Source organism: Diaphorina citri, unplaced genomic scaffold, assembly GCF_000475195.1.
Source record: "Diaphorina citri unplaced genomic scaffold, Diaci psyllid genome assembly version 1.1 scaffold1398, whole genome shotgun sequence".
In the NCBI taxonomy this organism is placed as follows: Eukaryota; Metazoa; Arthropoda; class Insecta; order Hemiptera; family Psyllidae; genus Diaphorina; species Diaphorina citri.
The window spans coordinates 13,340-82,811 of NW_007378824.1; the positions used below are offsets into that span (position 1 = coordinate 13,340).

At 36.8% G+C, this 69,472-nt stretch overlaps 3 protein-coding genes, 1 long non-coding RNA gene and 1 pseudogene across 4 annotated transcripts; 2 read left to right on the forward strand and 3 right to left on the reverse strand.

Moving 5' to 3' along the window:
* Window positions 1-141: 141 nt before the first annotated feature.
* LOC113470109 lies at window positions 142-553 on the reverse strand. The gene is made up of 2 exons (XR_003393288.1): window positions 498-553; window positions 142-359 (listed from the first exon to the last, which is right to left on the reverse strand). It is a non-coding gene; the product is annotated as an uncharacterized LOC113470109 (long non-coding RNA).
* A 2,117-nt stretch (window positions 554-2,670) lies between these two features.
* On the reverse strand, window positions 2,671-6,143 carry LOC103515686 (proton-coupled amino acid transporter-like protein CG1139). The gene is made up of 5 exons (XM_008480622.2): window positions 6,029-6,143; window positions 5,544-5,755; window positions 4,623-4,971; window positions 3,493-3,683; window positions 2,671-2,971 (listed from the first exon to the last, which is right to left on the reverse strand). Exons 1-5 carry the CDS (start codon window positions 6,118-6,120, stop codon window positions 2,736-2,738), a joined length of 1,080 nt encoding a protein of 359 aa, XP_008478844.1. The 5' UTR covers window positions 6,121-6,143; the 3' UTR covers window positions 2,671-2,735.
* Window positions 6,144-30,779: 24,636 nt separating this feature from the next.
* LOC103515688 (frequenin-1-like) lies at window positions 30,780-34,160 on the reverse strand. The gene is made up of 2 exons (XM_026828295.1): window positions 34,078-34,160; window positions 30,780-31,755 (listed from the first exon to the last, which is right to left on the reverse strand). The coding sequence occupies exons 1-2, from the start codon at window positions 34,111-34,113 to the stop codon at window positions 31,537-31,539; spliced, it is 255 nt and encodes an 84-aa protein (XP_026684096.1). The 5' UTR covers window positions 34,114-34,160; the 3' UTR covers window positions 30,780-31,536.
* A 13-nt stretch (window positions 34,161-34,173) lies between these two features.
* Window positions 34,174-42,087, forward strand: LOC103515689 (fatty acyl-CoA reductase wat-like; the record flags this gene model as incomplete). Its single annotated transcript, XM_026828296.1, has 4 exons — window positions 34,174-34,284; window positions 35,071-35,285; window positions 39,994-40,214; window positions 40,763-42,087. Coding segments are annotated over exons 1-4 (1,872 nt in total), but the record flags the coding sequence as incomplete, so codon positions are not given.
* A 1,066-nt stretch (window positions 42,088-43,153) lies between these two features.
* On the forward strand, window positions 43,154-48,793 carry LOC108253226 (annotated as a pseudogene).
* The last annotated feature ends 20,679 nt before the right edge of the window (window positions 48,794-69,472 follow it).

Sequence of the window (69,472 nt, forward strand, 5' to 3'; positions counted from 1 at the left end):
GCATATGTTGCATTGACCATGTTCATGTGAATAGGAGTAGTGTTGTATTCGACCTTTGTCAAGAGGGTATAGCGTACACGTTTTATCAATGGTCATAAAATTAATTCCCTGTCAAGTTCTCTTATCGAATTTGCATGCATATGTTGCATTGACCATGTTCATGTGAATAGGAGTAGTGTTGTATTCGACCTTTGTCAAGAGGGTATACCTCTGACATACCCTTTCTGTGTTTGACCTCAGTCACACTTCCCTGTCTCATCCTTTGTTATCTGGACATATATTGTAGGTACTTGACGCATTGCGAAAACATTGCCACCACCCACATATTCGACATGTACCTACATAATCTATATACATACCTATACACCTCAGTCACACTTCCCTGTCTCATCCTTTGTTATCTGGACATACTCGTATATTGTAGGTACTTGACGCATTGCGAAAACATTGCCACCACCCACATATACGACATGTACCTACATAATCTATATACATACCTATACCTACTACGTACATGACAAAATTTCCAGGTAGAAAAATCAATACCTAATGTTTTGAAACTTGAAAAAAAAAAAAAAATCTCAGTTCTCAGTGAGAAAACAAAATATTGAAGTATAGCACATCACTAGGATCAAATACGTATACATGCATAGATACCTACCTACATAACGTAAGTAGGTACCTATAGGTTATAGTGATTTGTAACTTACCTCGATTCGTCGTCTTCTATTTTATTCGGGGTACACAAAACTAGTCTCAAAATCACAAAATCTCTGAATCAAAATAATCTAGCCATTAGAACTTTGCTTTTAGAGAGAAAAAGACGAACTCCCTCTTTTAGTAAATTCAAAATGAAAAGTACGCTAAAGAAGTAACAAGCAGAAGGAGGTATGTACCTTGAATGAGTTTTCTTAAATTACAAAATGAAGAGAGAAAAAGACGAATTCCCTCTTACAGTAAATTCAAAATGAAAAGTACGCTAAAGAAGTAACAAGCAGAAGGAGGTATGTACCTTGAATGAGTTTTCTTAAATTACAAAATGACGAAAAACCCCTCTTCAAATCAGACGGTTTGAATCACAAAATCAATAAACCCGTCACTGATAAACCCGTCGCTATTCCAATATATAAAAATCTGGTGTGAACATCACACGACTTTCCTTATCCTATTGAATGGTGCTTTTTTGGATGTTCTGTTGTAACATTTACAATATCTCTAACCGTTTAGTCGATATAGCTGAAAACCGCCAAAAAGCGGTCGAAACCCGCCAAAAAGCGGTCAAAATACCGCCAACCGCAGCACTTATTTTAACCAAACGTTTTGTGTTGCATCCTTGTCGCATTTGTGAACTACATACCAAATTTCAAGTCTTTAGCTTATACCGTTCCCGAAATATTGTTAAATTACACCGAAAACCGCCAAAAAACGGTAAATGCCGCCAAGCGTTGCACCGGTCTTAACCAAAAGTTTCGTGTCGCATCATTGTCACATTTGAAAGATACATAACAAATTTCAAGTCTCTAGCTCTTACCGTTCTCGAGATATTTTGTTTACAGACAGACAGACACACACACGGACCAATGGCTGAAACATTGGATTTAGGCTCTAGGGACCTGAAAACGTGTTTTAGTACTAAAATCTGACCATCGAAAATTTGACCCGATTACATTACTTTCCTTCCTATAGGATAAGGAAAGTAAAAAAGTGACTGTCTATGATTTTATAAGCACTGTCCAATTTACCTGTAAAGCTGTTTGCACACATAGTCGACGAACGTCGATCCATGTCGACTGAAACCGTCCACACTGCCTTGATAGTGATTCACCTCGTCGCGTCGATCGACGGCAGTTGACTATGGTACATTGAAGTGCGAGTCTTTTCTGACGAAATTTCTGTGTGTGCTGAGTCCAGTAGTTGGACTATTGCACGACCGTCGACTGTGTGAGAATAAATTCAATGGAGCAGTTGTAAATGGGTAAAAATTATAAATAAATGGTCGCTTCCTATGTAAATATTATTTTTTTTTTTTTACCCCTCATATATTTTTTTTTTTTTTTTTTTTTTTTTTTTTTTTTTTTTTTTTTTTTGGCGGGGCAGCTTTATTGATGAAATCTTTTCATGGTCTTCTACAAAAGACAGTTTATATGTCTCAGAATCATCCTCTATTTTGCTCGATTCAAAAGGTGCTTTTCACATAAGGGTGGTATCTGTATAGTAACTCGTAGATAAAAATTTTCGGCATTTTCAAGTTCACCCGGTACATAAAATTTGATCCGAACTGATAACCGTTTCTATGGCAACCCGACTGGACAGTAAAGCTGACACAATACGGTACTTATGTACACTTCACTTATCGCGCCTTAACTGAGTCATTTTATTTTATGACCTATGATTTTGACTTATTTCTCTAATGCGTATTTAATTTCAGATAAGAGGACATTTTTTTTCATTTTACTCCATCTGTTCTACTCTATCATTCTCTATTTCTTCACAACATAAACGAAAGTCTCAGTTCAAGTGATTGACTGGTAAGCAGGAGTTCTCGGGCTCGAATCCCATCAGGACGTGAGAATTTACCAATGATAGTGGCAGCCTATTCTTAGGGTCAAAGGACTTAATAGTCTTGGTCTGGTTTCGTTGTATAACTCATGTAGTGATTTAAAGGATATATAAAAAAAAATACATATATACATAGGTAATTTTATTTCATTTCCCCCTTTAAAAATAACTAGACTTCATTCTTCTTGGAGGACCTGGACCACTCCCATAAATGTTCCGGTAAGGAAGAAGAACAAGCCAAAAATAATGAGGAATACATCTTTGAGGATACTTATTGGGGTGGACTGCTTGGCAGAGAGATTGATGGTGAGTTCCAATAGACCGGGCACCAGAAAGCCAAGCAGGGGTAGACAGAATGATCCGACTATGGAGATGAGAAACGATAGCTGCTTGACCAGGATTGTGACCAGCACTGAAACGAGTTTTGAAAGAGATGGACTTTTGAAGAACCTACCGAATGTCAAAGCTGTCCAAACATTCTTTTTAAACCTTACAGAATAATGGACTCTTGATTTTGAAGATAGTCAAGGCTGACATTAAAAATGTCAAAGCTGTCCAAACATTCTTTTTAAACCTTACAGAATAATGGACTCTTGATTTTGAAGATAGTCAAGGCTGACATTAAAAAGAAATCGTTTCATCTCAATCTCGAGTTGGTAAACCAGAGTTACCTAGTTTCTCAAACCTCAGATTGCAGGTGGTTTGATCCACATTAAAAAATGAAGATGGTGCCAAAAATATTCTCTACCACCTTGAGCCCAATTCCCCAATAATTATCAGCTCAAAGTCTGAAACAAACAAGGGTAAACTCCCCTACCTCTCTCCAGACTAAAGATATACTTGCTATAAGTAGGGCCATCGGCTTTAAGAAACGCCCTTTGTCACTGCGATCTGGTTAGATCTATTGTGACAGTAAAGTAAAGATATACTTACAACTCACGATGACCAGAACACATCTGATGACGAATTCATATATCCAAAGTTTCAGTGCCTGAGTGGAGTCCGTTGTGTCAAAGCGCCATCGCACGTAATTGGTCCAGAAAATGTTGACGGAAACGTAGAAGTGAATAGGGTAGGTGAAAATAATGACGCCGGCAAATATCAAACGGACAATGATGGCAAGTCTGGAAAAAGAAACAAAAGTATACGAGCATTATCCCATCAGGATAAAATCCGCCCCGGGCGGGAATCGAACTCGTGGCCTAGCGCTTCCAAGGCAGACGCGTTACCAACTAAGCTAATTAAGCTGCTTGAGTTAGTCAACCACGCACAACGCGATGTTAATGCCCGTTCATACTTGTGGTTCGGAAAACAATCGTGTCGTGTGTAGTGTGAAAACTTTGATTTAAATTACATTGCCTACGACATCGACATTCGGAAAAAAATCGGATGAAACTCACGACAATTGGGAACAGACTCTTACTGAACTGATCTGTCGGGAACTGGTGCATTCAATGTTCATATGGTCGCTGACTGGAACCGCCACCTCTACTAAACTTGTGGTTCGGAAAACAATCGTGTCGTGTGTAGTGTGAAAAATTTGATTTAAATTACATTGCCTACGACATCGACATTCGGAAAAAAATCGGATGAAACTCACAACAATTGGGAACAGACTCTTACTGAACTGATCTGTCGGGAACTGGTGCATTCAATGTTCATATGGTCGCTGACTGGAACCGCCACCTCTGTGCCTATCCGAAAGTCTATTCTATGGCTCTAAAAAGATGAGTGTTTCAGGGCTCTTTTTCGTAGTAGTGAAACAACTTTATTTTAGACTAGTGTGGTCTGAGTTATAGCATGCTCATCCCGTAGTGTGAGAGAAGCGGGAAGTGTTAGAAGTTGGAAGACACACTTTCCATTTACCTAATACTCGTAAACCCTTCTGTAACTTTTAATTCCCTCCAGGGGAGGGCGGGAAGTGTTAGAAGTTGGAAGACACACTTTCCATTTACCTAATACTCGTAAACCCTTCTGTAACTTTTAATCCCCTCCAGGGGAGTTACAGAATTTCGGCGGATTAAAACATTCAGCATTCAGAAGGGTAAAATTAAAATACTCACGGGTCATCTTTGGGGATGTTCAACGTGATGCTCCCTTCTACCAGCTGTCCGTACTTGTAGTATCCAATGACGCCCACAAACAGATAGATGATGATGATGGTTGTGAATCCCATATTGAAAATCCCGAACGGATTCTTCCGGTAGGAGCTTGGCGTTTTCATTTCGTCCTCCAGAGCGATCAGGACTCCTATGCCCAAGGAGGCAAAGAGGAAGGTTCCCATGAAGAGAGGAACTTCGTAGAGCTTTCCAAACAACTCAACGTCGCCAGGTCGAAGGATAGGTTTGTCTAGTCCGTCCCGGAATATGTAGTAGCAAACCATGCCTAGACCAATAGTCAGGAGGATATTACCTGGAAGTTGAGGAGATATGGGAATATCAATATACCATTATGTACAAAACAACAATCGTGTATCATGGTGTATAGCTGTATACATAGGTACATCGAAGTGCTGTCTTAACTGACAACAACGTCATAGCTTTAGGTATCTACATTTCAGAAGTCGAAACCTCTTGATCAAAGATTCTGAATTAAAGGAAGGAGAACCAACTCCTTTTATCAGATTGCTAAAAGAATGGACCTTTGTACCAGCAGTAGAATCTGCGTTCAACCTCTTGAATTAAAGGAGGTTGAATGAAGATTCTACTGCTCGTACAAACGCCCATCCTTTTAGCAATCTGATAAAAAGAGTTGGTTCTGCGTTCAACCTCTTTCAAATGATTCCATATAATCTTACCGATACTTGAGAAGGGCGACAGGAAATGCAGATTTTTCATTTGGACCTTTGATTAATTAAAGATTCTGAATTAAAGGAGGTTGAATGAAGATTCTACTGCTCGTACAAAGGCCCATACTTTTAGCAATCTGATAAAAGGAGTTGGTTCTGCGTTCAACCTCTTTCAAATGATTCCATATAATCTTACCGATACTTGAGAAGGGCGACAGGAAATGCAGATTTTTCACCTGGTTCAAAACAATCATCACCACCGTGATGATCAGCTCCCAATGAATTTTCGCCAAACTAGTGTCGGGGGAAAAGTGGTGACAAGCCTGGTCGAAATTGTCCGCGATGAAGTTAATGTAGACACAACAAATGCCCAGGTGGTTCCAAAAGATGAAGAAATCCACAATGATGCTGAAGATGAAACAGAGGGGAAACAATGAGAAATGAATCAATATTGGGGATAAAGAGTCTATCAAATGCTCTTACATAATATAGAGTGGAGGATTTAAGTTGTTAAGTTCAAATTACATATTTACCGAGTCCATATTGTAGTAAGTTAGTACTCCTCTTGACCCTTGATGAATACCTATTAACTACCTACTCGAGATAATTGATAAATCTTTTAAGAAGCACAATATAAGATTGACCCTGATTTTAGGGTTCTTCGAGTGATGGGATACTTACGGAAGGGGTTTAGCAAGCCATCGTAAGCTAGGGGGTCCTTCCATCATGACAAGCTCACATACGTCTGGGAATTGGACTACGTGATATTTCATCTTCTTGCTGACGTCATATTTGATCTGCACCTCTCGATGTACCATAAAAACATAAAACCTAGGATATAAAATGAAAGCTGCAGTCTAGAATAAAATTACATTGAATGTACATTCAAATGTACAGGACATTTTAAATAATGCTATGACGTTTAATGTTTCACAATAAAAAGCTTTTTTTGTACTTCGGGGCTTGGTTCGTGAATTTTTAATGAAATTTATTTGGTGTCTGTAACTTGGTATAAAAGTCTTGGTAGCAAAGAAAATAAGAGGGAAGTAAAGGTTGATGCTAAAAGACATGTTTTACAATGCAGGTAATAAAAACAATGGGAATGTAAATTTAGACGTAAGTACCTAAATACGTACAACTGATGGGTATTATTGACATTTTGCACCACCTATCTTTTAGAGCCATTTTTCCCAGCACTTTTATCTTAAATCACGAATCAATGATACAACTGATGGGTATTATTGACATTTTGCACCACCTATCTTTTAGAGCCATTTTTCCCAGCACTTTTATCTTAAATCACGAATCAATCAGCTGTCAGCTGATGTAAGTTTACTTAGGTGCCTCAGTTTTAAATAAAAATTTAATGAAATTTCTGTTATTGGAGCAAGTGTGGTTTTTGGACCAGGACCCAGAATAACCTCATTATATTTTTTCGTTCAGTTTTTCCAACTGTAAATTGTTCGCCGTTTATTTTTTCCGTATGTATTTCTCGAGTTTATTGTTGTCATTTTCAACTGGTATTGTGTTTACTTTCGTATCGGGTCGCGTTTTTTGGGAGAGGGCCGTGAGGAGATTTTCCGGCGAAACTAATTAAATTGTTTTCCACGTCATGAATGTTTTTATTAAACTTCAATGTTTTTGTTTCCCCCTCTTCTCTCTTGTTGTTTACTTTCGAGAGAAACGTTTTGGATGTTTTGTTCACTTGGAATTTAAGCCAATCAGAAAGGGAGTAGGTGTAGAGGTTTTAGTTCTGCCGAGGGTAATGCCAGCCACTCACTATCAGGTAGACTTGACAGGTACACCTGATCAAGTCTGCCTGTCAGGTTTACCTGATACTTGATAGTGAGTGGCTGGCCTAACAGACACCTACATATAACTTGGATGTGAGTTGACTTTGACTATTCCTTGAAAAAAGCAAGATTTTACTTACTCCAACGTATAAGCCTGGCAGTTCAGCGTGGGAATGCGGCTTCGATTTTGAGTGCCCTTCCAGGACATGAAAACCTGGAAGGGGTGTTTTATTTGTAATTTTAGATGTATTCTTAAATAAATACAAACAGTTTGCACATTAAAAAAAAAAACCTTAGTTGTGTAGTTATTATTGCGGTGGACTTCAGATTCAGAGGTTGCAGGGTCGGGTCCATGGGTCAAGTTGTAAAAGTTAGCGTAGGTAATTTGTTTTAAAGTGGAGGAGGACTTTTGTGACAAGAATGAGTGAATATTCTTAACAAAACTAAAAATTCTACAATACCAATTAAAAAAGAGAGAATGACAGTGGTCAAATAGAATGAAAGGGTTTCAACTCAGTTGAGGTTTTTGTTTTATTTTTGTCATATTTAACATTAAATAAAAATTATTTGATTAAAAAAAAAAACCTTAGTTGTGTAGTTATTATTGCGGTGGACTTCAGATTCAGAGGTTGCAGGTTCGAGTCCATGGGTCAAGTTGTAAAAGTTAGCGTAGGTAATTTGTTTTAAAGTGGAGGAGGACTTTTGTGACAAGAATGAGTGAATATTCTTAACAAAATTAAAAATTCTACATTACCAATTTAAAAAGAGAGAATGACAGTGGTCAAATAGAATGAAAGGGTTTCAACTCAGTTGAGGTTTTAGTTTTATTTTTGTCATATTTAACATTAAATAAAAATTATTTGATTGTTTTAAATAATTGGTAGCGTAATGAAGTTTAGAAATAAATTTTAATGCTAAGAGCTTTCAGAATCGTGAAGATTGGACTAATTTACTGGTTTCAGGACAATTCAAATGCAGATCAGCCCAGTTTTTGAAGAAAAAAATTCACACTTTTCGAGTAGCAAGGTAGTACCAACAGTTTAACACTTACAAAGAAAAATCCATTATAATAGGCAGGTTGGAGGAAGGTACAAAAAATAAGAACAAAACAGCAAGAATAAAGTTACCTATCAATTTTTTCCTCGCACAAAATACGAAAGCTATTTATTTAAGCAGGTTTCCAGTAAACTAGGTCGTAAGGATCTATGAAGATAGAGCACCCGAAAATACTCCGATAATCCAATTTATTGAAGAAGTCAAACCCGAAAAACTAAAGATATCCTCAGGCTGAAATTTTCCATCTATATCCCAACGGTGACACTAATGATCCATTTCCTACGAGTTCATTATTGAAAACCCTGAGGTCCTTAGTCCTTCGCTTTTTACTTTTGATTCCTTTTCTCATCTTATTCTTTACCCTCTTTCTATCTTTTTTTCGTACTCTCTAAGATCCTTCTCCCATCTTGTCGACATTTTCAAGCGTTTTGTAACGAAGTTTAAACTTGATCTTTGACTTTTTGTACCGAGACAGGACACAAGGGTCAAGAGGTTTTTTTCTCTTTGTGTGGATTGGGTAACCCCTTTTCCCTGAGTCGGGATAGAACACAGAGTGTGTTGAGACAATTTTCTTTACCACCCATGCTGTTCTTGCCGACATTTTCAAGCGTTTTGTAACGAAGTTTAAACTTGATCTTTGACTTTTTGTACCGAGACAGGACACAAGGGTCAAGAGGTTTTTTGCTCTTTGTGTGGATTGGGTAACCCCTTTTCCCTGAGTCGGGATAGAACACAGAGTGTGTTGAGACAATTTTCTTCACCACCCATGCTGTTCTTGTCGATATTTTCAAGCGTTTTGTAACGAAGTTTAAACTTGATCTTTGACTTTTTGTACCGAGACAGGACACAAGGATCAAGAGTTTTTTTTTTTCTTCTTAGGTGTGGGGACAATTTGTTTGTCTGTTTGTGAAACACACTTTTGTATTGTTCAGTGAAGAGTAGGTACTTATTTATTTACCACGACCACATTATGTGCATAGAACATCCCCATTAGTTCTGCTGAAATCTGCATACTTATTTAGGAACTAGGAAATCATCAACCAAAGTTTCTTTAATATTTTTGTCCACATTGGCAAGAGACCATGTGCTTCATGCCGATCAATAAATTACCTAAAAGATTATTAAAATTTGTTATAACAGCTTTTCCCCTCCAAGTTACCAAAGTTTCTTTAATATTTTTGTCCATATTGGCAAGAGACCATGTGCTTCATGCCGATCAATAAATTACCTAAAAGATTATTAAAATTTGTTATAACAGCTTTTCCCCTCCAAGTGATTTATGGCTGTTCTTTGTCTCCGTTAGATCTAAAAGCTCTCATAAAGCGTGCAAAAAAATAACAAAAGAGATGACAAGACAAAATTATCATTCATTCAACAAAATTGCTTAACAACAGAGATAATATTGCTCTTCGTAACAAAATGTAAAAGTGCCCATTTGGAACAAAACTCGGACTATGGGGAAATCATCAATCTAGTGCTCATTGCATATATGAAACAATTACTCGGCGCACATACAAAATTTCTTGATGTTTCTTACAAGTTATTTTGCAAACTTGGTTAATAATTCACAATTTGAAGGACTTGATCACTACTTGATTAAATAATTTACGTAACATTAACATTAAATAAAACATTTTTTGATTCCTGTCACACTCGTCCTGTCATTCCTTAGACTCCTTATCAATTAAAAGATTAAGGGAAGTTTCAAGTGGTGTAGGTTTAGTACAAGTGATTTATGGCTGTTCTTTGTCTCCGTTAGATCTAAAAGCTCTCATAAAGCGTGCAAAAAATTAACAAAAGAGATGACAAGACAAAATTATCATTCATTCAACAAAATTGCTTAACAACAGAGATAATATTGCTCTTCGTAACAAAATGTAAAAGTGCCCATTTGGAACAAAACTCGGACTATGGGGAAATCATCAATCTAGTGCTCATTGCATATATGAAACCATTACTCGGCGCACATACAAAATTTCTTGATGTTTCTTACAAGTTATTTTGCAAACTTGGTTAATAATTCACAATTTGAAGGACTTGAAATTACTCGGCGCACATACAAGTTATTTTGCAAACTTGGTTAATAATTCACAATTTGAAGGACTTGATCACTAGGTACTTGATTAAATAATTTACGTAACATTAAATAAAACATTTTTTGATTCCTGTCACACTCGTCCTGTCATTCCTTAGACTCCTTATCAATTAAAAGATTAAGGGAAGTTTTAAGGTAATCAAAGGAATATGATTTTGTGAATTTTATTTATTTACTTTTTTCCTCCCTTCAAATCCCTCGTTCCAGTCCAAAGTTTGTTCAAATGAAAAGATCCAGAAAATTTTTCTATACAGTACACACGGTTAGTTTAGAGGTAATTAAATAAAGTAGTTTGTACATAAAAACCAAAAACGTATGAAAAAAATAGGTATGTAGCTTCCAAATAAAAATTAATGTACAAGATCAATTAAAAGATTAAGGGGATGTTTTAAGGTAATCAAAGGAATATGATTTTGTTTATTTACTTTTTCCTCCCTTCAAATCCCTCGTTCCAGTCCAAAGTTTGTTCAAATGAAAAGACCCAGAAAATTTTTCTATACAGTACACACGGTTAGTTTAGAGGTAATTAAATAAAGTAGTTTGTACATGAAAACCAAAAACGTATGAAAAAAATAGGTATGTAGCTTCCAAATAAAAATTAATGTACAAGAAAGAAAAGAAACCGTTTTAGGTAATAAGTAATTAAATAAAGTAGTTTGTACATAAAAACCAAAAACGTATGAAAAAAATAGGTATGTAGCTTCCAAATAAAAATTAATGTACAAGAAAGAAAAGAAACCCCGTTAGGTAATACTTGAGAAAAGGCATTCTGTAAATGAGTAATAAGTCAGATATAAAGTAAATTATTTTATAAATTAGCTTAGTGTAAAGGTAGAAATTTATAGTACAAAGTGCATGAAAGGAAAATAAATACAAATCAGGATAGACGAATAAATAATAGGGAAGCAAAGCGTTGATAGGTTTAAATGAGATAGGTACCCTGGAAGAGATCGCTTTACAAAACTGGCAAAGGGAGTTGTTAGAACAATAATAAGGGTTGCAGAGAACAAGCAAGGGAAACATATCAATTTCTTGACAGACAGTAGAAAACAACTTTTTTTTTTCTGACAGCGATAATAATAAATTATTAAGCAGTTTGGAAGAGATCGCTTTACAAAACTGGCAAAGGGAGTTGTTAAAACAATAATAAGGGTTGCAGAGAACGAGCAAGGGAAACATATCAATTTCTTGACAGACAGTAGAAAACAACTTTTTTTTTTCTGACAGCGATAATAATAAATTATTAAGCAGTTTGTATGATCGTTATCTCAATAAAAAGAGAAGAAAAACACCCTAGAAGTTCCTTTGTAATACATTATGGGGGAAGAAGTAATTTCCTAATTGCGTTCAATATCTCAATAAAAAGAGAAGAAAAACACCCTAGAAGTTCCTTTGTAATACATTATGGGGGAAGAAGTAATTTCCTAATTGCGTTCAAGAGGCTTTTAAAGAGCGGGCAATTTTTCTTCCCCTTTTTATGGCTTGTAGAAAAGTTGTAAAGTATTCTGAGTAGGCTTGGAGAATGAGACAAACGGCCTCGGTTTAGGGGTAGTTTGTAAAAACTGAGGGTAGTTTGAGTCGTTTGTAAAAAATTAAATTGCCTCATAAAACGAGACCCCCCCGCCGGAACAGTCGGCAAGTAGAAACTTTGGAATGCAAGGAAATATCGCCATCTTGCTGACGATTGTAAAAAACACAAACTTTTACATTCACTTGGAGAATGAGACAAACGGCCTCGGTTTAGGGGTAGTTTGTAGAAACTGGGGGTAGTAGTTGTTTGTAAAAAAATTAAATTGCCTCATAAAACGAGACCCCCCTCCGGAACAGTCGGCAAGTAGAAACTTTGGAATGCAAGGAAATATCGCCATCTTGCTGACGATTGTAAAAAACACAAACTTTTACATTCTGCCATGTACTTTGCTGATTAATATTGAACTTACGCTACCTACTTGTTCCAACTTTTAGTACTCTAAAGGGAAACTTTCCTACTAGCATTGCATATTTTTTAGTACCTACCCTTCGCCATTTACCTACAGTTCATTTTTCATCAAACATACATATTATAGGAAGGAATATAAGATATTTTTATGTTATGTAAATTTTTCATTTTTATGACCTTTGTTTTTCTACCATATTTTTTTCAACAAGGAGGCTATTTTTATTCCCATAGGACCTAGCTGATGGAAAAGCTACCTAGTAAAAAATTTCATTGTCTATTTTTGGTAGGTGAAAATTCAAATATTTCATCGAATTTTAATCAGGTTCAACGTGCTGAGCTCAACATTATTCATAGAGTTGATTATCAGGCATTCATAGAGTTTAGAATAAAAAAGCTACCTAGTAAAAAATTTCATTGTCTATTTTTGGTAGGTGAAAATTCAATTATTTCATCGAATTTTAATCAGGTTCAACGTGCTGAGCTCAACATTATTCATAGAGTTGATTATCAGGCATTCATAGAGTTTAGAATACTGTTGAAAAGAAAAGGGCTCTCAGAAAAAATTGAACCTGTACACCAAAATATAACTGCAGTGTAGAATCGCCAAGAACGACCTGTGTTATCAGTGTTAAAGTACCTAAGAGGGGAAACCATTTTCATAAGAGACATGTTTTCCACTTTTCAAGGGCAGACATAGCTAGGCTTGCCAAATATCGAAATCCGCGAACAAAATCGCCAAATCCGCGAACATAATCGCGAAATCCGCGAACATAATCGCGAAATCCGCGAACATAATCGCAAAATCCGCGAACAAAATCGCCAAATACGCGACCATAATCGCCAAATCCGCGAACAAAATCGCCAAATCCGCGAACATAATCGCGAAATCCGCGAACATAATCGCGATCCAAACATAATCGCGAAATCCGCAAACATAATCGCGAAATCCGCGAACAAAATCGCGAAATCCGCGAACATAATCGCGAAACCCGCGAACAAATTCGCGAAATCCGCGAACAAAATCGCGAAATCCGCGAACATAATCGCGAAATCCGCGAACAAAATCGCCAAATCCGCGAACATAATCGCGAAATCCGCGAACATAATCGCGAAATCCGCGAACATAATCGCCAAATCCGCGAGCATAATCGCGAAATCACATAGGTACGATATGTATATAGGTACGATAGGTGATAGGTAACATACCTATTATTAAAAACAGATAAGCAAAATACAGTCGAACCTGGATAAACGAGAATTCAAGGGACCAGCTCATTTTTTCGTTTAAGGCTGTTTAATACAACATTTTCTCGTTTATAAAGGTTTAGCAAAGAAGTGGAAGAGCAAACTGATGAAAGCATGACACATTTAAACAAGTTAAGAACAAATTCTGATTTATAGAGGTAGGTACCTAATTTTAAAGTTAAAAAACGCGTCCCGAATTTTTTCTGGGACAGAAACGGAAATTCGGGACAAAACGCCCCAAAATGAAAAACTGAACGGGACGCCGGGACACCCCCTGAAATTCGGGACTGTCCCGGCCAATTCTGGACGTTTGGCAAGCCTAGACATAGCTATCTTGATTCACACCACAAATGTGGTAATTATACTTGAATTAGGATCACAAATACAATTGCTAAATGGTCCATAGCACTTTTGTCGACAACTGGACGACCGAAAGAGAGGGAGAGAGAAAGAGAGAGAGAGGGAGAAGAAATGAAATTACTTCGTACATTATGTATCATCCCAGATTTTGGGAAGGTGGACTACATAGTGGACACTACCTGCATAGCTATCTTGATTCACACCACAAATGTGGTAATTATACTTGAATTAGGATCACAAATACAATTGCTAAATGGTCCATAGCACTTGTGTCGACAACTGGACGACCGAAAGAGAGGGAGAGAGAAAGAGAGAGAGAGAGAGAGAGAGAGAGGAAGAGAGAGAGAAGAGGGAGGGAGAAGAAATGAAATTACTTCGTACATTATGTATCATCCCAGATTTTGGGAAGGTGGACTACATAGTGGACACTACCTGACGAATAATACGGTAACAAGGCTCGTGCACAAGAAAAGCTGTCTTTCTCTATTTCTCCCCCCTCTCTCTCGCTCTATGCTTATGACCCGCGTATGTCCATATTAATTATCAGTGGAACCACCGATCCAGGTGTCCTATCTTTGGACCCCGCGACATACAAAACGGACAAGATTTTTCTTTTCTGTTTAAAGGTGGCAGACTTCCAAAGCAATAATAGTGGATTAGGAAAAGTAGGGAGGCGAGATATTGGAAAAACAGAGAGACGTTGGAAAACTACTTCGCTTTTAAGTAGGTAGAAAAAAAAGGTCGAGGTAGAAGTAGAGGGTTCTATTGCTCCTTGGGAAAGAGAGCTTTTATACGGAGTTTTCAGAGGAATCCTTTTTTTACTGTTACGTAATAGAATAGTATTTCTTGGATTTACTATCTTTTAATACGTTGGCTGAAAAGGAGTTGCCAGCGAATGGAAGAACATGGTCCGTGTAGGAAATAAGGAAAGTTTAGATACGACCAACGCAACGTAACGCAAGGCAAGGCTGAGCTGGTGCAGCGGGCAACTCAAGCATGGCTTCCGAATTACTAGCTGGCATGCGGCACTTGAGAGTGAGACCTATGCATGCAAGCAAGCAAGCAAGCAAGCAAGAATGACTGGCTAACGACAAAACTAGGGGGAAAAAAAAGATTGTCGATCATTGAGGGCATTGCTGACACCATCATTTGTGTGACTGTTTATTTCAGCCCACATTCCAGAGAGAAAGAGATGGAGAAGAAAGGATAGATAGATAGAAAGAGAGAGAAAGAGTAGAGACAGAATGAGAAAGTAAAGCGATCAACTAGAATACGGCCAGGATACGAGTTGTACGGCACTAGTGAGTTTTATACATACGCTACGTAGAGTACCTTCTACCTTGCCTTGTCTGTAATAGTACTCTCTCATGACTGGCATTTGACGCGACATTTTGACGAGGTCAAACCTCTCCTCTACCCCCTCTTTTTCCTCCTCTAGTTTCCTGTCCCTTCCCCTCCTTTTCTAAAACGGTGCAGACGATGGACCAATGTGCCACAACTTTCGACAGCACTTTGAGCAGCGCTGAGCTTTGGTTCAATTCAAACTGCCTGTTTATGAACCGTAGTAAAACGGAGAAAATCATATTCTCATTGCGTCCCCTCGTAAACTTTGAAAACCCCGCCTCTGTAAGATTCTTGGGTGTTTTGCTTCAGCCTAATCTTTGTTGGGATTCGCACATGGAAAACATTGCTAAAAAAATATAGCCCGACGGGCTATCGTATTAACATGGAATCACGTCGTATCAGCTCTCCTTCTGCTGAATCAGCGGTTAATGGAGTTGACTCACGTGTGGTTGAGACTGGGAGCTCCGTGGTGAGTGGTCAGCACTCAGCGTTTGTCAACCTGCGGGCCGGGATCCCACAGGGGTCAGTATTAGGACCAGTCCTATTTCTCATCTACATAAATGACCTTCCGGCCTGTATGAATAACATAGAGACGGTGCTGTTTGCTGACGACTCAACCTTTTCTAAAACGGTGCAGACGATGGACCAATGTGCCACAACTTTCGACAGCACTTTGAGCAGCGCTGAGCTTTGGTTCAATTCAAACTGCCTGTTTATGAACCGTAGTAAAACGGAGAAAATCATATTCTCATTGCGTCCCCTCGTAAACTTTGAAAACCCCGCCTCTGTAAGATTCTTGGGTGTTTTGCTTCAGCCTAATCTTTGTTGGGATTCGCACATGGAAAACATTGCTAAAAAAATGAATTCCAACATCTTCTTGTTGAGAAACTTGGCCGAGTCTGTATCACGCAATGTACTTAAGATAGCATACTTTGGCTTAATTCATCCCCACTTAACTTATGCCGTGATGGCGTTTACTATCTTTTAATACGTTGGCTGAAAAGGAGTTGCCAGGGAATGGAAGAACATGGTCCGTGTAGGAAATAAGGCTGAGCTGGTGCAGCGGGCAACTCAAGCATGGCTTCCGAATTACTAGCTGGCATGCGGCACTTGAGAGTGAGACCTATGCATGCATGCAAGCAAGCAAGCAAGTAAGCAAGAATGACTGACTGATGGAAATATGAGATCGAAGTGCGTCCTAGGCTGCTCAAAGGTGTCAGCACAATAACGACAAAACTAGGAAAAAAAGAAAAAGATTGTCGATCATTGAGGGCATTGCTGACACCATCATTTGTGTGACTGTTTATTTTAGCTTTTAGCCCACATTCCAGAGAGAAAGAGATGGAGAAGAAAGGATAGATAGATAGAAAGAGAGAGAAAGAGTAGAGACAGAATGAGAAAGTAAAGAACAGAGAATTTTTGGCAAGGATCTTATAAAAAGGAAAACGGTTAGGTCATTTTCTTTTTCCTCCTGTCTCTCTTTTTGACCTTTCTTAATGCAGGAAAAACGCCTTCGGAAATTCGAGAGAAAGAGTAGAGACAGAATGAGAAAGTAAAGAACAGAGAATTTTTGGCAAGGATCTTATAAAAAAGGAAAACGGTTAGGTCATTTTCTTTTTCCTCCTGTCTCTCTTTTTGACCTTTCTTAATGCAGGAAAAACGCCTTCGGAAATTCAACAAGAGTGAGTGAGAGAGAAGGGGAGGAGAGAAAGGGAAAGAAGGAGAGAGAGAGAGATAGGGAGGGAGAGAGAGAGAGATATTCGAAAACTCTCAGTTGATGAAAAGTTATAGGGTATAGGGGTAGGAAATATGTAGATACATACGTACATCTGAGACATACTGCATGTACATACGTAGGAAGAGCTAGTGAGCGAGCGAGAGTAGGGAGGGAGGGAGAGAGAGATATTCGAAAACTCTCAGTTGTTGAAAAGTTATAGGGTAATATAGGGGTAGGAAATATGTAGATACATACGTACATCTGAGACATACTGCATGTACATACGTAGGAAGAGCTAGTGAGCGAGCGAGAGGAGGGAGGGAGAGAGAGAGAGATATTCGAAAACTCTCAGTTGTTGAAAAGTTATAGGGTATAGGGGTAGGAAATATGTAGATACATACGTACAACGTACATCTGAGACATACTGTACATACGTAGGAAGAGCTAGTGAGCGAGCGAGAGAGAGAGAGAGAGAGAGAGAGAGAGAGAGAGAAAGGGAGGGAGAGGGAGAGAGAGCGAGTATTTATAGTTACATTATTTTTTTCTGCAACATCAGGAATTAAGGGAGAGAGAGAATGTTGCCTAGATATTTTCATTTTATCCTTATTTTCCGGCAGATGGTTTCTCTCTTTCTCCGTCCCATCTCTTTCTCCTCCTCCTCTCCCTCCCTCCCTCTCTCTCTCATGTTGCAGCAATAACCATTTCAAGCCAGTGATATTTATTCTAATACGCTCTGCTCCCTAGTTAACCCTTTTGGTTATTGGAGTCAGAGAAAGTAAAAAAGTTAACCAGTTTTTCATTGTCTATAGAGGATTTTTCACTATAAAAATTTAATATGAGACTTCTACCCTCAAAAACCACGAATAAACTACCATTCGGGAGAATTTAAAAATCTATAGATTTTTTTATTTTTTTATTCACTCTAATAAATATAAATAAAAAAATAAAAAAATCTAGTGATTTCTTTTCCTTGAATCTAGTGCGAGAGAGAGAGAGAGAGAAAGAGAGAGAGAGAAAGGGAGGGAGAAGGAGAGAGAGCGAGTATTTATAGTTACATTATTTTTTTCTGCAACATCAGGAATTAAGGGAGAGAGAGAATGTTGCCTAGATATTTTCATTTTATCCTCATTTTCCGGCAGATGGTTTCTCTCTTTCTCCGTCCCATCTCTTTCTCCTCCTCCTCTCCCTCTCTCTCTCATGTTGCAGCAATAACCATTTCAAGCCAGTGATATTTATTCTAATACGCTCTGCTCCCTAGTTAACCCTTTTGAGAGAGAGAGAGAGAGAGAGAGAGAAAGGGAGAGAGAGAGAGAAAGGGAGGGAGAGGGAGAGAGAGCGAGTATTTATAGTTACATTATTATTTTTTTCTGCAACATCAGGAATTAAGGGAGAGAGAGAATGTTGCCTACTCGTAGATATTTTCATTTTATCCTTATTTTCCGGCAGATGGTTTCTCTCTTTCTCCGTCCCATCTCTTTCTCCTCCTCCTCCTCTCCCTCCCTCCCTCTCTCTCTCTCTCATGTTGCAGCAATAACCATTTCAAGCCAGTGATATTTATTCTAATACGCTCTGCTCCCTAGTTAACCCTTTTGTACTCTTTTCTACCACAGCATATGCTTCAGTCATTCCATTATTTCCATCTAGGTCTATTATTATTTATCTTTGTTCTAGTTGGGTACCCAAATCAAATAAATGAAAAAGAGAAAGACAATTTTCGTATTGAACAAATAAAGAAAGTGACAATTTGGACCCTATTTTCAACTTTTTACGAGGAAAAAAGCCTGAAAGCTTTCTTTTATTACATGGACTTCAAAAAGATTTGTATCAAATGGTTATAGGAAATGAGGTTTTAAGACTTTTAAGTTTAAAATTTCATGTTCGAAAAGAGAAAAGGGTACCTATTTAATGGTTGATGAATATACAAAAATTTCCTCAAGCCTAAATTGTCACTTTCTATTAGTTTGAATTTGAAGCAATCCCTATAATAATACGTATTAACCTATCAACATAAAATATTTTCAATAAATAACAAAACAAATTTCAGTAAAACTTTGTTGAATTTGTTCAAACGTAACATTAAAAATCATATATTATACAAAAATTTCTTCAAGCCTAAATTGTCACTTTCTATTAGTTTGAATTTGAAACCTATCAACATAAAATATTTTCAATAAATAACAAAACAAATTTCAGTAAAACTTTGTTGAATTTGTTCAAACGTAACATTAAAAATTAATAAATAAAGTTATCAGAATAATGCAACCTCATAAAACATAACACATAATTTATAATTATTTAAATGAAATTAAGCACACATGGCCTTGTCGCTTAGAGTGTAAAAAATTAAATTAGAAAAGAAAAAAAAAAAAATTGCCTACCAATATAATTCAGTATTAACATTCAACCCTGATTTGCACAGTGTTTTTAAAATGAAGGCTAAAAGCTCAATGGCATATATTAACCGTTTATTTCATTAATAAATTGATACAACCAAATAAAAGTAGTACAGATCAGGGCTAGGCAATCAATAAAAAATATTACAGGTAGGTATGTATTTAAATATAATTTATCCTCTTTTTATAGTTTTTATTTTATAACACAATAGGCAGATATTTTATTTTTCATAAATAATATTATAGAAACGTAATAATACGACCATTTTATGATTGAGCAAAAACAATCAAACACAGAAAGTAGAAAATAATATATGGTAGAATAGGGGTAACTTGGCCCAATTTGAGTATCCAGAGCATACATAAACAGGTAAAGAAAGATACTCGTAGCATTGGAACATATTAAAAATAACCTATTAAAGTAGTGCCTCTGTCCTTCAGAAATACCAATGTTATTTTTGTACCCAAGGATCCAATTTCCCGCATAGTACCATATATTTCAGAATAAAAATGAATTGGAAATGAAAAGTTAGTGATAGAGATAAGAAGGTTCAATTCAGAACAGTTCAATACAGATTCCAAAGAGGAATGTACAGATCACTAGTTCCACAATGAAACATTAAACCTATAGGTACCTAGGAAGATTCAATAGAAAAAAAACGTAAGACTAACAAACAAAGAGAAATAAATATACCTCAGACTTTCTTAAATTACTTAACTATTTCAAGTAAATAATAGTAATAATAAGTAACTATTATTATGTATTTCATTTTAAAGGATTGTACCTATTAACGTGTTTTAATTTGATAACCAAGTTTAAAAAAAAAACTTTTTTTTTATCTAATAAATATTAATAAAAAAAAAGTTTTTTTTTTTTTTTTTTTTTTTTTTTTTTTTTTTTTTTTCTGTGACCATCACGGGCGAATTTCCTATACGTGTCAGCTAATCACATAATTTTCCTATTCCCACACTTTTTATTTTTATTTTATTTTTTATATATACAAAACAACATTTTTAAATTACTTTGTTTTATTAATTACAAATGCAAATAATTAGCAAAAAGCCTCCCGTCGAGTCCAGGGGTTTATGGTATTAGTCTAATTACCTAATTAGGTTGTTTTCCCCCCGTTAGCAAAGTCAACTATGATTAGTATTAATTAGGTAATTAGAAAGCAGTTTGCTACTTTCGTTGATTAGATAATGGCCCATATATTATGTATAGTTTTCCAGTAATTTAGTCAGTTTGCTGGAACCTTGTCTTTCTTCTTTCCCTTAGCATACCTACCTATATAATAGAAGAAGCTCTGGAAAAAATCTACAAAAAATCCAATGTATTAGTGTGTGGCGACTTTAACGTAAATTTTTTATCTAATTGCAATCGAGTAAAAAGTCTATGTGACATTTTTTCAGCCTATGGATTTAAACCTCAAATATGTCAATCAACAAGAAAAAACAATTGTTTGTACAATATCTTTATAAACTGTCATCATGTTTATTCTAAATCTAGTGTTTTTGAGGCTGGTTTTTCAGACCACTTGGCCCAGTTGATTGAAGTTGATTTCTATGATTATACTCAGGACACGGAAATAATTCGTACCCGACCCATTACCGAGTCGGGAAGGAATGCATTTCACAATGCAGTGGGATCTATTAATTGGGATTTTATTGAAGATCCCGAGTTAGAAATTGACAGAAAATTTCAAACATTCCATGATTTAATTCATGCTGCTTTCACACGATGTTTTCCTGAGAAAACAAAGAAAACCAAAAAATACATCACAGAGGAGACAAAATGGTGGTCACCTCAACTAGAGGATATGAGATCTACTTTACAAGCACTATGCTTCTTTGCTAAAGAAAACCCTTCCCCAGAGATAATCATTAATAAAAATCAATTTAGGAACATATATAGACAGGCGATAAAATCAGCACAGATTGGAGCTAATGATAAAAAGATAAAGAAACATAGTAACCCTACTGTTGCTATGTGGAACATTGTAAATGCCCAACGTAAAACAAAAAAGAATAATAACCACGAACACAAATTTAGCCCTGATGAATATAACGAGCATTTTTCTCAATCCGTTCAAGAGATAATAGATAACATACAGGATGTTAATGTTGACCCTGTTAGTCTCGTCCCTCAGGCCCCCCCTGAGCTAGAATTTGCTATACAGGAGGTATCGTTCATCCAGGTACTTGATGTAATAAAAAAATTAAAAAAAAGCAATTCTAGAGATTTCTATGGTTTCACAGTTGCACTGATTCAATCCATAAGTTGCCTGGTATACGTACCTCTTACAAAACTCATTAATTTAAGTATAAGGAGCGGGATATTTCCTACATGCCTGAAATTAGCAGCTGTAACTCCTGTCCCCAAAAAGGGTGATAAGAATTGTATAAAAAATTATCGGCCAATATCTGTATTACCAGTCCTATCAAAAATATTTGAAAAACTAGTTAAGATTCAAATAGTTAGATATTTTGAACAGAATGAGCTTTTTACTGCTACCCAATATGGGTTCCGCTCTTCTAAATCAACGACAGAGGCGGTTCTCAAACTTCTTGACACCATAAGCTTTGCCTACGAAAATAAACTTTTTGCCTGCACACAACTATGCGATATTAGCAAAGCATTTGATACCTTGAATCACAGCATCCTCTGCGGAAAACTAGCAAAATATAATTTTAACCCTTTGTCTATAAAGTTTATCGAATCTTATCATAGACAAAGAGGAAATAAAATGAATTCCTGATTTTAATTCCAATAGATAGTGAAGATGATCTAACTACATCTATCTATAAATCTAGATCTTCTAGCAAGATACATACCACCATTTGATAGATAGCGTCCACAATGTTGTACATTTCTTCTCTCGTGATAAAACCATCGTTGTCGACATCGTACAATCTGAATGCCCCTGCAACATGAATCAAAATAGGTAACGGGTCACAACAACCTGTGCAAAAAAACTACCGTCTACATACAAATACGACACAAGACATAATACCGGCTCCATACGAATAAGACCCATATGTGTAGAGTAGATCTAGAGGACTTTAAAACAGTCTAAACACCACCTGATAACCCAGGAAATCTTATCTGGCTAATAGGAAACAATGTGTCCGTATTAACATGGAATCACGTCGTATCAGCTCTCCCTCTGCTGAATCAGCGGTTAATGGAGTTGACTCACGTGTGGTTGAGACTGGGAGCTCCGTGGTGAGTGGTCAGCACTCAGCGTTTGTCACACAAAAATTTCAACGACTGCTGAAACCCTCCAAGAGAACCAAGGATTCCAAGGATCCACACTTCTGTGGGTATACTACCAAAGGCCATTCTAAATTAAAGTATGAGGGAATCGTAGAAAAATCATGCATTTGTAGCTCGTACGAGTAACTATGTACAATTGTACAACACCAACACGGTAGCACGGCACCTTTCAAATATCGGTCTCTGAAGGATATGTTATAGTTTACAAGCTACACGTAAATTAATTTTATGGGGCAGATAGCAAACTCGTAAGCTACGTGCCACTGCCACATTCGCTTTTATAAAGTACAGAGGTACAGCACACCATTTGTTTCAGCAACTGAGTGTGTGCTAGTACTAGGGATTTTCAATGTTATACGATATACGCCGTCACCCAAGCAATGAGTAACAACACAAAACAAATCCCTTGGATGTATTTAGTCGTACAACATAGATCATTGACAATAGTAATGAAAGAGTGTGTGCTAGTACTAGGGATTTTCAAAATTATACGATATACACCGTCACCCAAGCAATGAGTAACAACACAAAACAAATCCCTTGGATGTATTTAGTCGTACAACATAGATCATTGACAATAGTAATGAAATCTACATACAAATACGACACAAGACACAATACCGGCTCCATACGAATAAGACCCATATGTGTAGAATAGATCTAGAGGACTTTAAAACAGTCTAAACACCACCTGATAACCCAGGTTACCTACTAGTTATACAATTTTGCATGTTCAAAGTAATTTTAATTAGAAAAAGGATTCAAACCCAGCACTCCCGGATTAAGAATATAACCCAGGTTACCTACTAGTTAGGTATACAATTTTGCATGTTCAAAGTAATTTTAGTTAGAAAAAGGATTCAAACCCAGCACTCCCGGATTAAGAATCAGTGCCCTGAGGTTAGAGGGCGAACATCTCTAGAGATCTAGAGGTGCTCTTGGGGATCTTTGAAAGGAAAATTGTATTTATTTTCAAAGGGAGATCCTAATACAATATTTTCAACAGATACATAGTGGAAAATAGATGCAGAGAAGAAGCCCACCATATTCTCGTAAAGCCAAATGGGCAAATAAATACAATATTTTCAACAGATACATAGTGGAAAATAGATGCAGAGAAGAAGCCCACCATATTCTCGTAAAGCCAAATGGGCAAATAAATAAATATTAAGGTGCAAGGGGAAAGGGTAAAGGAAACCCCATCATCATCAAGACTTCTTGACCCTTAAAATCTTCCCACTTACAGCGGGATTTTGACCAGAGCTATCATTAAAAAGGGGCGAGAGAAAAAAAAGGCTTTTATGTCAGATGAAATACAGGGCAAACCCGAAATTTGGGAACCGACTGTGATATTACGCTACAAATTTAGATTATGCGAGTATTTTGAGTCAAAGGTAAAAATGCATGGGTAACAATGACAGATGGACAGTGCACAATTGCACATCGTCTATTAGTTTTAACAGGAAAAACGTTTTTTCGTCTGATGCCGACCACTTACGCCCAGAGTAAAGGAAACCCCATCAAATGACTTCTTGACCCTTAAAATCTTCCCACTTACAGCGGGATTTTGACCAGAGCTATCATAAAAAAGGGGCGAGAGAAAAAAAAAAGGCTTTTATGTCAGATGAAATACAGGGCAAACCCGAAATTTGGGAACCGACTGTGACTTTTATTACGCTACAAATTTAGATTATCCGAGTATTTTGAGTCAAAGGTAAAAATGCATGGGTAACAAATTAACAATGGCAGATGGACAGTGCACAATTGCACATCGTCTATTAGTTTTAACAGGAAAAACGTTTTTTCGTCTGATGCCGACCACTTACGCCCAGAGCAAGAGAGAAAAAAAAGGCTTTTATGTCAGATATTCAATACAGGGCAAACCCGAAATTTGGGAACCGACTGTGACTTTTATTACGCTACAAATTTCGATTATGCGAGTATTTTGAGTCAAAGGTAAAAATGCATGGGTAACAATGACAGATGGACAGTGCACAGTGCACAATTGCACATCGTCTATTAGTTTTAACAGGAAAAACGTTTTTTCGTCTGATGCCGACCACTTACGCCCAGAGGGTCTGCCAGACAATCGGTATGTGTATGGCAGAAAAAAATTTCAAACCTCGGCCTGTGAGACAGTCCGAGAGACCTAGGTCTGAACGTGAGTGGCTGGCATACTCTGGCATAGGTAGGTACTAAGGTTATTGAGGGTAAAAGGTAACCACAAAATATGTTCATATCTACGTAAATTTTTTGGATATTTGTAAAAAGATTAATTTGATATTTAAATTGGTTTCGAAGAAGGGCCTGCCAAAGCCTGCAGTATGAAAGTTAACTATATCACAAATAGGTCTGTGATAGGTAGTTAATAGGTCTGTGATAGGTAGTCATATTAAATAATTATTTAGCATAGTTTACAAGTTTACTCATTATCTAGGTACAAACATAGGTAACTATCTAAATACATATTTAGAAACAACTCGTACAAATTGGCGACTAATTTTCCTCAAAGATGATTTGTAACGGGATTTTCCTGATTGCAGTGTGACCTTTTGCTAGTTATAATTAAATAGACCAGCATCAATAGGTTCTCCGTTAAAAATGTGATATAGGTATTTCTTAATTGACCTGTTGGTTTTACTGTTCTGAGAAATCACTCTAGGTACCTATCTATGTAGAATCTACCTAGATACATGTCAGTCTAGGTAATAGCGTAATAGGACAGTAGGTAATAGCTATTTATCTTCCTTAATACGAGTACTTAGCAGGAAATTGTAGTTTTCTTTACTCTCACGTTCCATTTTTACAACCTTGACCCTTTTTATATTTTTTAGGTACCTATCTATGTAGAATCTACCTAGATACATGTCAGTCTAGGTAACAGCGTAATAGGACAGTAGGTAATAGCTATTTGTCTTCCTTAATACGAGTACTTAGCAGGAAATTGTAGTTTTCTTTACTCTCACGTTCCATTTTTACAACCTTGACCCTTTTTATATTTTTTCCCCCAAAGGAAAAAGTGTCATTATGCGATAAGTTATTTTTTTTTATTTGCTCCTTAATCCATTATTTATTCACAGATCATCTTAGACCAGACACCAGAAAGAGTACTTTCATATAGGGTCTAGTCTGTAACTAGGTGTCATTATGCGATAAGTTTTTTTTTGCTCCTTAATCCATTATTTATTCACAGATCATCTTAGACCAGACACCAGAAAGAGTACTTTCATATAGGGTCTAGTCTGTAACTAGACATCCACTTTTAGAACATAAATTAGATGCTAAAAGTAATTATTCAGGACATAAAAAACAGCCTACGCCATAGTTGTTTAGGACATTTTAGAAATCGACTTTTATGAACGCTTTCTAATAGTTGACGATTGACTTTGTTTGGATTTTCAGGCTATAGTTTCAGTTGGTGTACGCCATAGTTGTTTAGGACATTTTAGAAATCGACTTTTATGAACGCTTTCTAATAGTTGACGATTGACTTTGTTTGATTTCCAGGTACAGAAAAATTGCTAAAAATGGCTGAAGAAATGAAAAATCTGGATTCGTTCATTTACGTGTCTACGGCTTACAGCAACTGTAAGCCATAGTTGTTTAGGACATTTTAGAAATCGACTTTTATGAACGCTTTCTAATAGGTTGACGATTGACTTTGTTTGATTTTCAGGTACAGAAAAATTGCTAAAAATGGCTGAAGAAATGAAAAATCTGGATTCGTTCATTTACGTGTCTACGGCTTACAGCAACTGTAATATTAAGAAAATAGAAGAAAAGTTCTATGAGCCCCTGTACACTCACATTGAAATGGAACAAATAATTAATTCATGTTCGCATACAGAACTCACTGTCCTAAATGATATCCTAATCAAACCCATGCCCAACACATACACATTAAGCAAAAACGCTTGTGAACAGATGGTTAGAGAAAAAATGGATAAACTTCCATTAGGTATTGTTCGACCTTCCATTGTAATGCCAGTGGTAGAGGAACCTTGTCCTATGTGGGTAAAAGGAATGAACGGTCTGACAGCAATGTATGTTGCTGTAGGTCTCGGACATCCACTTTTAAAGTAACATAAATTAGATGCTAAAAGTAATTATTCAGGACATAAAAAACAGCAAAGTCTATAATATATACAAGGGAACAACAAAAATATAGAACATATGTAGAAAGTACATCAGATTTAATCGGTTATAGGTAGGAGGTAACTTGAAAATTTTCTAACGCAATAAATATAAAATTTATTTCCAAAAAGATATACAACTAACATATTTTTCTAGGAAAAACAAAAGTAAAACTGTTAAGAATAGTTCCAACATAGAGGATAATCAAAAAAACAGCAAAATCTATAATATATACAGAGGAACAACGAAAATATAGAACATATGTAGAAAGTATATCAGATTTAATCGGTTATAGGTAGGAGATAACTTGAAAATTTTCTAACGCAATAAATATAAAATTCATTTCCAAAAAGATATACAACTAACATATTTTTCTAGGAAAAACAAAAGTAAAACTGTTAAGAATAGTTCCAACATAGAGGATAATCAAATAAAAAATCTGGTGTGAACATCACACGACTTTCTATTACATTTGCGGAATACGTATTTGAAAAAAAAAAAATATAAAAAAAATGAAAATTTTTCTAAGTCCCGAGCATGAGCCGCCTACGGCGGCCAATTTTCGACCAAAAATTTCCTAAATTTGTAACGGGATTTTCCTGATTGCAGTGTGACCTTTTGCTAGTTATAATTAAATAGATCAGCATCAATAGGTTCTCCGTTAAAAATGTGATATAGGTATTTCTTAATTGACCTGTTGGTTTTACTGTTCTGAGAAATCACTCTAGGTATAGCTATTTGGGAGCTTTTGAAATTTTTCCGTGAGTTGTTGTTGATGTTTTTATTGTTGGTGTTGTTGTTGTTGTGGTGGTGTTGGTGGTGGTGGTGGTGGTGGTGGTGGTGTTGGTGTTGTTTGTGAAATATTTTTTTGATACCTAACTAAGACTTTAGTAGTTTAGTCATTAAAAAAGCGGTCGAAATACTGTTAACTGTAAAAATACAGGAAAATACCGCTAACCGTTGTTCCGATGTTCATAAAAATTACTAATTGGTGCGTTTTAGGTATGGTTTTGGGGGGGTCTACTCTCATAACTTTTTCGATATCTCTAACCGTTTTGTGAAAACCGCTAAGAAGCGGTTAATTCCGACTGTGGGCGGCGCCCAGTGCAACTTTTGCCAATTTTCAGATTTTTCCCTTTACTTACTCATCAAGACTTACCATCCTGCCAAATTTCAAGTTTCTAGGACATCGGGAAGTGCCTCATAATTTTGATGAGTGAGTCAGTGAATCAGTCAGTCGTAAAATAAGCGATTTTCGAACCGTTTTTTCTACCCCTTCCAGTAAAGCTAGAACTTTGAAATTTCGTAGGTATAATAAGGAAGTATAGGTTAACATATGGTCCAAATTTCGTGAGATTACATTGAAAATTGACGGAGCTATGATAGGGGTAAAAATGCGTCGAAATGTTTCGTGTAATATACACACTGGCGTGCTCAGGCCGGAACTTGGCCTGGCGCACTGCCGTAGAAAAATTTTCAAAAAAAAAGTTCAATTTTTGGACACTTTTTAATGATCCCTCATTACACGGGGAGTATTTTAAGATAGGAAATTTTTGGTCGAAAATTGGCCGCCGTAGGCGGCTCATGCTCGGGACTTTTTTTTTTCAAATACGTATTCCGCAAATGTAATAGAAAGTCGTGTGATGTTCACACCAGATTTTCTTTCTACCGTATACAGTTTGTGGAGTGTAGAACATTGTGAAACAGTTAGGAAGTGATTGCAACAAAGTTATAGTCGGTTTCATTAATTGCTACCGAATCTCAAAGGTTGATATATTTTTTCATTGTTACTTTTATTGCTTCAAACTTTAAATCAATCTCATCAATTAATAGTAAATCTCGAAGGTTGATATTTGTTATTGGTATTTTTGTGTTTTCTTTCTACCGTATACAGTTTGTGGAGTGTAGAACATTGTGAAACAGTTAGGAAGTGATTGCAACAAAGTTAAAGTCGGTTTCATCAATTGCTACCGAATCTCAAAGGTTGATATATTTTCATTGTTACTTTTATTGCTTCAAACTTTAAATCAATCTCATCAATTAATAGTAAATCTCGAAGGTTGATATTTGTTATTGGTATTTTTCATTTCTTTAAATCGAGTGGAAATAATTATTTACTTAAATCCAGCTCTGTAAATTCAGCAACGCAAGTATCACTCTTTTTCATTTATTGACTATTATTATTATTTTTTTAATCAATGTAATAATTTATCTAATTACTATCTACTTAGGAACTCTATAATGGTTGCCAATTTTGTTTTTGTACATTATATGTTTGTCATTTTGGGGATGTGCTAGGTCTAGGTCGTTAATAAAAAAGGTTTTCCAGCAGGTAGCAGAGATTATATTGGGTTTCAGCTTTCAGATACCTCTGCATTTATTTAAATTAAATACCTAGATACCTAATTATTATGTATTTTAGATCTATCGTTGCTAATTATTATACCTACCTACACTATTATTAGTAGGTTTACAATTTACATATTCAGTTTGGGAAAATGTTCGGGCAAAAAGTATTATGGAAGAGTGTTACGGTTATTCATACAAAAAAGCTTGTTAAAAATGCAATGTTTTCTACAATTTCAGTCAAGTTTTGATGAGATATACGTATACATTAGCTAGATAGATAATTATACATATTGATTATGTACATAGTTACCTAGATAATATGTATAACGAGATTACCTCATTTTAATACCAATCTAATTATTTATATGATTAAACCATAGGTAATGGATATAATTATTTAATCGTTTTCAAAATATTATTCCTGCTCCATAGTAGCTTTAATTTTAAATGATACATAATACAATTAATTGCTAATTTTATATAATAAGTATTCAAGATTTCACACAATATGAAAATCTAAGCGATCTAAATCTATAGCCTACAATCTCCATGTCAGTTAAAAAATTTCCCATCTTGCTTAAGGTACGCGTGTTTGTTTTAGACTACGTGTTTAGACTGTGAGAGTAAAGGGACTTTTCAGTCCTATGCTGGCAGTATAAACAATATACAGGGTGGTTCGTGATTTACGTGTTTAGACTGTGAGAGTAAAGGGACTTTTCAGTCCTATGCTGGCAGTATAAACAATATACAGGGTGGTTCGTGATTTGCGAACCACGCTTATATCTCAGAAACGGCTGGGAATTAAGGAATGAAATAAACGGCATCATGCACTTTTTATTCTCATTTTTTTTTATATATACAAAACAACATTTTTAAATTACTTTGTTTTATTAATTACAAATGCAAATAATTAGCAAAAAGCCTCCCGTCGAGTCCAAGGGGTTTATGGTTTTAGTCTAATTACCTAATTAGGTTGTTTTCCCCCCGTTAGCAAAGTCAACTATGATTAGTATTAATTAGGTAATTAGAAAGCAGTTTGCTACTTTCGTTGATTAGATAATGGCCCATATACTATGTATAGTTTTCCAGTAATTTAGTCAGTTTACTGGAACCTTGTCTTTCTTCTTTCCCTTAGCATACCTACCTATGTATTGATTTTTAATCCCAATTTCCCTGTGGCCCATACTTTGAAGGGGATAAATGAAAGAAAAAGGACTAAAAGGAGAGAGAGAGAGAGAGAGAGAGAGAAGCGAGGGAGGAGAGAGATACGACTGACTGTTTTCCAGAATAGCATGGAATATTTCCCTCGTTTATGTATTGATTTTTAATCCCAATTTCCCTGTGGCCCATACTTTGAAGGGGATAAATGAAAGAAAAAGGAGAGAGAGAGAGAGAGAGAGAGAGAGAGAAGCGAGGGAGGAGAGAGATACGACTGACTGTTTTCCAGAATAGCATGGAATATTTCCCTCGTGGTTTTGAACCCAGGGTCCCAGAGTATCCAAGTCCCATTCCATGACATATTGAACGAGTGAAATCTAGGTTACCCATGTGAATAAAAAAAACTTCTATCCCTTCTCGGAAGAGTAGGGATCTCGGAACGGAAGAAAGAAAAAGTAAAACGTAAAACAGAAAGAAGAAACTTTGTAGAAAAAGAAAGACCAAAACAATAAAAATGGACTGCACAACAGCTGTGAGGCACATGTTCATCAATTGAACATACTCTTCTATCCCTTCTCGGAAGAGTAGGGATCTCGGAACGGAAGAAAGAAAAAGTAAAACGTAAAACAGAAAAAAGAAACTTTGTAGAAAAAGAAAGACCAAAACAATAAAAATGGACTGCACAACAGCTGTGAGGCACATGTTCATCAATTGAACATACTAATATGAAATCAATAAAATAAATTATTTTTATCATATTAATAATAATTAAGTAAGTATTAAGGGAACTTTGCCTTGGAGTCAGAGACTTTGGGTTCAATTCCCAGTCGTATAAGAAATTTTGGACGAATAATATTATGAACAAAATGTCTAACAATAAGGCAATGCAATTAGGACTACAAAGTTCCTTTTTTAATTACCTGTCGACCACAAAGTATACATATATTTTTTTAAAGCCCATTTGTCAAGAGAATCCAAAGACAGAAATTAGCCCCAACTGAAATAACAAAATTGTCATTTCAACGGTTTGGTGAATTCAACAAATTTTGAGCTCTTTAACCTGTTTATATTGTACTTTTTGGTCTCCATTTGATCTTTTTTACCTCAAGCCCAATAAAACCCTTAGGAGACCCATGCTCAATTTTCAGTGCACGTTGGTCTTTATTACCTCAAGCCCCAAGCGACTCTTCATTTCCAACCAAAAACCGCATATAAATTGACTTCTCGAAAGCCTGCGATATGTTAAGTGAGTCGGTGAACTTTCAAACCTGAGCCGCCAGGGCTGTCGATCGGCCGCTAGTGCAGTCCTAAATCAATTCAAATAAACGAAATTTACGAGGCGGCTGAGGCCGAGGCGGGACTGGAGCCAGAGGGGGCCACATTGGAGGAGTCCCCCAAGGAGAGAGCCTGGACTATCCTCGGATCCGCTTTACTACCTTCCCGGAACTCTTCCAGTGTCAGTCTGTCGTCGTGATTCTTGTCCATCTGATCGAAGATCTTGTCCACTCGCTTCTGCGGCGTGTTCTCGTCCTCGGACTGAGGCTGTTGACCCTGTAACCATAGCATGGATCACTGAAGTTGAGCACGGGTGCGCGTGGTTAGTACCCGGATGGGTGACCATCTGGCCAATAGCATGCTGCTAGTTTTTAAAAAAAAGTTATTGGAGTCAGAGAAAGTAAAAAAGTTAACCAGTTTTTCCATTGTCTATAGAGGAGTTTTCACTATAAAAAATATTACATGGGTATATGAGACTTCTACCCTCAAAAACCACGAATAAACTACCATTTGGGAGAATTTAAAAATCTAGTGATTTCTTTTCCTTGAATCTAGTGATTTTTAAAAATTTGGAGTGGAGACCCTGTTTTCTACTGGGAGTTTAGGGCCGAATCATGAATTTTTTTTCAAAAAAGCATTTAAAAAAAAAGCATTTTGGCTCATATGTAAAATGGGTCAAAAAAGGCATTTAAAATGTAAAATGCAAAATGCTTTTTCAAAACCAATTTGAAATGTAAAATGTAAATGTACATTTTACATTTTGCATTTTGCATTTTGCATTTTGCATTTTGCGGTTCGCACATCTCTGGTAACCATGCCAAGAGCCAGACACCAACGAATCAAATAAGGCCAAGTATTTACTCAAAAAAGAAACCCAAATGGTATATTATACAGAATTTCAAAAACTGCTGAATGCTTCAATGTAAACTGCAAACAAAAATTTCAACGACTGCTGAAACCCTCCAAGAGAACCAAGGATTCCAAGAATCCACACTTCTGTGGGTATACTACCAAAGGCCATTCTAAATTAAAGTACGAGGGAATCGTAGAAAAATCATGCATTTGTAGCTCGTACGAGTAACTATGTACAACACCAACACGGTAGCACGGCACCTTTCAAATATCGGTCTCTGAAGGATATGTTATAGTTTACAAGCTACACGTAAATTAATTTTATGGGGCAGATAGCAAACTCGTAAGGTACGTGCCACATTCGCTTTTATAAAGTACAGAGGTACAGCACACCATTCGTTTCAGCAACTGAGTGTGTGCTAGTACTAGGGATTTTCAATGTTATACGATATACGCAATGAGTAACAACACAAAACAATTCCCTTGGATGTATTTAGTCGTACAACATAGATCATTGACAATAGTAATGAACAATGAACCTATATTATTAATGCCTGTCAAACTCTTAGATGTTACCTGTCAAACTCTTGATTCCATAAACCCAGGAGGGTTATAGATTTATAGCATGTCTCCCATTACAACGAACTGTTGAGGTACTATATTGAGCTTTAATGTAGCGTAGTATCATTAATGTAAGGACTACATTTCCGTGACACTAAAAAATCTAGCTACAATCCAAGCTGAAAAGCGTACAAAAAATGTTGAAGAAAGAATAAGAAGTCGAGTCTATTTGAAAGAAGAAAAGGAAACGGAAAGAAACGCTTTCAAAAAACGTTAAATGAAAGAGGAAACGTTAAAAATAAAATACCTATATGTCTACTTACCTTGAAAGGAAAGGGCAAATCACAAGACACGATAGAAAGACATGTGGAGCGAAAAAAGGAAGACGATTTTCCTTTGTACGGCAAAAGGCGAAGAGGGATGTTAAAAGGAACAGACAACTAGATGCAAGAAAGTTAAAATAATAATGACACATGGCACAGAGAGAACAAAGGAAGAGGTGATACATAAGTAATAGCATTAGACCGTGATGAAAGAGGAAAAGCAAAACGACGGAAAATGAGAGAGGAAAGGGAGGAAGCAAATTAGGTAAATGGAGGAAGAGAAGAATTAGGACGAGGTGGAGAAGAGAAGGTAGCAAGAGAGGAGAAAGGAGATGAGAAAATGATGAAAATTTATTTAATGCAGATGGTGCTCACGAATAGGAAAAGAATAAGGGGAAGGTACACATGAGTGAATTACAGATCTGCGGAAAGTCGTAAAATTGGAACATATAAAAATCGAGGAGCAGCCGTGTTATATTTGAAAGCAAAAAGCAATGAATTATTTATGTTCATATTGAATGAGTTGGCGATTATGAGATGAGTTGATGAGTCATGAGTGCCAAATTTATCTAAGGCGTAGGCTTGGGTTTCACTTTCGAATTCGGCCATAGCGAAATTAGCCTTTCCATAACAATGAACATGATTGATTCTTCCTTCTTCTCTGACTGGGAATATATCTGCGGTGGTTTAAAAATAACCCAGGAAAATAATATTAAAATTAAAAACATACTATTGAAAATAAAAGAAAAAAAAAATAGACAAAGAGGAAATAAAATGAATTCCTGATTTTAATTCCAATAGATAGTGAAGATGATCTAACTACATCTATCTATAAATCTAGATCTTCTAGCAAGATACATACCACCATTTGATAGATAGCGTCCACAATGTTGTACATTTCTTCTCTCGTGATAAAACCATCGTTGTCGACATCGTACAATCTGAATGCCCCTGCAACATGAATCAAAATAGGCAACGGGTCACAACAACCTGTGCAAAAAAACTACCGTCTACATACAAATACGACACAAGACAAAATACCGGCTCCATACGAATAAGACCCATATGTGTAGAATAGATCTAGAGGACTTTAAAACAGTCTAAACACCACCTGATAACCCAGGTTACCTACTAGTTAGGTATACAATTTTGCATGTTCAAAGTAATTTTAGTTAGAAAAAGGATTCAAACCCAGCACTCCCGGATTAAGAATCAGTGCCCTGAGGTTAGAGGGCGAACATCTCTAGAGATCTAGAGGTGCTCTTGGGGATCTTTGAAAGGAAAATTGTATTTATTTTCAAAGGGAGATCCTAATACAATATACAATATTTTCAACAGATACATAGTGGAAAATAGATGCAGAGAAGAAGCCCACCATATTCTCGTAAAGCCAAATGGGCAAATAAATATAAAGGTGCAAGGGGAAAGGGTAAAGGAAACCCCATCATCATCAAGACTTCTTGACCCTTAAAATCTTCCCACTTACAGCGGGATTTTGACCAGAGCTATCATTAAAAAGGGGCGAGAGAAAAAAAAGGCTTTTATGTCAGATGAAATACAGGGCAAACCCGAAATTTGATACGAGCTACAAATGTATGATTTTTCTACGATTCCTTCATACTTTAATTTAGAATGGCCTTTGGTAGTACCTATACCCACAGAAGTGTGGATCCTTGGAATCCTTGGTTCTCTTGGAGGGTTTCAGCAGTCGTTGAAATTTTTGTTTGCAGGTTACATTGAAGCATTCAGCAGTTTTTGAAATTCTGTATAATATACCATTTGGGTTTCTTTTTTGAGTAAATACCTACTTGGCCTTATTTGATTCGTTGGTGTCTGGCTCTTGGCATGGTTACAGGGTCAACAGCCTCAGTCCGAGGACGAGAACACGCCGCAGAAGCGAGTGGACAAGATCTTCGATCAGATGGACAAGAATCACGACGACAGACTGACACTGGAAGAGTTCCGGGAAGGTAGTAAAGCGGATCCGAGGATAGTCCAGGCTCTCTCCTTGGGGGACTCCTCCAATGTGGCCCCCTCTGGCTCCAGTCCCGCCTCGGCCTCAGCCGCCTCGTAAATTTCGTTTATTTGAATTGATTTAGGACTGCACTAGCGGCCGATCGACAGCCCTGGCGGCTCAGGTTTGAAAGTTCACCGACTCACTTAACATATCGCAGGCTTTCGAGAAGTCAATTTATATGCGGTTTTTGGTTGGAAATGAAGAGTCGCTTGGGGCTTGAGGTAATAAAGACCAACGTGCACTGAAAATTGAGCATGGGTCTCCTAAGGGTTTTATTGGGCTTGAGGTAAAAAAGATCAAATGGAGACCAAAAAGTACAATATAATATATAAACAGGTTAAAGAGCTCAAAACTTGTTGAATTCACCAAACCGTTGAAATGACAATTTTGTTATTTCAGTTGGGGCTAATTTCTAGGTTCATATAAGAATAAGACTAAAAACTCTAAAAAGACTCCCTACCTCCCCAAGCCTGATATAATATGTACCTACGAGTGTCATTTTCGTCATAATTTCTAAGTAAATGACCCGATGGGAATAAATTGTCAACTAATTTGGAATTTCCTATTATGCAAATGAAGCTTTTTATTTAGTTCATCACTTCAAAGTCATTTGAAATTTAAAATCGAACATTTTGTTTTTCCTGGACTCGACCTAGCAGTGCGTGTGTCTGGGGTCAGTCGTCTGGACATATCAGGAATAGCTGGCTATTTCGGGGTGCGCTCAGCCTTGTGAGGATTTAAATTTGAAATGGGAGTCATTTGAAATTGAAAATCAATCAATTTTATGTTTTTTCTTGGTCCAAATTAGCATAGCTACTAAGATAATAAGTATTGACGAGGTCAGTCGTTCGGGCATAACTACCAGGAGTAGCCTCATGTCGAACAATAAAATTAGTGAATCTACATACCATAATATCCCTCTCCAACACAAGAGGACTTTAGTTTAAAAAATAAAAAAAATAAATAAAAAAAAAATGCTGTGAAAAGTAATAAAGTTGGAAAAGTTGTGGAATGTTATTACGTTGGAAAAAGGTGAGTGGGAAAGTGGGAGAGCCACTTGAATTTTTTAAAACTTTTAAAAAATGTTCTCGCCTTGTGTTTTTATTTACATTTTTGCCACTTCTGTTCTCTGTTCCCAAGGGTTCCCCACTATCCCCCTCACAGAACTTACCCTACTTGATGGGCTTACGACTCTAAACACAATACAACGAATAGTAACTTGATAAAATTCTATACAGGATACAGGCAGGCAGCAGTAGATATGAACATATTTTGTGGTTACCTTTTACCCTCAATAACCTTAGTACCTACCTATGCCAGAGTATGCCAGCCACTCACACTCAGACCTAGGTCTCTCGGACTGTCTCACAGGCCGAGGTTTGAAATTTTTTTCTGCCATACACATACCGATTGTCTGGCAGACCCTCTGGGCGTAAGTGGTCGGCATCAGACGAAAAAACGTTTTTCCTGTTAAAACTAATAGACGATGTGCAATTGTGCACTGTGCACTGTCCATCTGTCATTGTTACCCATGCATTTTTACCTTTGACTCAAAATACTCGCATAATCTAAATTTGTAGCGTAATATCACAGTCGGTTCCCAAATTTCGGGTTTGCCCTGTATTTCATCTGACATAAAAGCCTTTTTTTTCTCTCGCCCCTTTTTAATGATAGCTCTGGTCAAAATCCCGCTGTAAGTGGGAAGATTTTAAGGGTCAAGAAGTCTTGATGATGATGGGGTTTCCTTTACCCTTTCCCCTTGCACCTTAATATTTATTTATTTGCCCATTTGGCTTTACGAGAATATGGTGGGCTTCTTCTCTGCATCTATTTTCCACTATGTATCTGTTGAAAATATTGTATTAGGATCTCCCTTTGAAAATAAATACAATTTTCCTTTCAAAGATCCCCAAGAGCACCTCTAGATCTCTAGAGATGTTCGCCCTCTAACCTCAGGGCACTGATTCTTAATCCGGGAGTGCTGGGTTTGAATCCTTTTTCTAACTAAAATTACTTTGAACATGCAAAATTGTATACCTAACTAGTAGGTAACCTGGGTTATCAGGTGGTGTTTAGACTGTTTTAAAGTCCTCTAGATCTACTCTACACATATGGGTCTTATTCGTATGGAGCCGGTATTATGTCTTGTGTCGTATTTGTATGTAGACGGTAGTTTTTTTGCACAGGTTGTTGTGACCCGTTACCTATTTTGATTCATGTTGCAGGGGCATTCAGATTGTACGATGTCGACAACGATGGTTTTATCACGAGAGAAGAAATGTACAACATTGTGGACGCTATCTATCAAATGGTGGTATGTATCTTGCTAGAAGATCTAGATTTATAGATAGATGTAGTTAGATCATCTTCACTATCTATTGGAATTAAAATCAGGAATTCATTTTATTTCCTCTTTGTCTATTTTTTTTCTTTTATTTTCAATAGTATGTTTTTAATTTTAATATTATTTTCCTGGGTTATTTTTAAACCACCGCAGATATATTCCCAGTCAGAGAAGAAGGAAGAATCAATCATGTTCATTGTTATGGAAAGGCTTTTTTTTTGCTATGGCCGAATTCGAAAGTGAAACCCAAGCCTACGCCTTAGATAAATTTGGCACTCATGACTCATCAACTCATCTCATAATCGCCATCATATCTACTGCTGCCTGCCTGTATCCTGTATAGAATTTTATCAAGTTACTATTCGTTGTATTGTGTTTAGAGTCGTAAGCCCATCAAGTAGGGTAAGTTCTGTGAGGGGGATAGTGGGGAACCCTTGGGAACAGAGAACAGAAGTGGCAAAAATGTAAATAAAAACACATCTACTGCTGCCTGCCTGTATCCTGTATAGAATTTTATCAAGTTACTATTCGTTGTATTGTGTTTAGAGTCGGAAGCCCATCAAGTAGGGTAAGTTCTGTGAGGGGGATAGTGGGGAACCCTTGGGAACAGAGAACAGAAGTGGCAAAAATGTAAATAAAAACACAAGGCGAGAACATTTTTTAAAAGTTTTAAAAAATTCAAGTGGCTCTCCCACTTTCCCACTCACCTTTTTCCAACGTAATAACATTCCACAACTTTTCCAACTTTATTACTTTTCACAGCATTTTTTTTTTATTTATTTTTTTTATTTTTTAAACTAAAGTCCTCTTGTGTTGGAGAGGGATATTATGGTATGTAGATTCACTAATTTTATTGTTCGACATGAGGCTACTCCTGGTAGTTATGCCCCAACGACTGACCTCGGCTATACTTATTATCTTAGTAGCTATGCTAATTTGGACCAAGAAAAAATATAAAATTGGATTGATTTTCAAATTCAAATGACTTCCATTTGAAATTTAATATTTAAATCCTCACAAGGCTGAGCGCACCCCGAAATAGCCATTTCTGATATTCATTTCAGCCATTTCAGCTATTTCTGATATGCCCAGACGATTGACCCCAGACACACGCACTGCTAGGTCGAATCCAGGAAAAACAAAATATTCGATTTTAAATTTCAAATGACTTTGAAGTGACGAACTAAATAAAAAGCTTCATTTGCATAATAGGAAATTCCAAATTAGTTGACAATAAAATTTATTCCCATCGGGTCATTTACTTAGAGATTATGACGAAAATGACACTCGTACATATTATATCAGGCTTGGGGAGGTAGGGAGTCTTTTTAGAGTTTTTAGTCTTATACTAAACTTATATGAACCCCTGAACTGCTTACTGCTTTTACGATGCACATCTTATTAAGCCTAATCTTCACTTTGAATGGATTTTTTTTTATTTCTTCGTCAAATTTCGGCCTCAAGAGGGGATTAAAGAAAGCATCTCCGACCTACAGACTTTTAATCAAGATATTTAACTGTCATGTCTATCTTACGGACATAGAAAGAAAATGACACTCGTAAATATTATATCAGGCTTGGGGAGGTAGGGAGTCTTTTTAGAGTTTTTAGTCTTATACTTTATATGAACCCCTGAACTGCTTACTGCTTTTACGATGCACATCTTATTAAGCCTAATCTTCACTGGGAATGGATTTTTTTATTTCTTCGTCAAATTTTGGTCTCAAGAGGGGATTAAAGAAAGCATCTCCGACCTACAGACTTTTAATCAAGATATTTAACTGTCATGTCTATCTTACGGACATAGAAATAAATAATGACGTCACATTGGGCCCAATAAAAGAAAGCGCTAGGCCGGCACTATCGGTACAGAGCTCTCGGTAACTAACAAGAACAGTCTCTAATTATTAGAGCTCATTTATTGTTAGAGCTAATCCTACAAGAATTCAAAACCATATTCAATAATTCAAATTCGTGAAATTAGCCCTGGATCAAAATCGTGGAAAATTGGGTCATAATGGTGCAAAGACCTGTAAACACAATTCTATATTATGGGTTGCTAAGTACCAAAGTATCCTATGTACAGCTATACGTGTTCCACAAACATGCCTGAGTAGTTTTCAAAATTAAAAACGATGCATTAAAAAGTGGCATCATTAGAATACGTTATTATGGGTTGCTAAGTACCAAAGTATCCTATGTACAGTTGTACAGCTATACGTGTTCCACAAACATGCCTGAGTAGTTTTCAAAATTAAAAACGATGCATTAAAAAGTGGCATCATTAGAATACGTTTTTTTTTGTCAATTGGCCTTTGTGTTTTTACTTTCTATTACTAACAGTATAGCGGAGCTATACAAGTAATGAAAGTATTGCAATCGGTCCAAATTTTCAAAATCGGGAAATGACGACTGAGGGACTTCTTTGCCGACGATGCTTTCGACCGCTTGAGGAAAGAAAATGCAAATTTCACCGAGAGAATAGTAGTGCTCACGGCAGATTTGCAATCGGATGGCCTAGGACTTGACGAAAAGGAAAAGAAAGTTCTGAGAGAAGACGTCAATATTGTGTTCCATGTGGCAGCCACAGTCAAGTTCGATGAGCATTTCCAGACAGCCTTTGAAATCAATTGTAAAGGTAGGTTATATGTTATATGACATATGAAAATGAAAATTTCCCCCTTGACGTTATGCAATTTTTCGCAATTCTACGAATCTTGATCAGTACTGGCGAAAAAAAGGGCATTCAAAATCTCTATAATTAAAGAAGTGAAATTTGAAGCTCACTTTACAAAATCTACTTAGAAATAGAATACTGAAAAAACTCGATAAGACAGAAGTGGGGGCGGAAAAGTAGGAAAAGTAATAAAACTGAAACAAAAGACAAAATGTAATGAGATGACTCGGTTGAAATCTCAATGTGATTCTTGCTTTCCTTTTTCTGCTTTCCTTGTCTCTCAGAAATATGAATATTTCATTCAAACAAAGTTTAGAAGGGATTGAAAAAGAACGAATGTCTGAAAGGGGAAAAGGAAAAATGGACAAGGGACGAAGGGACAGGAAATGAGGTCAGCAAAGTACTTATAGTTTCAGTTGGTGTACGCCATAGTTGTTTAGGACATTTTAGAAATCGACTTTTATGAACGCTTTCTAATAGGTTGACGATTGACTTTGTTTGATTTTCAGGTACAGAAAAATTGCTAAAAATGGCTGAAGAAATGAAAAATCTGGATTCGTTCATTTACGTGTCTACGGCTTACAGCAACTGTAATATTAAGAAAATAGAAGAAAAGTTCTATGAGCCCCTGTACACTCACATTGAAATGGAACAAATAATTAATTCATGTTCGCATACAGAACTCACTGTCCTAAATGATATCCTAATCAAACCCATGCCCAACACATACACACTAAGCAAAAACGCTTGTGAACAGATGGTTAGAGAAAAAATGGATAAACTTCCATTAGGTATTGTTCGACCTTCCATTGTAATGCCAGTGGTAGAGGAACCTTGTCCTATGTGGGTAAAAGGAATGAACGGTCTGACAGCAATGTATGTTGCTGTAGGTCTCGGAATAATGCGAACCGTCTATCAAAACACGAGCAATATAGTTGATATGGTACCTGGAGATCTTGTTGTCAATATTCTACTTGCAGCAGCATGGGACGTTGCTAGACGTGTAAAGAAATTGGACACCATCACCAGAAGCGATCAGAATGTTGAAGCAAAGCTGATTGATCCAAATAACAATGTTGAAGAGGAATCAATCAAAAAGCTTGATGTAAACTATGAAATAAACCATGGAAACTATGACACTACAAATCATGTGAACTATATTAAACAGAATATAAAAGAGAAATTCATTGATAAATACAACAACAATGTTCCTGATACTGATGATTCTTTTAAAATGTCAACTCAAACTCAAAACCTTGCAGATTCTGTCATCTCTAATCAATCTGTTTCTAATAAATCTAATGGTGAACATTCAGATCGCATTTATCACATGGTAAGTTGTGTTGAAAATCCCATTGCGTTGGGAAAATCCACCGAGCTAACAATTTATTATAGTAACCAAGCCAAGGAGGGGTGCGAGAAAAGTCTTTGGTGTATTCATCACAACCCAACGGGCAAAAAGTGGTTGTATTTCACTTACTTTTATCTGTACAACCTTCTACCAACTCTTGTGTTTTTTGTGTTCCTTGAAAAGCTTTCTGGTAAAAAGGCACAACTTATGAAGATCTATAGGAAAGTGTTTTTCCTCAACACCACCATTGCTAATTTTTCCATCAACGAATGGTCCTTTACAAATGATAATGCACTTAAATTATTCAACACCTTAAATAGCAAGGATAGAAAAATGTTTGGCTTCAGCATGAAAAAGGTTTCATGGCTATTTTTCCACTTGAACCTTCACCGAAGTCTTTCAAAATACGCGATACATGTTCCGGTAACGAAGAAATTATACGTAACAAAACATCGGTATATGCTAATAGCTGACTTTAGAACCTCGATTATTTCAACTTTCTATTATTTTAACTTCCATTATTTCAACTCCAAAATCCATTTTTTTTGTCTATCTTTCAAAGAATATCCTATCTTATCAGAGGAAAAGATCATTTCAACTACCCCCCGGTCCCAATTAGTTGAAATAATCGAGGTTCTACTGTATTCTATTCTACACGCGCCTCAAATTGTATTTAGGTAAAAAAAAAAAGCTACAATAGGAATAATTAGGTACATACTTATCTACTATGTATGAACAGACTCGTATTATGGGGACTCATCAGAATAATTAATTAATATAGGACCGATTCATCGGATATATGAATATTACATGAACAAAGGTAACCCAAGAGCAAGAAATAACAATGATTTGTCACATAATGCGAGCACGTTTCTAATTGGTAATCATATTCAAATTTCAACAAACAACACGATGTAAATCATATGGTATTTATGGTGTTATTTTTCGTTTTCCCCAATAGTCCTTGTTCGTTTCTAATTGATAATCATATTCAAATTTCAACAAACAACACGATGTAAATCATATGGTATTTATGGTGTTATTTTTCGTTTTCCCCAATAGTCCTTGTTAAACTAACCGGGCGCGGCGCTTCGAACTCTTGACGTTCGAACGCTTGATAAGTTAAAATCCTGAAAAGATTAAAAAAGTAAATTTTTTGGATATATGTAAAAAGATCAATTTGATAGTTAAATTGGTTTCCGAAGATGGGCCTGCCAAAGCCTGCAGTGTATAAGTTAACTATATCACAAATAGGTCTGTGATAGGTAGTTAAAAATATGTGTGATTTTTGCGATATGGTTTCATAGCTTATAAATACCTATTCGTGATCATATTAAATAATAATTATTTAGCATAGTTTACAAGTTTACTCATTATCTAGGTACAAACATAAGTAACAATCTAAATACATATTTAGAAACAACTCGTATACCTATGTATCTACTTATCTAATTGGCATTGTGTGTGTGTGTGTGTGTGTGTGTGTGTGTGTGTGTGTGTGTGTGTGTGTGTGTGTGTGTGTGTGTGTGTGTGTGTGTGTGTGTGCAAAATCTACATCCTCTTTCGAGGCAAGAAATCACAAAGTTTGGACGACCGACTGAGGGACTTCTTTGCCGACGATGCTTTCGACCGCTTGAGGAAAGAAAATGTAAATTTCACCGAGAGAATAGTAGTGCTCACGGCAGATTTGCAATCGGATGGCCTAGGACTTGACGAAAAGTCGACTGAGGGACTTCTTTGCCGACGATGCTTTCGACCTCTTGAGGAAAGAAAATGTAAATTTCACCGAGAGAATAGTAGTGCTCACGGCAGATTTGCAATCGGATGGCCTAGGACTTGACGAAAAGGCAAAGGAAGTTCTGAGAGAAGACGTCAATATTGTGTTCCATGTGGCAGCCACAGTCAAGTTCGATGAGCATTTCCAGACAGCCTTTGAAATCAATTGTAAAGGTAGGTTATATTATATGTTATATGACATATGAAAATGAAAATTCCCCCCTTGACGTTTTGCAATTTTTCGCAATTCTACTAATCTTGATCAGTACTGGCGAGAAAAAGGTTATTCAAAATCTCTACCATTAAAAAAGTGAAATTTGAAGCTCACTTTACAAAAGAAATAGAATAAATAGATAAGACAAAAGTCGGGGCGGAAAAGTAATAAAACTGAAACAAAAGACAAAATGTAATGAGATGACTCGGTTGAAATCTCAATGTGATTCTTGCTTTCCTTTCCCCCCTTGACGTTATGCAATTTTTCGCAATTCTACGAATCTTGATCAGTACTGGCGAGAAAAAGGTTATTCAAAATCTCTACCATTAAAAAAGTGAAATTTGAAGCTCACTTTACAAAATCTACTTAGAAATAGAATACTGAAGGGCAAGAAAAAACTAGATAAGACAGAAGTGGGGGCGGAAAAGTAATAAAACTGAAACAAAAGACAAAATGTAATGAGATGACTCGGTTGAAATCTCAATGTGATTCTTGCTTTCCTTTTTCTGCTTTCCTTGTCTCTCAGAAATATGAATATTTCATTCAAACAAAGTTTAGAAGGGATTGAAAAAGAACGAATGTCTGAAAGGGGAAAAGGAAAAAGGGACAAGGGACGAAGGGACAGGAAATGAGGTCAGCAAAGTACTTATAGTTTCAGTTGGTGTACGCCATAGTTGTTTAGGACATTTTAGAAATCGACTTTTATGAACGCTTTCTAATAGGTTGACGATTGACTTTGTTTGATTTTCAGGTACAGAAAAATTGCTAAAAATGGCTGAAGAAATGAAAAATCTGGATTCGTTCATTTACGTGTCTACGGCTTACAGCAACTGTAATATTAAGAAAATAGAAGAAAAGTTCTATGAGCCCCTGTACACTCACATTGAAATGGAACAAATAATTAATTCATGTTCGCATACAGAACTCACTGTCCTAAATGATATCCTAATCAAACCCATGCCCAACACATACACACTAAGCAAAAACGCTTGGTACATTATATGTTTGTCATTTTGGGGATGTGCTAGGTCTAGGTCGTTAATAAAAAAGGTTTTCCAGCAGGCAGCAGGGATTATATTGGGTTTCAGATACCTCTGAATTTATTTAAATTAAATACCTAGATACCTAATTATTATGTATTTCAGATATATCGTTGCTAATTATTATACCTACCTACACTATTATTAGTAGGTTTACAGTTTACGTATTCAGTTTTGGAAAATGTTTGGGTAAAAAGTATTATGGAAGAGTGTTACGGTTATTCATACAAAAAAGCTTGTTAAAAATGCAATGTATTCTATATTATTTTACAATTTCAGTCAAGTTGTGATGAGATATACGTGTTGTGATGAGATATACGTATACATTAGCTCGATAGATAATTATACATATTGATTATGTACATAGTTACCTAGATATGTATAACGAGATTACCTCATTTTAATACCAATCTAATTATTTATATGATTAAACCATAGGTAATGGATATAATTATTTAATCGTTTTCAAAATATTATTCCTGCTCCATAATAGCTTTAATTTTAAATGATACATAATACAATTAATTGCTAATTTTATATAATAAGTATTTAAGATTTCACACAATATGAATCTAAGCGATCTAAATCTATAGCCTACAATCTCCATGTCAGTTAAAAAATTTCCCATCTTGCTTAGGTACGCGTGTTTGTTTTAGACTGCGTGTTTAGACTGCGAGAGTAAAGGGACTTTTCAGTCCTACGAGTATGCTGGCAGTATAAACAATGTACTCGCACTTCGTGCTCGGGAGGGGGGCTTCGCCCCCCTCCACCCCCCGGGGGCTTCGCGTGTTCGCTACGAATAGAAGTTGAGAACAAAAGTGGAGTTGCATTTCGAACAAAGCTATCAGTGTTCAGTGTGTTCTCACTCGCAATATTCAAGAAATAAAGGCAATGGTCATGTAGGTATCTTACTGAAGGAACTGTTTGGTTTCAGGGAAAAATGTTCTCATGACAGGGGCGTCAGGGTTTGTCGGAACCATCCTGTTGGAGAAACTATTGCGGACAACAGACATCAACAAAATCTACATCCTCTTTCGAGGCAAGAATACATATTTTCCGATACTGGGTGCTTTTTCAGCATAAACCTACATAGGTACCTATGTCATCCGTGACATCGGAATTCAGAGGTTTGAATCCGATATTTATGGCGAATACATTTATGTCCAATGTCCATTCTTTTCGCATTACCGTTTAATCTGTGTGGATTTTGTATATCCCTCATGCCTACAAATATTGTAAATATACAAACACGTCTGGTTCATAAGAAAATAGAGATAACTTTGTACACTAAATTTGTTAATAATAAGTATTTTATTTTTAGCGTAATTACCTAAATCATCTTTAATCTTTGTAGAAATTCTTTCAAGCAGAGCTCTTAATTTCTAGCTTACCTCTTTTAATTTCTAGTTTAGCTCTTCTTAGCTCTTAGTTTGAACTTTTAGTTTATGCATGATCGAAAAAAAAGTCCAGCCCAATATAAATACCACCTTACCATATAGTGTGGCACTTACAGTTTCCACAAATACATCTGATAAGGTAAGTACATATTTCCATATAAATATGAACTATGTATTTAGATTTCACAATGTTTAACCACCGAGTGGATTTAGAAAAGTACCTATACTTCATGAATTATTTCACAACACTTGACTCGGGGGAGCGTACAGATGAAAATTTTCAGCAAAACTGTGTACGTAATGTACGTAGTGTTTATTCCGTGGAGATTTTAACATTCTGACTCTCATATTTACATTCTGGCTCCAGGTGGAAATTTATTGTATTCATATAGAAAAAAAACAACCATTCAGGGCTGTTTCTCGGTATAATTTTTGGTGAAGCTTCGTATCAGAGAACCCGTCGTTTTTGACGGACAAGTCTGAAACTTTTAAATAGCATTACCTATTACCTTTAGAAAACGAAGACACTTAAGTGAATTGTGAAAACAACACATTGGAAAACCAATAAAACTCAGAATTAGACACGATAAGATATTGGAGAGAGCGCTTTATCAACTTTCAAAATATTTCAAGACTTGATCGAAAACATTAAGACCATGGGCAATAATTCTGTCCATGGGAGTTTGAAACGGAGACGAAAAAAGTCAATAGAAGAAATAACGGATGATCCATTCAAATCTGAAGAGAATGCACCTCAAACTATCCTGGACTTCTATGACAAACGTGATGAAGATGCTCTGAGTGACAAGCTAATCGAATTTGACGCAGAAGAATCTGAAATACAGGCGTTTTACAAAGGTATGTAAAAAAATATAAATTTCCAATTTGAAAACTTTGGATAGTTCATGGCAACGGTAGCCTTTCTTTTAACTTTAGGAACGATTCCTATTTGTGCGAGCTGCTGGAGCGAAAACGTCCGAAAACATTGCTTTTTAAAGTCAACCCATAAAGTGAAAATTTTCCAATTTCCTGAACATGTGTTTATACTGTACAAAATACAGTATAGCTGTTTGGTCCAAGTTTATATTGACCTACTAAATATTGAATACTAAATATCGTAGAACGCTAAACTTACAATAACATGATGAAGTTCGTCTTGTCAGAAAACTTTTCTCAAAATGAAACAGGATGTTTGAACACACTCTGTGTCGCCAGAAATAGATGCTCTTTCGTCATTATGTCTCGTTTTGAAGAGAGTTCAATAAATTTGATCACAACTTTACTGTAGGTGAAGTACAAACTTCCTCAAATTTTAAATTCGCATATTATAAAATATTAATGCAATTTGTAAAATGTAACAACTGAGTTGATATGCAGGTTATGGTAAATTTACGGATTTTAATATAAGTATTTTTCTTCACATTTCGAAACGAGGGAATTGCAACAAAACTTGAACATTATGGAATTAATATGTTTATGTACAAACATCTTGTGAAAACTTGTAAATGTAAAATAGAAGTTAAGAACAAAAGTGGAGTTGCATTTCGAACAAAGCTATCAGTGTTCATATTGTAATGCCAGTGGTAGAGGAACCTTGTCCTATGTGGGTAAAAGGAATGAACGGTCTGACAGCAATGTATGTTGCTGTAGGTCTCGGAATAATGCGAACCGTCTATCAAAACACGAGCAATATAGTTGATATGGTACCTGGAGATCTTGTTGTCAATATTCTACTTGCAGCAGCATGGGACGTTGCTAGACGTGTAAAGAAATTGGACACCATCACCAGAAGCGATCAGAATGTTGAAGCAAAGCTGATTGATCCAAATAACAATGTTGAAGAGGAATCAATCAAAAAGCTTGATGTAAACTATGAAATAAACCATGGAAACTATGACACTACAAATCATGTGAACTATATTAAACAGAATATAAAAGAGAAATTCATTGATAAATACAACAACAATGTTCCTGATACTGATGATTCTTTTAAAATGTCAACTCAAACTCAAAACCTTGCAGATTCTGTCATCTCTAATCAATCTGTTTCTAATAAATCTAATGGTGAACATTCAGATCGCATTTATCACATGGTAAGTTGTGTTGAAAATCCCATTGCGTTGGGAAAATCCACCGAGCTAACAATTTATTATAGTAACCAAGCCAAGGAGGGGTGCGAGAAAAGTCTTTGGTGTATTCATCACAACCCAACGGGCAAAAAGTGGTTGTATTTCACTTACTTTTATCTGTACAACCTTCTACCAACTCTTGTGTTTTTTGTGTTCCTTGAAAAGCTTTCTGGTAAAAAGGCACAACTTATGAAGATCTATAGGAAAGTGTTTTTCCTCAACACCACCATTGCTAATTTTTCCATCAACGAATGGTCCTTTACAAATGATAATGCACTTAAATTATTCAACACCTTAAATAGCAAGGATAGAAAAATGTTTGGCTTCAGCATGAAAAAGGTTTCATGGCTATTTTTCCACTTGAACCTTCACCGAAGTCTTTCAAAATACGCGATACATGTTCCGGTAACGAAGAAATTATACGTAACAAAACATCGGTATATGCTAATAGCTGACTTTATTGTGCTTACCACAATCAAATTGGTACTTGTTTACTTACTGTGTTGGTTGAGTTTGTTTATACTCCGTAATATTAAATTAAAATTAGGTTTAGTTTAGTCTAGTCTAGTCTTGATCTTAGGGATATCCAAATCCAAAGTCGAGATCTTGATCCAAGAAAGAGAAGTGGGTCCAATAAACCTTACTTACATACATATTTTCCGATACTGGGTGCTTTTTCAGCATAAACCTACATAGGTACCTATGTCATCCGTGACATCGGAATTCAGAGGTGATTTTTCGTCACTCTTCGTCGTGATTTTTCGCTCAGACCGTCTCGTCTGAGCGTGAGTGGTGGGCTTAACATTCGGTAAACTGTTTCTGAATTAGAAAAAGTCTCTTTTTTCAACGACCTTAAACAGTAAGAAAGTATAAAATATAACCTCTAGATATACCTAAAGTTTTTGTCGAGACGTTTACTGAAAATAAAGAGTTGTTTTTCCAATTTCTTAATTAATTGCCATTCCTCATGAGAGGAGATATACCTACTTATGTCAAGAAAGTGTCTCCCGTACGATTTTTCACAAGGGATAACAAATTGAATAAACTTAGCACTTCTAAAGTGTCTCCTTTTCTCACCTGCAGCTAAATGTCTGCTTATCCCGGTGACAGTCCTTTATTCCTCTTGTCTTTACTTCGCGAGATTCAATTTTCATAATTTCCTTCTTTTGTTCCTTCTTCCCTTTCTCTTTTCCCCTTGTTCCTTCTTCCCTTTTCTCCCCTTGTTCCCCTGTTTAAACCCAGTATTCCAAATGAAAAGAAGATATTGGGAATTTGGGAATGTTGACATCTTTGAAAAATTGAAAAGTAATCCCGCCATCTCCACTAATTCTTCTTCCATTGCATATTGCATAATCAAATAGTTACACGGCGTTCATACAAATTACGACTTCTGTTCAGAAACTTAATCTCAGCAGTTTTCCCACGGGTAATAATCTTTTCTAAGAAGCGAGTTTTCATGGAAATGGCCATATTACAAGACCTAGATGTCGGAAGCTTTTTTAGACCAATTACATTGCTCTGACAGTCAGGCTGTTCCTTCTCCCCTTTCTCTTTTCTCCCTTGTTCCTTCTTCCCTTTCTCTTTTCTCCGTTGTTCCTTCTTCCCTTTCTCTTTTCTCCGTTGTTCCTTCTTCCCTTTCTCTTTTCCTCTTGTTCCTTCTTCCCTTTCTCTTTTCTCCCTTGTTCCTTCTTCCCTTTCTCTTTTTTCCCTTGTTCCTTCTCCCCTTTCTCTTTTCTCCGTTGTTCCTTCTTCCCTTTCTCTTTTCTCCGTTGTTCCTTTTTCCCTTTCTCTTTTCTCCCTGGTTCCTTTTTCCCTTTCTCTTTTCTCCCTGGTTCCTTCTTCCCTTTCTCTTTTCTCCCTTATTTCTTCTTCGCCTCTTTCTTTCTTTTAATGCGTTCCTCCTTCAAGCTTCAAGTCGTAAGACTCGTAAGGGATTTCTTCTTTGAATTCTCCTTTTGCTTCGTAGCGCTTCCTTGTTTTTTTGCCCACAAAATTTTCCCTCCGGTCTTTTCCGCTTTTCCCTCTCCGACCTCTTCGTATCCTTTTCTTTTCTCATGATCAAAACATCGTGGGATGTAATTTCGTACAGTATAACCATCACCGAGTACAATTTCGTGGGATAAAAACCTTGTTCGAGGGATTTTTTCCGTGGGAATTTTTTCCGCTATGAAGGTTTTCGTCTGTGAGTTTTTCTTCTACGAATGCACATCATCTTATCCTATAGTTCTACCGATCTCTTCTTCGTTTCACCTTTAGTTCTGGTTACCCAGTTCCTCCTTTCTTTGTAAGGTTGTACTAGTTCTTCCTTGCTTTAAGATGTATACTTTACTCTCTTTTCAAATTATTTTCCCCTCTAGTCTTTTAACTTTCGTATTCTCAATCTCTCTCACACACTCTTACTGTATGTTTGCTTTCTCTCGCTCTCTCTATTTAGTCTATTTTCTCGTATTCTTACAATTTCTTCTCTCTTTCTCTTGCCAATCCTTCTTAATCCTCTCTTCTTCCTCTGCGTAGCAGTTCATCATCATAATTTATTATTTTTCATTCAGTCGTGATCTCTTCTCTTTTTTTCCCTTCATTTTTCCTCTCTCCCTCCCTCCCTCTCTCTCTCTCTCTTTCTCTGTCAGTCTTTTATATATTTATTACTCGTCTTTAGTCTTCTTTTTTTTTTTTTTGTGCAACTTTTCTCCTTTCTTGCGATAGGTACTATAAAATTTGCATTTTCCATCGGTGTCCTTTATTCAATCTTTTTTGCTTAGTTAGAATATCGGGACACTCATCCATAATTTTACCCAAGGATAGGTACTAAATTACAAATAATCCGTTTTTGAATCCGTGTTACTAAAAATCACATGCTGAAAAAATACCTACTTGTCTCGCAGGTTTTTATGTTTTTCGTACGTACCTACCTATCTTTTTAAACTTTTTTTTTTCTTCTTTTTTTGTAATTTTTTCTGTTTATTAGTCAGTTCCCGTATTTTCCATAGATTTGGAAAAAAACGGAACAAAGGTGTGTTCCGGCGGATATTGGCCTCCTCACATAAACCTCTCCCAACTCAAGTGAGGCTGGGTGAGGTTCATGTGGGTTATTTCTTTCCTAAATTTCCTTGGAATGTGTAAGGGTTAACGGCTGTAAATGCTGTAATGAGAGGCCTTTTTACTTTCCTTTTCACTGTGACCTCATTATATGTTAATGGCTCTCCCTTCTTCCTTCTTGTGCACTGTTCTGGTTTCGTGGTCTTGCGTTTCTTTCAGCGAGTAGTTATTTCATTTAAATGAAATGAATGACTTTTGTTTTAATTTCCAACCGAAGTTGCTCAACATTTCCAAACGTCTGATGTATCTCAATACCAGTAAGAACAAAATCTGAAAGAGTTTCAATAGAAGAGTACCAAATCCATTATTATTTGCTTTTAACTGGCTTGGAAGTAAAAAGAAAAAAAATGGCACAATGAAAGTAAAACTTTTTTGCAATAAATTTCCATTTTAACACAAAGCTCCCATGGATATTCACTGAATTAATGTCTTTTTTAGGCTTTATTTATAGTGGTAGGGTTCTCCTGAAGGAGCTCTTCAATCCAATCTTTTGCTTCATATTATCTAGATGCAGTTTTTCTTCCTCCCTCGGTGTTCATTACTTCTTTTCACATTTTCATTACTACGTATCACATACTTCGTAAACTCTTTTCTTCTCTGCTGCTTACACTTGCTCCATATCTAGATCTCTATCAGTTCTGTTCCATCATTCTTCTTCATATATGCTTTTCCTCTTCCACTATATGCAAGCAGTTCATCATCATAATTTATTATGTTTCATTCACTGAACCCTTCTCCTTTCCTTTCACCTCTTTCCCTGTTATAGGTGTTTTTGGCTGCATTTTTACTTTTTTTTTTACACCCGTAAGCTTTCGAAAGCTCGTGTGTTAATCTAATTTTATTTATTGCTTTGGGGGGCACTCGGTGATTAGGACTGGGTAGGGGTGAGAGGTGTATTCACAGCTTTTGCTATTAGCTCTCACTATCAGCTTTTTGTACTAATTGAATAATAGTTACCTACAGGGTACCAAAAGGTGAGGCGAGGAGGGTGAGATCCGGAAATGTACTTTTTTGAAAAATTGAGTAAAAAAAGTCATTTACTGAGGGGTGTATTCACAGCTTTTGCTATTAGCTCTCACTATCAGCTTTTTGTACTAATTGAATAATAGTTACCTACAGGGTACCAAAAGGTGAGGCGAGGAGGGTGAGATCCGGAAATGTACTTTTTTGAAAAATTGAGTAAAAAAAGTCATTTTGCATAGTTGTTCACACTATGAAATTGACTGGGTTGACTTGAAAATTGAATTTTGATTTTGACACAGTACATAAACTGATAAATCCCATGTGCATACCTGGGTACAATGGTACATAATTATTATAGGGATTGATTTCGAAGGTGTGGGAAATGTGGGCTGTATGAGTGTAGGCAATTTTCTCTCTCTCTCTTTCTCTCTCTCTCTCCCTCTCTCTCTTCACCTGTATGATATATGTAGGTACCTAGTCTCTGGGGAATATTAGATACTAGCTGAATTCCGTCGCTTCGCTCCGGAATCCCGCTAGTTCATCCCGAGGCATGGCCAAACTTGTGGAAAAGGCATGCCCTTCTTTTACTCCTTTCTTCCTTTTACCCTACTCAACTTTCTTTTTCTTCTTACTTTGTCTACCCACTACCCACATCCTCCGTCTGCCTTCTTTCTGCCCCGTCTATTGTCTGCTTCGTCCTTTTCTCATTTTTCTTGATATGTTATTCTTCCCTTTCCTATCTCTTCTTCGTCTTCTTCGTTTTCTTCTTTTCTCTCTCCCTACCTTCTCAGTCTGTCTTGGTTCTTTGCCGTCTATTCAATTGTCTGCTCCGTTCCTTTCTTATTTTTATTCGTTCGGATTTCCTCTCCTGCTTTGCCATTTTTCTTTCCCATATCTGTTTTCTCCATATACTCGTACACCTATGTTTTCTTATCATTCACTATTTTTTAGCTGAAGGAGTACCTGCTTTGGAACTAAAGCTAATAAGTTAATGATATCCTGGATATGGCCCTGGCTCATGCCATCAATTTCCACCTATTTGCTATTGTCTAGCTCCCCTCTGTTCTCTTTTCCGTGTGTACAATGTACATACATACGTCTCTTTTACTAGGTATTATTGCCTGCGGGTATCTGTGTAGGTATCCCATTTCTTTTCTTGTTTCCATTTCCCGAGGAACGAAACCTTCATCTCCTCCTTAGTTTTTTCTCCTCATACCTTCCTTTCGTCTTCCCTTTCTTCTTTTTCTTCTCAACTTCTCTTCACATACCTTCTCTTCTTCTCCTTAGTTTCTTCTCTCCTCCTCCTTACTTTCTGTCTTCTCGTCTCAATGGTTTTGTATCATTTCTTCTACTCCTCCTTTCATTTCAGCTATCTTTCTATATTTACTCTCTCCTATCTTTCTATTTTCTATTCCACCCCTATTGTGTATTTTATTTTGCATTTCCCACATGACGTCTGTTTTCCAGCATTTCATCTCATTAGACACGGAAAGTAAAGAAAGTTGGAGGTGAAATGAAAGTAAATGAAGTACGAGGTCCTTAGATAAGGAAAACCTATCGCATGACAAGCACATCTCATTAGTTCGTTGAGAGGTGCGATTCAAACCATCTCTTCAATGTCGTCACTTAAGTGCGCTCTAGATTCTCACTTGGTTCAATTTTCTCCTAGTTTTTATTGTTTTTATCAAGTTTATAACTGCATTAGTAACCGACATTGCATTAGCAGCTGACATCTTATTATTGAACTTGAATATTTAAGAGAGACAGAGAGAGACGAAGAGTAAGAAAGACAGACAGAGAGAGGGGGGACAGAAAGAAAAAAAAGGAGGGAGGAAAAGAGAAAGAACCTGAAGAGAGGGAGGGGAGAGAGGGAGAGAAAACCAATGTCGAGTTTGAAGAAAAACAGAGGAAATCTAGTTGGAACAAATATAATAATAACTGAACAAAAATATGAGGAACAAATAAAATATCACCATAAAAATGAGAACAAATAATTGAACGGTTGAATTCAAAAAGGCCCTTATGATGAAACTCAAGTTTTGATTAAAACAAGACTAGAGGTTTGGATTTCAATTGAAAAATATTGGGAGGATTTTACAAAAAGACCAACGTTTTTGTGAATAATTTAGATATCATCATGATTCTTTTTCTAGTGCTCATCATGATTGATAAATAATTAATATAAAATGTATACCTATGTAGATATATGATATCAAGATAATTTTATTCTTTTTGGGGTTGATTCTTAAAAATACTCCACTTTAGAAAAGCCATTTACCAAAAAAAAAGAAAAAAAAAAAAAAAAAACAAGAAAAAAAAAAAAGCAAGACTCTGCACAGTCGAACTACAAGGTTACTGATAAAAGTGATAAGACGTCTGAGGTAAGCGAAAATGAAGAGGACTTTACAAGGCGAAATAGGAGTATTTCACAAGTATTTTTACCTAGAGCTAGCCATTAGAACTATGAACTTTTTAGTTGACTATGCCTATGCCTCGCCCGCTGGACACTCATAAATATGGCCTTCCTGTCTTCAACCCCGCCGGGAATCGAATCCGAACATCCTACGTATCAGGCCAGCCATTCACAGTCAGGTAGACCTGGCAGGTACAGCTGAAAAGGTACCTATCAGGTCTACCTAATCAGGTGGTTAGCCTTAGGGAGGAAGGCGGAAAGGAGGAAAAGAAGAAGAAGCAGAAGTCCAAGAACAAGAAGAAGACGAAGAAAATAGAAGACATCCCAAGGAAAAAAAAAAATCAAATGGGTGAGAAGAGGAAGGGAGAGGGAGGGAAAAAGTTTGGAGAGAATTCGTTTTCATCCCCCTCCTTCCCCCCCCTTTGTCTCCTTTTACGGGGAAATGATTTTAAAGAAAATTAAATACCTAATGGCTGGTTAGTAGGGGGCAAACTTTTTTCCCACGTATCAAATGAGTGTTATGGGTTTTTATGGTGGGGGGAATTTTGGTATGGGCGTCGAATTTCCGACCCGCAAAAAAAGGAGTTTTCTTATTATCTTTTCAAAACTTCCTTAACCAAAACATTTTTTTTTTTTTTTTTTTTTTTTGGTTTTCTCAGAAGTTTTGCACTTGGGTGGATATTGAATGCCTCTGCAGATTTTCAATGGGTTTTTTTTGTCATCTAATAGGGGCCAAATTTGCACCTTGAAACAAGAAATAGAGGAGAGGTTGGAGAGAGAGAGAGAGAAAGAAAAATAGAGAGAATGAGATGGATGGAGAAGAAGAGGTAGAGAGAGGAGAGAGAGAAATCAAAGAGAAAAAGAGAGGGAGAGCGAAAGGAAAAGAGAGAGAAAGAGGAAATAAGAGAAAAAAAAGAAGAAGAAGAAGAAGAAAGGAGGAGAAGGAGAAAAAGGAGAAGGAGATGAAGAAGGAGAGAATGACATAGAGAAATGGAAAGTGAGGAAAGGGGCAGAGGTGGGATTAGGAGGATTGGACTAAGAAGGAGACGGGGAGGGTAGATAAGAAAAATGAAGAACAGAAAGAAAAGTAGAAATGATGAGAAGTACAAGGAGGAGGAGGAGGAGGAGGAGGAGGAGAAGAAGAAGAAGAAGATGAAGAGGAGAAGGAGAGGAAGAGGAGGAGAAGAAGAAGGAGGAGGAGGAGAAGAAGGACGAGAAGAAGGAGGAGGAGGAGGAGAAGAAGAAGGAGAAGAAGAAAGAGAAGAAGAAGAGGAAGAGGAGGAGAAGGAGAAGAAGGACGAGAAGAAGGAGGAGAAGGAGAAGGAGAAGAAGAGGACAAGAAGAAGAGGAGGAGAAGAAGAAGTAGGTAGTAAGGAGGAGGGTGAGGAGGATGATGTGAAAAGAAAACATTTACCAAAATTAGACAGCATAAGAAAATCGTTTAGGAGAACAAACAAGGAGCAGAGAGAGAAGAGATACGAAAAGGGAGAGGGAAAGGAAAGAAGGTAGAAACGGGGAAGAGAGAAGTAAAAGTAGAAAGGAAAACGGATAAAGAGTAAGGGGACTTAAGAAGATTGTGTTGTGGCCGTTAAACAAGAAAATGACAACTAGGGAAAGAGGATGAAGATGTGAAGAAAAAAAAGGTAAAAGAATTGAGAAAAAGGAAGAAGATAGTAAATTAGTAGTAGGAAGAGTAGTGAGAAGAAGAAGAAGAAGAAGAAGAAGAAGAAGAAGAAGAAGAAGAGATTGAAAAATGGTGTGAAAGAGGAAAACCAACCAGAAGAAAGAGGACCAGGGGAAAAAGAGGAAAGAGGAACGTATAGAAGGAGCAGAAGAACTGAACTGAACAACAAAAAGAAGGTGTAAGAGAAAAAGGAGAAATAGCAGAAGAAGGAGGAAAAGAAGATGAAAAAGAAGGTATAGAAGTCAGAAAAAGAAAGAGGAAGCTCAGCAGAGAGAGAGACATTAAAAGAAGAATAAGTCATAGTAGAAGAAAGAAATAAGGAAAGAAAATTAGAAGAATAAGCCATAGAAGAAGAAGGAGGAGGAGGAGGAGAAGGGAGAAGAGAAGAACTAGCAAAGCAAGAGGAAAATGTAGCTGACAGAAATGGTAGAAGACATTGTGATAGAAGAAAAAGCTAGAGAAGTAATAACAGGTGTGGGAGGAAAACGAGAAGATAACAAGATAGAGAAGAAGGAGAATAAGAAGAGGAGGAGGAAGAGGAGAAGAAAAAGAAGAAAGAGAAGAAGAAGAAGGAGAAGAAGAAGAGGAAGAAGAAGAAGATAAAGTAAGACAGAGAAAGCTTCGCTGTCAAAAAACCTGCCTCGAAAAAGGAATGAGAATTTAAGAAAAGCTCTTGACTAAGATAGACGCTCATTCTCTCTCTCTCTTTCTCTCTCCCTCCCTCTAGGGTGTATCTTGAAATTCAATCTAATATCTTAATACTTCTATCTTCTCTCAGGGAGGCAGGTTAGATAACCTATTAGGTGCAGATGTGTTAGGATTGTTTGTTCTTTGTGTATAAATTGGAAATTTAATTCCCCCACAGCCTCCCTGGTTAACCCTTTCACCCCTAAAGGGACAATACGTCCCACTGACAATACGTCCCACTGACAATACGTCCCACTGAATCATTATTTTTAATTGCGGGATATATCATCCCAGACATATCGAAAAAATTCCGTTCTCAGTGTTTTTCAAACGCTCCTTTTATGATCTAAGACGTCAGTAAAACTCACTTGCCTACCTTGTCTGGTTTTGTCTCCAGATCGGTTTTTGTTCAGCAGTACTAGAGGACCTAGGAGGACATTGAACTTTGTAGAGGCTTTATTTATAGCTCAAATAATACCTGATCAGAAAAAAATTAAAGATTCTGGGCCTCAAATAAGTCGGTGTGAAAGGGTTAAGGTTTTGGATTTACAAATCTCATTTCAGATTGCAGGCTGTATTTATAATATGAATTGTATTTGTAGAGCTGTTCTCATTTGTTCTATTTTTAATTTATTTTAGAACGGTGTGAACGTATAGCGTAGATAGGTTAGCTATGTCTTGTATTCCTAAAATGAAAGCTTGAAAGCTATTCGCGCCTATCGAATTTTTTATTCGGCTCTTAACTGCTTTCTTTCTAGTCTCCTCCTCCTCCTCCTAACTCTTTCTTTTTTTCTTCTTCTTCTTCTTCTTCTTCTTCCTCTTCCTCTTCTTCTTCTTCCTTTTCTTCTTCCTCCTCTTCTTCTTCTATTTTCTCCTCCTCCTCCTCCTCCTCCTCCTCCTCCTTCTCAAGGTTTTCCTTCCTTTTCTTCTTTTCCTTCTTCTCCTCAGCCTCTTCTTCCTCTTCCTTTTCCTCCTCCTTCTTCTTCTTCTTGTTATCCTTTTTTCTCTTCCTCCTCTCTTTACGTGATCTCGCGACAAGACGCAATAAAAATTGCATTGTCTATAAGAAAACAAAATGGAGGAAAGGGGAGACTGATTGACACTGACAGGTAAAAGCGTTAAGCCCCGGGTTTAGTTGTCATGGCAACGGATTTTTTTTTTTTTTTACTTTCTATTACATGTTCACACGTAGGTTTTTTATTTTATTTTATTTTTATTTTTTTACACGTATTTGGGTACCTAGGTACCTACAATGCAAGTCGAATAGGTAGGTAAGTATGTAGCTACTTACGCAATGACTTTTACATTGAGATAGGTAGTAACTAATGTACATTTTTTTTTTTTTTTTAAACAAGTTTCCATTTATTTTTGATCGATATAAAACTCAGAACATACATTTTTTTATAAATGGTATACCCATCCGTATAAGCAGAGCTTGTGCCATATGTAGGAAGTACGTATGTATTTGGTAGACCGAAATCCCCCATTTAGGAAAAGGGTCAAAAATCCCCGAAAGGGTCAAAAAGTGAAAGAGAATGAGAGGAAAAAAGAAAGACAGAAAGAGATATAAAGAGAGGAAGTAAAGAAAAAAAAAAGAATGAGCAAGAAGGAACGTTAGATGGAGAGAGAGAGAGAAAGAGAAAGAGATAGAGAGAGGAAGAGAAAGAGAGAGGGAGAGAGAGGGAGAGCGTAATATGCATGAGATTGGAATAAAATAAAACCACAAGAGAATAGAAGAGGGAGGGAGAGGGGAGACGGGAGAGGGGAGAGAGAGGGAGAAAATGAGATTAAATTAGAATAGAATGCAAAGAGAGAGGAAAGAGTAAGGAGAAAGAATGAGAAAGAGAAAGGGAGTCAGAGAGAGAGAAGATAGAAAAAGAGATTAAGTTAGAATAGAATGCAAAGAGAGAGGAAAGAGTAAGGAGCAAGAATGAGAAAGAGAAAGGGAGTCAGAGAGAGAGAGAAGATGAGAAAGAGAGAGATAGAGAGGGAGAGAAAAAGGGAGAGAGGGAGAAAGATAGAAGGAAGAGAAAGAGAGAGAAGGAAGAACACGTGCGAAGAAAAGATCAAGTGTCAAATGTAAGAAACAAAAGAAAAGGTGTGAGAAAGAGATAGAGAGAGAGCGAGCGAGAGAGAGAGAAGAGAGAGAGAGAAGAGAGAGCAAAGAAGAACAAGAGAAAGAGAGAGAGAGAAAGAGAGAGAGAAATTAGGATTGGATAATTGGAAAGAGATGGGAATACAAACTTGGGGAATAGGTACCTAAATGAAGAGAAAATATTCGAAGATAGACGGAGGGAGAGAGAGACAGGAAGAGGAAGAGAGAGAGAGAGAGGAAGACTGAGAGAGACGGAAAAGAGAGATGGATGATACAAAAGATTGGAGAGAAAGCTAGAAAATGAGGGGGGAAACAAAGAGAAGGGAAATGAAGAAAGAGAAGGAGAGAGAGAGGGGGGAAGATATAATTCAAGAAGATGGACAAGGACAGAGGATTAAGATCCGCTCTATTATCTCCTGACCAAAACATCTGAGACAAGAGAGAGACAGAGAGAGGGAAGAGAGAGGAGAGAGAGCGAGAGAAAGAGAGAGGGAAGAGAGAGAGGAGAGAGAGAGAGGGGGAGAGTTTTCTTGTTAAATAACTATACAAACCCCTAGAAAACAGCTCTATTTATATTCAACAAAGATAAGAAAGAGAGAGAGAGAGAGACGGGGGAGAGAGAGAGACGGGAGAGAGAGAGAGGGCGGACATAAAACAATGCCACAATCCCCAGGGGCGGCTCAAGATTTTAGCCTGGTTAACTGGGAAGGTAGCGCCTTGTAAGCGCTAGGTCGCGGGTTCGATTCTCAGCCTAGGCGACTTTACCCTAAACAGATAAGGTTTAGGTTACCGTTCCTCCTTCGTTCTTGGAACGGCTGTCTTTTTCTTCTCCTGTCCTCCTCCGCTCTACGATTTTGCCACGACAAGACCTCCGTTACAGTTCCCTCTATCAAAACTGAAAAAAAAAATCCCATAATTTCGGAAGAAAAAAAAACGATTGTCAAAAGTCGTAGGTAAATCAATTTTTTCCGAGCCTAGCCGACCAGAGCCGAGCCACAATAGCCGTGTGTAAAACTACAAAATATAGGTCACCCCTTGAGTTTACCTTGAGCTTCACTGTCGAATAATTGAGCGCATACTTCGGCTAGGCTAGGCTTGAAACATTGCAACAGCCGCCATTAAGATGATGAAGAGATGAAAACTATTCAAGTGAACATTAGAGGAAAGGAAAGCAGAGGAAGAGATGAGGAATCCTCTTCCTGAATAGGAAGGGAGAAATCCATCAAATTAAAACAAGAGAGGAAGCATTGGCTATCTTTATAACTTACATTGTTTTTCGGAAAGACAGAAGAAACAAGAAATGAAATTATAGCAAAAAGCCGAAATGTCGAAATCTGATATACCTATGCTGATTAATCATAAACTGAACGTAAGAAGTGAGTTTGGAGTTTAAACTCGACGATTTTGCATTTGATTTGTTTGTTTTACCGTAGGTTCAAGAGTGTGTTCTTGAACCGTTTGTCAAATTTACATTAGGTTTCGCCCAAATGTTCAACAAATTAAGAGAAATTTTCTCTCAAAATTTGATTCAATCGGAATTTTAGAGGTAAGGGCCCTTTTTCTGAGTGCACTATTATTAAACATCTCGTCTCCATGATGAAGAAAATTAAATAAAAAAATATGAAAAAAAAAAAAAAAATGGCGAGGTCATACCTTTGGGTTACGGATTTGCTCAAAAGCTCAAAATGAACGGCCTAAAGCATGCCAAGAACAAGAATTCCAAAATCGATTTGACAGAACCCTAATACTGAATCCATCGCACTCACTGACGGAGCCCCGCCCCTTAAAGGGGAAGGGACTGGTGGTAGATAAACAAAAAGTTTCTAATAATCATAAAATGGAATCCGCCGATTCAGCTGAAAATTATAAAGCAGTTAAATGAGACGAATTGTTAACCCCGAGTAACCCGAAGTTAAATAGGACTCCGAAATATACAGGATGTATCACTTCATAGAAAGGATACAAATAACCATGGTCAATTTGCTTGCCATGCAGAAGGTCCTGGGTTCGAATCCCACCATCGACAAAAATCGACTCGTTTTTCGATGGCAAATATTTCAACGGGTTACTTTCTGGTGTTCTCGTGTTGACCTAGCACCTAAATGGGAAGTGTTGTGTCTCTTCTCGCCCATCTGATGAGAGGCATACTACGGGATGGGCATGCTACGACACAGACCACATGCGTCTAATGTAGCAGTTGTTTCATTGCTACGAAATAAAAACGGCGGTGGAACACTCATCTTCCTAAATGGGAAGTGTTGTGTCTCTTCTCGCCCATCTGATGAGAGGCATAAGTACTACAGGATGGGCATCCTACGACACAGACCACATGCGTCTAATGTAGCAGTTGTTTCATTGCTACGAAATAAAAACGGCGGTGAAACACTCATCCTTTTTTTAAAAAAAAACCTAACTACAGTTTCTATTGGTTGAGTTAACACCTTGGAAAGTCTGGAAAATCAACTAAAAGGGTGAGAGGCCGAGTGGGTATCACACAAGGCTTGCACGCCGGAGATCCCGGGTTCGATTTCCGGCGGGGTCGAAGTTTTTTCGGCTCTGTGCTTGGAGCTCGGGGTGCATGGTACTCAAGTCAGCAACCACCCTGTATACAGAAATATAGACATGTTCATATTTTTATGACCGATCGTTTATTTCCGAAAAAACAAGGGGGACATAAAATTTCTCTCTGTTTTTTCGGGGGGAGGGGGGAACCGGAGGCTTTTTATTTCATTTTCCAATTGTTAGAAGCCTGGGGAGGGGGGGAGGGATTCGAGTTGAGGGGAAAGAGGAGGAGAGGGGAGAAAGTGAAGAGGGGAAGACAACGAAGGGGAGGGAAAAAATAAAGGAGGAAGAGTAGAGTTGAAAGTGGGAGTGAGGAGAGAGAAATTAGGGAAAAGAAGGAGGAAGAAGAAGAAAAGGAGAAGAGAGAAGAGGAAAGTAGGGGAAGAGTAGGAGAGATAGGGCGAAGAAGGGAGGCAAAGACAGGGACATGGAAAAAAAAAGAGAGAAGGGGAGAGAAATTAGGGGAAAAAGAGTAGAGAGGAGGAGAGAGAGAGAGGGAAAAGAGAAATAGAGGAATGGTTGAGGCAAAGAGAGAGGAAAAAGAGGAGAGAGAGAGAGAGAGGAAGAGAAAAAGGAAAGAGAGGAGGGGATTAAATAGGAGAGAAGATGAGAGAGGGAAAATTAGGGAGGGGGAGGGAGAGCCATAGGGAGGGTTGTTTTTTGAAGAGAGAGAGAAGAAGGAGAAGGGGTGAGAGGGAAACTAAGGGAAAGAGAGGAGAACGAGGGGAGAGAGAAAGAAAGAGAAGGACATTGAGAATTTCTTCTTCTTTTTCTTCTTCTTCTTCTTCTTCTTCTTCTTCTTCTTCTTCGTCTTCTTCGTCTTTTTCTTCTTTTTACAACCCCATTGAACTTTTTCTTTTCTATTTCTTTCTTATCAATAAACGAAATGGAATTTACTCCGAAGAGCCTGGGATTTGGGAAATGAGAAAATGATATCCTTGACCAAACGAAGTGAAATCTAAGTTTTGACAACACGATCTTTTATTCATTTTTGTCTGTCGGTTTGTTTGGTTTCAGGTCGTCTAAGATTTATTATTGCCGGTACACTATCAGGTAGAGCTGACAGGCGCACCTGTTCAGGCGAACCTGTCAGGTCTACTTGATAGTTTATGGCCGGCCTATCATGGTGACCCTGAAGGAGGTAAAACCTACCTACATAGTACATAATTAGGTGAGTATACCTAACGAACTTTTAGTCCAGGAGGCTTCAGGTCACATATAGGTTATTTTTAGTCCAGGCACGAGCTACACAAAAAGGGGACTTCCCTGCTTTCATATCTGTTCGGCGAAATCCTGTAATAAGGTCATCGTACTTTTCCCGCTCTGAAAACCGTGCTGGAAATCCGGTATTATACGGTTTTCATCAAGATATTTCTTGGTCTGGATGTTCATGTGTTTTTCAAGAACTTTCTCTACTATGGGCATCGAACCCACAGGTCTGTAGGATCCCAGGACATCCGGTTTTCCTTTGTTTTTGTAAAGCGGTGTAATGCAGGAGGTCTTCAGTGCGGTAGGTATCTCAGCGTTTCTCATCATCAGATTAACCAGGTAAGTTATGATTGGAGTAAGTATGTTTATGTTTCTAATGATGTCACAGTTCCTTAACCCATCAAGTCCTCTGCCCCTCTTTTTCATATTTTTCAAAATGTCATACACATCTTTTTCTTTGGCTTTTCTGAGGTACATGGTGGACTTAGCACTGTGTAATTCATGATCGATAGTTCTAACATCGAGCACTGGTCCATTGTTTTTATTTTTAATATCTTTTATCTGAGAGATAAAGTTCATATTAAAGTTGTTTGCAAGAGATTTTGAATCCTGAGTTTGAAAGTTACGATGTAGTTTTGATTCTAATGGTTCTTTTATTTTTCGATCCATCATATCGTTAATAAGTGACCATGTTTTCAACATATCACCACTGGCTTCCTGGAAAATTTTATACATGTAAGTTCGTTTCTCTTTTTTAATTAGATTAGTCACCAGGTTTCTTTGCTTTTTATAATGTTCATAGAGAAGGCGATTATTTTTGTTATTCCTCCATCTTTGTAAAAGTACATTTTTTGTGGCTATTTCCTGCTGAACTCTATTATTTACCCAGGGCATGGATCGAGCATTTTCTCTCTTTTGTACTTTTCTCGTTGCAGACTTATAAATTTCGCTGAATTGTGAGACAATTTTACTGTACAAAACAGAAGGGTTGTCAATCTGTTTAAGCTCCTCCCAGTTTGTTGACAATATCTTTGAATCAACAATTCTATTATCTATAATCTCGATAAACTCAGGTGGTTTTCTCCTTGTAGACGCGTTAACCCTCTTCGTCACTCTTAACGCAATGAAATAGTGATCTGCTACTTTATCAACTATAACAGCAGAAGTAACGTTGTATTGGTTCCTATTATTAATTCTGACGTTAATATGGTCAATACAAGATGTTGTGGGTACACCCTCCAGCATTTCTTCTCTTGTTGGTTTTTTATTTATTGTAGGTACCACAGTGCTATTGTTAAGGATGTTTAGATACTTGGTGTTGTGACTGTTTCTCTTCAAAGTACAAATATTGATATCACCAATCATTATTATATTTTCGTCCTTTTTAACGCTATTCTGAAGCCAAAAATTCAGGTCATTAAGAAATCTCTCAATATTCATCTTAGGGGGTCTATAGACTGCAAGTACAGTACATTTGAACTTTGTGACCAAATGGGTTAATTTAAAGTTTACGTTCTCTGCTTCATCAAAATTATATTGAATATCTTCAACATGTATACAGTCTCTATAGAACACTATCACTCCCCCGCCATTTCTATGTATTCTACACTTATTTATTTGAGTAAACGATCTCAGCTGGTAAGCTAACGCTTCCTCTTCTTTTACACTGATTTCAGTGAGAATTAGTAGGTCTAATTGAGGTAATACATTTTTTATTTTTATACAGAGCAGGTTCCAATGCCGTCTCAAACTTCTTATGTTAACATGTAAGACTGTCAAAGCTTCATTATTTAATTTATTCTGCCAATCATCTATATTCGTCAATGATTCACAGGTAGGTACTACTTTATTAATGTTGTTTAAAAGCTGTAAGTTCCTATTATTCATAAATTTGGGAAATTTTGTAACAAGTGATTAATATCATAAACAGGATTAGCTTTTTATATCTTGCCCAGATCATCAAGACATTCCAATCTCATGGTCTTACCATTCTCAGCTTTCTTCAGTAGTATTCTACCATCTTTTACCCAGAGGTAAGCATACTTTTTGTCTTTTTTTATTTTATTAGCTTGATAGAAGAGTTTTTTATAATATGGACAGAGAGCTTCGTTTATGTACACATTAGACCCATTGTTCGGAAAAACATCCTCTAGTTGAGAGTACAACCTCTTCTCTTTTATCTTGGTAAGTACCAGGTTTCGTACCTCTTGTGATTTAAACTCGACTACAATAGTAGTTTTGCCGTTTTCACCTTCTCTAGTCAACTTCTCTGTTTTAAATTGTATTTCACCAGCTCTGGTTTCTATTTTATTAAGAACCTTTTTTGTTACCTCGTCCTTTTCCACTTTGCTGTCCTTGATTCCTGATATTTCAATCTTGGTGTTGAATTCCTTCTGGTTCAGCCCATTTACCTGAATTTCCATACTACGAAGTCTCGCCTTCATTTCCTTGTTTTCGCTTTCACTTTTCTTCAATCTATTCTCCATCAGGATCATATTCTGCTCAACAACCTTCACTGCATTCACTGCCTTGTCCACCTGGTCCCCGTAGAAGTTCAACGATGTCTCGAATTCTGCGATTTTGTCCTTCACGTCTTTCATGTCCTTCCTTGAGCTAGTAAATCCTGCATTGATCTTCTCTGTTAGCGATTTCTCCAGAGCCCCCATTTTATCCAATAGTTGTTTGATAGAGGCACTATCAGTTTCCAGGTTGCTTAGCTCGCTAGTTGGTTCCTTCTGCTTAGTTGTTTCCTTCTGCTTACATGTCCTCTCCTTTCCATCCTTTGACTGTGGAGTACCGGTTCCACCTCTAGATTCGACATTGGGTAAACTTCTACAGGTAGGACATTTCCATGCTCCTCTTCTTGTCTCACCCATTGTTCGCCAGGATGACTCCCCCACAGTGGTACATGTAAAATGGTACCCATTACAACAGATTGAGCACGTAGCATAGTCCAGATCACCTTCTGTAGGCAGAGGCTCCTCACATCTGCTACAGAATTCACTCATCTTGAATTAAAAAAATTGTACACGGACACAATGCTTCTTGAGAAAAAATCGACCGTAGCGAGTAAGCAAGGTTAAGAAAGAACGAAAATGAATGAATGAATGAATGACCTTGAATGGTATCACAGTTATCGGTTATTGAACTGTTCAGATTTTAGTTTTGTTTAGATATTTTAAACGAGAAGTAGGTTTTTGTGTAGGTACCTACTAGTTTTAATCAGAAAATTTAGTATTTAATTGATTAGAAGTTCTAGAAAAGTGTTATTTATTGTTGAAAAATATTTATTTATTTAAATCATATGTTTTTTAAAAAATTCTCAATTGATTTTTGTATTTTGTTTTGATTTTGTGATTCTTGATGACGTAAATACCTAATTCAGTTTTAAACAAGTTTAAAAAATTAGATTTATTTAGGTAAATAATTACTAACTTATCTTAATAATTAAGTCAAAAAATCAATTTATTAGTCAAATAAAACGCTTTTTATGTTTAAAAAACCCCTAAGATAGTTATAAAAATCGCAAAAGATCAGTTTTCACAGTGAAATTAGTGTTTATAGATACAAAGGATAAGAAAGCCTATAATGTCTTTGTTTCACCAGTGTACATAGAAAAATCAGTTTTAAATGAAATTTATTATTTTAAAAACACAGTTCCTGACTTTTCCTGGTAAAGGATCACTTAGGTTCCTGGAAAAACACCACTGTAACTATCAAAGGTCAGTAAAAACTTATAAAAACTTTAAAAAACAAGAGAAAAATTTAGAACGACCGACGCGCACCACGGAAGAGAGAGAGAGAGGGAGAGAAAAAGGGAGAGAGGGAGAAAGATAGAAGGAAGAGAAAGAGAGAGAAGGAAGAACACGTGCGAAGAAAAGATCAAGTGTCAAATGTAAGAAACAAAAGAAAAGGTGTGAGAAAGAGATAGAGAGAGAGCGAGCGAGAGAGGAGAGAGAGCAAAGAAGAACAAGAGAGAGAGAGAAATTAGGATTGGATAATTGGAAAGAGATGGGAATACAAACTTGGGGAATAGGTACCTAAATGAAGAGAAAATATTCCTTCTTCTTCTTCTTCTTCTTCTTCTTCTTGTTCTCCTTTTTTCTCTTCCTCCTCTCCTTACATGATCTCGCGACAAGACGCAATAAAAATTGCATTGTCTACAAGAAAACAAAATGGAGGAAAGGGGAGACTGATTGACACTGACAGGTAAAAGCGTTAAGCCCCGGGTTTTGTTGTCATGGCAACGGATTTTTTTTTTTACTTTCTGTTACATGTTCACACGTAGGTTTTTTTTATTTTATTTTTTTACATGTAGTTGGGTACCTAGGTACCTACAATGCAAGTCGAATAGGTAGGTAAGTATGTAGGTACTTACGCAATGGCTTTTACATTGAGATAGGTAGTACCTAATGTATGTAGGAAGTACGTATGTATTTGGTAGACCGAAATCATCAGGAAGGGTCAAAAATCCCCGAAAGGTTCAAAAAGTGAAAGGGAATTAGAGGAAAAAAGAAAGACAGAAAGAGATATAAAGAGAGGAAGTAAAAAAAGAATGAGCAAGAAGGAACGTTAGGTGGAAAAAGAGAGAGAAAGAGATAGAGAGAGGAAGAGAAAGAGAGAGGGAGAGGAAGAGAAAGAGAGAGGGAGAGAGAGGGAGAGCGTAATATGCATGAGATTGGAATAAAATAAAACCAAAAGAGAATAGAAGAGGGAGGGAGAGGGGAGACGGGAGAGAGAGAGAAAAAGAGATTAAATTAGAATAGAATGCAAAGAGAGAGGAAAGAGTAAGGAGAAAGAATGAGAAAGAGAAAGGGAGTCAGAGAGAGAGAAGATTTTTCTATTTTATTTAGAACCTTTTTCGTTACCTCGTCCTTTTCCACTTTGCTGTCCTTGATTCCTGATATTTCAATCTTGGTATTGTATTCCTTCTGGTTCAGCCCATTTACCTGAATTTCCATGCTACGAAGTCTCGCCTTCATTTCCTTGTTCTCGCTTTCACTTTTCTTCAATCTATTCTCCATCAGGATCATATTCTGCTCAACAACCTTCACTGCATTCACTGCCTTGTCCACCTGGTCCCCGTAGAAGTTCAACGATGTCTCGAATTCTGCGATTTTGTCCTTCACGTCTTTCATGTCCTTCCTTGAGCTAGTAAATCCTGCATTGATCTTCTCTGTTAGCGATTTCTCCAGAGCCCCCATTTTATCAAAGAGTTGTTTGATAGAGGCACTATCGGTTTCCAGGCTACTCAGATCACTTGTCTGTTCCTTCTGCTTAGTTGTTTCCTTCTGCTTACATGTCCTCTCCTTTCCATCCTTTGACTGTGGAGTACCGGTTCCACCTCTAGATTCGACATTGGGTAAACTTCTACAGGTAGGACATTTCCATGCTCCTCTTCTTGTCTCACCCATTGTTCGCCAGGATGACTCCCCCACAGTGGTACATGTAAAATGGTACCCATTACAACAGATTGAGCACGTAGCATAGTCCAGATCGCCTTCTGTAGGCAGAGGCTCCTCACATCTACTACAGAATTCACTCATCATGAATTAAAAAAAATTGTACACGGACACAAAGCTTCCCGAGAAAAAATCGAGCGTAACGGGGGAGCAAAGCTAACAATGAATGAAAATGAATGAATGAGTGACCTTGAATGGTATCACAGTTATCGGTTATTGAACTGATCAGATTTTAGTTTGGTTTGGATATTTTAACGAGAAGTAGGTTTTGTGTAGGTACCTACCTACTAATTTTAATCAAAAGTATTAATTTTAAATTATTTATTAATGTAAGTTTTTAGAAAAGTGTTATTTGATCTTGATAATTTATTTATTTAAATCATATGTTAAAATATTTGTTCAATTGATTTTCGTATTTTGTTTTGCTTTTATTATTCTTGATGACGTAGAAGATTCAGTTTTAAACAAGTTTGAAAATTTGATTAATTTAGGTAAATAATTACTAAATTATCACGATAATTAAGCTAAAAATTCAATTTATTAGTCAAATAAAACACTTTTTATGTATAAAAACCCCCTAGGATAGTTATAAAAATCACTAAAGATCAGTTTTCACAGTGAAATCAATGTTTATAAATACAAAGGATAACAAAGCCTATTTTGTCTTTGTTTCACCAGAGTAGGTAGAAAAATCAGTTTTATATTAAATCTACTGTTTTAAAAGCACAGTTCCTGACTTTGAAAGTTACTCTTTCGGAGTTTTGACCTCAGATTTGGATTTTTCACAACTTTTTACGTAGGAATCGACCTTTTATAAATAATGTTTTCCCAATTGCAACTCCTCCATTAAAAGGGCAACCGCGAGTGTCCCAATATGACATACTAGATGTACCTACGTAATGTACACATGTAAATATACCTATAGCTACCTACCCTGCCAGTTATTATTATTTATTCTCAATTCTGGCAGCTATTTAATTAAAAACCAGACTTTCATATCTACCTATGTGCCATTGTACCTACCAACCCATATAACTATAACCACCTACATACATACCCCTCTAACCTACCTATGTATGTTACCTACCTGCGTACCTACCTTAACATAATAACTCTCTCTCTCTCTCTCTCTCTCTCTCTC

What these genes read in the sequence shown, in the direction of transcription:
- LOC103515686 (XM_008480622.2), bottom strand. Translation starts at nt 6,120, where the DNA reads ATGAAATATCACGTAGTCCAATTCCCAGACGTATGTGAGCTTGTCATG. An exon ending in TGGCTTGCTAAACCCCTTCC is followed by an intron (nt 5,756 to 6,028) that starts GTAAGTATCCCA and finishes TTTCATCTTCAG; the next exon opens with CATCATTGTGGATTTCTTCA. An exon ending in GTCGCCCTTCTCAAGTATCG is followed by an intron (nt 4,972 to 5,543) that starts GTAAGATTATAT and finishes CTCAACTTCCAG; the next exon opens with GTAATATCCTCCTGACTATT.
- LOC103515688 (XM_026828295.1), bottom strand. Translation starts at nt 34,113, where the DNA reads ATGTACAACATTGTGGACGCTATCTATCAAATGGTG. An exon ending in ACGCTATCTATCAAATGGTG is followed by an intron (nt 31,756 to 34,077) that starts GTATGTATCTTG and finishes CTATGGTTACAG; the next exon opens with GGTCAACAGCCTCAGTCCGA.